We start from the raw sequence: 72,089 nt of genomic DNA, 5'->3' as shown, positions 1-72,089 counted from the left end.
AACTCCTGCTGTGCCGTACCTCAGTGTGTTTGCTCGCAAACAAAAATAAAACTGACTAAAATTAATTACATCGACAAGTAATACAACGTAAGTAGTCGAAAAAGGTAAATACGCATTGTCAAAGATTCATTAAAAGTTCATGATTTCGAAAAAAATCTTATTCATGTACTTATAACAAATGTAACAATATTTCTACCATTCTAGTCTAAATAGGAGTAAAACTGCCATTTATAACAAGAAATCAGTACTAAATACTTTTTTTTCATCCTAAGTGCGTAACTTTATCATTTCATAGTCAAAGGGATTTTCCATAAGACTCAACTGTTCTGCCATTCACCTCTCATTATCAGTATACTTCTCGGCATAGATATTGAGCGCTGACCTTCGACTTTACTTATATAACTTTATAGCATTTTGTACACATAGATCTAATGAGTAATAAATAATATGACATTTTATTTATTTTTATTTTTGTACTATTAAATAGTTATATAGTATATTCTTAGTATCGTTAGTCGTTAGCGACCCCTGCACCTTGCCTAAAGCGATCCACACATTAGAGATCTCTGTACCTTTGAATCTGTAATCAAAAGATCAGTGAAATTTTACTGGTAATTATTTCAATGACCTCTGAATATCTCTGAATTGTATTTATGTAAACAATAAAAATACGAATCATTCAAAGCTGTGCCTATAGATTCCTAACTTTTAAAAATATATTTATTAAAATAATTTACCATTGACGAGATCGACTAGCAGTTGACGTGTACTTGAAGCGTGTTAACTACTTCGTCAACTATTTTGTACCCTACAAAAATACAGTATATGCAATATCGCCTTGAAACCACATAGAACCCTACCAGGGAGGCTGAAGTGCCCCACGCGATTTAAATTTTTTATTTTTTATTTTATGTCTGTTTTACACGTACATATTTAATTGATCGGATAATTTACTTTACTGACACTCGCTGCTGATTGGACAGTCACGCCACGATCGTCATTTTATGTCGACGTGTTTATGACTGTCGTGGAGTGCTCCGACACCCCAAAATAGTGAAATAGCAAGTATTGCTATTTTTGTTCTTATTGTATCCTAAAATAGATTAAATTACTTTTTTATTTATAATAATATGCTATTTTTGCAGATGGCTACTCAAAGACCTCTAAAAGTATCAAGGAGGCGAAGATACAGAACGTTTACCAGATTATTCGCCTAACGTTGGCCACTATTCATGTTTTATGGATTCTTAAATGCAACAGAAGTCAACTTCTGGCTTTTGTACAAATTCTCAATGTCAAATAAGTTAAAAATAAAGTTTAGACGCATTTTTTAAGAAATTGGGTGTGAGCTTGTCACTAAGCATTTGTAATAAAGCTTACAAAAAAAGTTGGAAAGGGGATGTAAGGGAAGCTATTGCAGCTATCCTCGAAAAACCTTAGTGTGGTGATAGTGCGATATTTGATCATCACAAACAGTAGCGATCTTGCTTCAGTCTAAGACAGAAGGATCATAAGAGGTAGACAAGAATGCTTTAAGTACAAAATTCCAATATAAAATTTGTAATAAGTGCTCAAATTCGTTATTTGATTAAGTTTCCAACTGACTTGCAATTACCAGTTCTTATTTGATATAAATAAAAATATTTGGATAATTAGCTCTGTTTAAATAAAATTAAATAATTTTTTTTACACTAATTTTAGTTTTGAGGTATTCCAGTAGCCCATATAGTAAAATCGGCTATGCCAAACAGCTGTAGCGTTCTAGGATTAATCTATAATCTATAATATATATAAAAGCGAAAGGTCACTCACTCATCACGAAATCTCCGAAACTATAACACCTACAAACTTGAAATTTGGCAGGTAGGCTCCTTACAAGACGTAGGCATCTGCTAAGAACGGATTTCACGAAACTCGACCCCTAAGGGGGTAAAACGGGGGTTGGAAGTTTGTATGAAAGTCCTATGTTTTTGAAGTAAGAAACTTGAAATTTAAAATGTATGCTCTATAGATGATGAAAATGTGTCCAAATAATGAATCTTTAGAAATCAACTCCCTTTTGGGGTTAAAACGGGGGATGTTACGTTGACTCACTAATCACGAAATCTTCGAAACTATAATGCTTACAAACTTGAAATTTGGCAGGTAGGCTCCTTAAAGGGCGTTATCTATTGCTAAGAATGGATTTGACGAAACTCGACCCCTAAGGGGGTAAAACGGGGGTTGGAAGTTTGTATGAAAGTCCCATGTTTTTGAAGTGAGAGACTTGAAATTTAAAATGTATGCTCTATAGATGGTAACAAGGTGCCCAAATAATGTTTCTTAGAAATCAACTCCCTTTTGGGGTTAAAACGGGGGATGTTACGTTGACCCACTCACCACGAAATCTCCGAAACTATAACAGCTACAAATTTGACATTTGGCAGGTAGGTTCCATATAAAGCGTAGTCATATGCTAAGAACTGATTTAACGTAACTCGACCCTTAAAGGGGTAAAACGGGGGTTGGAAGTTTGTATGAAAGTCCTATATTTTTGAAGTAAGAGATTTGAAATTTAAAATGTATGTATAGATAGTAAAAAGGTATCCAAATAATGTATCTTTAGAAATCAACTCCTTTTTGGGGTTAAAACGGGGGATGGTAGGTTGACTCACTCATCACGAAATCTCCGAAACTATAACAGTTATAAACTTAAAATTTGTCAGGTAAGTTTCTTATAAGGCGTAGACATCTGTTAAGAACTAATTGACTAGCCCGTTGGCGCAGTTTGTAGTGACCCTGCTTTCTGCTCCGAGGGTTGTGGGTTCGATTCCCACCCCGAGTCTGGGTGTAATATAAATATGTATATATATATATATTATTTATAAGTATGTTTATCGAAAAAAAAAAATGTAGCTATATACCAGTCGGCTGTTACCTATAACACAAGCATTAAGTTGCTTACTTTAGGAACAGACGACCGTGTGTGTATTGTGTAGATTTTTATTTATTTATTTATTAATTTTACGAAACTCGACCCTTAAAAGGGTAAAACGGGGCTTGGAAGTTTATATAAAAGTCCTATGTTTTTGAAGTAAGAGACTTGAAATTTAAAATGTATGCTCTATACATGGTGAGAAGGTGTTCAAATAATGCATTGTTATCTATATATATAAAAGAGAAAGATTACTCATCACGAGAACTCAAAAACTGCTGGATGGTCCATTCATCCAGGATGGACAAAGATGAAATTTGGCAGGGAGGTAGATTATAATTAATAGACGTCCGCTAAGAACGGATTTTGCGATATTCCACCGCTAAGGGGGTTTAATTGGGGTTGATAGTTTGTATGAAACTTATACAGCAGGGTCGGTTTAAAGCAAAATAACCGCGTTGCAACCCTATGTGTTCAAGAAACATTTATATTGATCACTTATAAGTAGTACAAAAAAATATATTTTTTACAATATCCAACCTTTACGTTACTAGAATACTTTTTATTTACCCCTGTCTTCACGGAGTCACGGAGGAGCGTGCGTTACGCTATTCTGTGACATATAGTTACGTAGAACCATATTAAAAACTGAATTGCATGCAGTATACTTAAACATATTTACACTACAATACTACATTATTACGAAATTATTTCATACCACAATTCTGACGAATTCAACGAACCATTTTGTTAAACGCGACGCGCGCTTCACGCGCACGTAGTCGCGGGCAACAGTTAGTGTATTATAAAACAAAGTCCCCAAAAGTGTATGTGATCGATTCCCTCAAAATCTACGGAACGGATTTTCATGCGGTTTCATCAATGGAGAGAGGGCTTCAAGAGGAAGGCTTATGGAACGGCTAAGCCGATTATGATGAGAGTTTCACTGGAAGTTTGCCGGAAAAACTTTGTGTCACACTGATTTCAACGCGGGCGAAGCCGCGGGCACAGCTAGTTATTTATAAAGCTGAGTAAATTATAATTACCTCATATGGCATCGTCTCGGCACGTGAGCTTGCGTCACTTGACGTCAGCTAACGTCACAGACCCGCCTTCGTAGCGTTATGACATAAGACCCACGGTTAGCAACAATATAAAACTACTCGGGTGACAAAGCTTTTTGCTGTAAAACAAATACAATTTTTGTCCTGTATATAATGTAATATTTGAAGTTATATCAAGTATTGTGTTTATACTCATGTAAATCGAGAAACAAATAAAAGAATTTATTTCTGTGATAAAAATAAAATGGAGCGCTGGGAACTGCGTGATTTGAATCACGGTGCAATGTGTGACGAGTGCGTTACGAAAAGTATGATCGGGTAAGGCGATCGGGGCAAGAGAGAGAGGTGCGAACACACATTTTCTTTCTCTCTTTCTCTTATAGCCAGTTTCGTTTCGTATATCTAGGACACGGTGCAGGCCTTTGTGCAGAAGTTTTACTTCAGTCATGTGGTCTAAAGCACACTAATTTTTTTTTGCAAGTTTAAGGTTCTTAGCGAATACCCTTGTGCACAAAATTATACTTTTATATAAGCATTATTTGTTAGCGGTTGTTATCATGTACACCTGATAGCGATCATTACTCGTAGTAGGGAATATATCCGCCAACCCGCATTAGAGATGATCCTTCTCCTACATGGGGAAAGAGGCCTATGCCCAGTAGTGGGATATTACAGGCTGAAGCGTATATGAGCATTATTACAAGATAAGCAATATATGTATATTTTTTTACGTACATATTATATGCTTCCTAAATATATAATTTTCTTTATAAGTTTCTTTTATACAAACCTTGTGATGACAATAACGAACGAGAAAAAAAAATTCAATTGAATGCAACATTCGAAAGTTATGTATGTACATACATTTCAGCGGTTCCTTTTTACAATAAATAAAATTAGGAATGAAAGAAAAATTAGGGTCAAAGACGGGTGAAAATCAATTGCTAATGATTTGATAGGAGTGCTGCCTTGAGCTTATGCCAGATGCCTTAAAAACCTAATGTCTTGTACATTTAGTAATAATTTATATGACAGAATGTTTACATGTCTAGAACTTAAGAAGATCTGCAAATATATGTTACGGAATTTACGTCACATGCAACCACACATCTGGCAATTATAGCAGTAAATGAGGCCACAAACTAAGCAAATTTACTTCCATAAAAACTTAACGTTGCTGTTCTGGACATCAAGGGTTTTTTAGGACATTACTTATGCTATTTTATCAGAGGTACGATAAAGATTCATCAACATGGGTACCCTAGCTACTGAATCACAGTATTTAATCATGGCTTTCGTTTATTTTTGATGGTAGCTAGATGTTATTTGTTCTGGAATTTGTAACGGAGCAGTCAACGTGTTGTTTAGAGTATAATGAGTGACTCATGGATTTGTAATTATAGTATTCTATTTATGAAGGTCCGGTCATACGTTTCAGAGAAATGCTAATATTAGATTTGATAAATGCTATTAGAGCAAGGTGGACGTCGCTAGACCCCCCTGGCAGACACAAGACAAAATCATCCATCATCTAAATTATCTATCCAACTGAAACCTTTTTGCTTCGTCCAATGTAGGTAGTCAAAGCCCAGCAGTGTGAGCACGAGTCAGCTAGTGCATATATTAAAGATAAGTATTTATTACTACGGACAGATTTATTTATTTAACAGCAGTAATCATTAATTTCATAACAATAAAATTATCCATTATTTCCAGTTTGTACAGTAATTTTAAATGTCATCTTTCATCAACTACGATATCTTATATACCTAACTGTAGTATCATTATGACACTGCTAATTTAGTTTTATACCAAATTTGAAAAAAAAATATTTGTATGACTCACCTGGTGGTAAGCGATTACTGTAACTTATAGACGCCTGCAAAACCAGAAGCATCGTAAGCGCCTTGCCGACCCTACCACCAATCACCATGAGCTCTTGTTACCTTGCTCACACAAGAACACAACACTGCTTGAAAGCATTATTATTTAGCTGTGATCTTTTGTCAGATCAAGGTACTTCCCCAGTTGGGGAGCTACAGATTTTGAGTAGGATGTCTCCTCATGTGCCCGACCTAAGTTAAAAAAGTTTGATATCAACAAATCGTACCAAATCTACAGTAACATAGCGGAACCGCACAAACTTACTTCACTGCTTCACTGACGTAGGGCACAGCAGGAATTTCTTGCTCAAAATATGGAGCAGCCCGACTGGGGTAGTACCTCGACCTTACAGAAGATCACAGCAAAATAATACTGTTTTCAAGCAGTATTGTGTTCCTGTTGGTGAATAAGGTTACCACAGTTCCTGGGGGGGTTGGGGATTGGGTCGGCAACGCGCTTGCGATGCTTCTGGTGTTGCAGGCGTCTATAAGCTACGGTAATCGCTTACCATCGGGTGAGCCGTACGCTTGTTTGCCGACCTAGTGACATAAAAAAAAACTTAAGTGATCTAAATATACAAACCAAGACAAATTTCAATTAACTACGCAGCTCCCACGATAGGTTAGGACGTTTAGGTCGTATGTCACTTTTATCTCGTTAACCCCGTGCTAAGAATACAGTGATTCGATGACTGACTAGGAATTGTTCCATTATCATGTACATTTGACAAAACATTTTAAGCACAGACATTTAAATGAAAATTTATTATTGAACTAGATGTAACCTGCGCGAGTTGCTAAACTTTTTTTAATTTTAATTTTTTTTTTGGACCAACTCAGAAACCTTTGTGGGCTTGTGCACAATACTTTGCTGAAGATAATGACATGATCAAATGCATAGCTTACGATTCTATAAAGGACATACAGATAAACTTTTTTTCATATATAGACACAGCAGATATGTATGTCTTGATCAAAACTTCAGATCATCCCGACTGAGGAACTACCTCATAAAAGATTACAGTCAAATAATACCGCTCTTAAGTAGCGTTGTGATCCAGGTAAAGGTAGCCAGAGCTCCTGGAAAAAATTTGGGAGTGTATTCGGTCGTGCGCCTTTTATGCTCATGGTTTTGCAGGCGTCCAAAAGCTACGGTATAAGTTTATCACAAGGCACACCGTAAGCTTATTTGCTAGCTTATAGACAAAAAATACTCGCAACTTCTTACTGCACGCTTGAATTGGATAGTAAGCTGGTGAATGTGTCATGAGAGCATTACGAAAAGTGTGATCGGGTGAGGAGAACGGAGCAAGAGAGTAGGTGCGAGCATACTTTTATGCATCAGACACATATATTTTTTAAATATCGATCTATTTATATATAAAATATATATGGAAAACAATAGACTATGGACTGGATAACAAAAGACTATGGACTACAGTATATGTAGGGCTAGGAGATCGAAAATTCAAACTTACAAAATTTCAAAAAAAGAAATTGAATAATTTGTTGTCTATTATTTAGGAAAAATAAAATACAATAAAACACGCTTTAAAAATACTTGTATGCTATGTATAGCAAAATTGTATGTACATTACTTATACCCCGATACATTTTTCGACTCATTAATTTTGATATTGTAACAATACTTCCCTTATTATAATAAATAAATTCCTTTTTGCAGTAGCGTAGCGTAGGTGTAGGTAGGTGTAGTGGCAGGGGCGACACGCACCGGGCTACACTTTTTGGGACATCAAAATTTAACAACACTTAAATAATAAAAATATTTAAACCATATATTATTTTTATCGCAACTACAATTTCGAACCGATTGAAAGGAGCGCGGAATTTTTCATTGCTTATTTTGGGGCGAAGTCGGAGAATCCCTTTTCTTTTAATGATATTTTGTAGCGACGGGTAACGTCTATACTTGTGAAATCCCCCGTTTATGTCTAATAATCAGCGAGAATGGCTTTTATTACATACAGAGTGTAAGGGACAGCTTTATAAATTTTTTTATTTAAAATATAACCTGTACAATGTAAAATAATTATGACTGATCTTGCCCAACATATTTGCTTTATAATAATGTACGCAATGTTTAGTATACATTAAATTGAAATACGTAAATAAGAGGGCGGCAAAATTTTTTTCCGCCCCGGGCAGCCGACAACCACGCTACGCCACTGCCTTTTTGAATAACAATATAAATGACGTAGGTACAAATGATATTAAATATTCTGCTGACTTTCCAGATTACTTATAAATACAAATTGTTAATTTTATTTAATTTTTAAATCAATTCGATTTTAGTTTTTAATTTTTCTATACAAAGCCGTTTGTGATTTGAAGTCTAAGTAATATAAATTATTTCAATATAATTGTTTCCTAGCAATAAAAAAACCGACTTCAATTACATCGACAAGTAATACAACGTAAGTAGACAAACAGAATTAACAAACGCACTAGTCGTCACTACGATTTTCGAAGGTTAACCTCGATTTATCTGGGATGCCATCATTAGATCCTAGTCTGCTTCTCATGGTACCACCCTTGGAATATCTCCTTTCTAACAAAAAATAATCATCAAAATCAATTTACAAGCGACGCAGCTATCCGCAAACACACACACACACACACTAACATTGTGACACAAAATTTTTATTATATATATCTATAGAAATAAATAAAATTGAAGTGTCTGTTTGTAATATTAAAATAACTGCTTTTTAATAAATGCATATGCATGTATACACGGTACATATACCAAATTAACATTTTTTTTATTTTTGTCTGTCTGTCTGTATGTCTATCTGTTTGTTCCGGCTTATCTCTGAAGCGGCTGGAATGATTTTGGCGGGACTTTCACTGGCAGATAGCTGATGTAATAAGGAGTAACTTAGACTTATTTTATTTCTAAAATGTATTTATTTTATAACTCTGCGAACTGCTCAATAACTTTTTTGTTAAATTCCACGCGGACGAAGTCGCGTGCACAGCTAGTAAGATATATATAGGGTCGAATCGAAAAACCTCCTCCTATTATGAAGTCGTTTAAAAATGAAACATTATATTTTTATGACATGACAAAGCATTTTTCACTAGTAGACCAATATTATGACGTCACTTAGCACATAATTATGACGTCAAGTGCGAATAGTCAGAAAAGGATATCGTGTCCAAGGTAATAAAACTGTAAAAAAATGTTACAGATCGACCATATTTCTCATACTGTAAAGACCATTATCGTGTAGGTAACATCTAAGCAAATATTTCGACAGTATGTTTCATGGAAAATTGCAACCACGCAAGTAGCACGTTCATAAATCTTTGGATTTTTATAATCATGTGACCCGGTTCACACCTAGTCAGGGCATTATACTTTATAACATTCTTCATACCAGCTTTTGGGTTATGCTAACATCTGCCTTCTTCGACATTCTTATATTGTTACTCATTTGGCATAAATTAGAATACTGGTGTGTGTGCCTCGATGAAGGTTCGCTGTCCCATCTCCTAGTTGTCCTAAGCTTCTTTAATTTTTTCTAAGTGTTATTCCTTGCAAAATTATTTGTCTTTATAAAACGTAATCAAATCGAATCGTATCGAAAAATCTTAAAATTCATAAGCAAAGAAATGATCAAAATTCTTAGTACATCTCTTTTTTTATGCTATCCTATATGGAAAAGAGAAAGGCCATATCTCTTTTTAGCAGTGGGATATGAGGGCTAATTCAACTATTGACAAGAGACCACTAATTTAACTAGTTGTTATCGACACCTGATGTGAAGAACATTTTAAATAATGAAACAATGTTTTCTAACTATACCATCAAAATACTGGGGGAAAAAAGGTATCTTTCAATCTGGGAACCGTATTTATACGACCACTAGAACAATTTTGTATACAAGAGATGAGGGTGAGTCTAGAAGTATGATTGATTTTGTAATTGTGGATGAAAGACTGAGAAAGAAAGTGCTTGACACTCGGGCATACCGCGGTGTTGGTCTCGACACAGACCACTTCCTGGTCATGGCCCGAATACGTGGCCTCTTTAAACGATGGCGCCACCGAAGGGCCGAGCCTACGAGTGTTTTAGCCAGAATAAAAGTGGAAAATCTACAAGGAAAAGAAAAGAAAGATGAGTATGTAGAGAAACTGAAAGAAAGTTTTAAAGGCATAGAAGAGATAGGTGTGATTGAGAATTTGTGGGAGACTTTTAAGAAAGGGGTCGTGAATAGTGCTATTGAGGTGTGCGGGGTAGCTAAAAGAAGGAAAGGAAGAAAGAACTATAATGTGTGGATGGATAAAGATGTACAAAAGGCTGTGCAAGAAAAGAAGAAAGCGTGGTTGGATTGGTTAGCAACAAAAGCTAACCAAAAGGTTCAAAAGGCAACGGATGACGAGGTAAAGGAAGCAAGAACGAAGTATAAAAGATTGAAATCAGTAGCGAAAGAAGTTGTGTCTAGAAAGAAAGAAGAACGAAAGGATGATTTTGATAGGAGGCTCACTGAAGATTTCCAGTCAAACATTAAGTTTTTCTGGAAATCCATCAAAACAGCCAGAGGAAAAATTTCTCCCTCGGAGCTGAGCACAATCAGGAGTCAAGATGGGAGCGTTATAAATGGAGAAGAATGTGTGTTAAAGAGATGGAAAGAGTATTTTGAAAGTGTGTTTGAAAGAGAGGAAGTGCAGGTACAACATCCGGCACCTTCCATTGAGAGTAGTATAAATGTCGATGAAAGTGAGATAAGCATGGATGAAATAGTGAAAGCGCTGAAAAGTATGAGATTAGGTAAGGCTGCAGGGTATGACAGGATCACCGTCGAGATGCTGAGGGCTGGACAGGGTATAGTGGCTAGCCAGCTGTACTGCCTTTTCAATTTGTGCTGGCGAAATGGGCAAGTACCGGAAGACTGGTGCAAAGCCGTAATCGTGCCGTTGTATAAGGGAAAAGGGTCACGGCAGGACTGCATAAATTACCGCGGTATAAGCCTTCTCAGCGTCGTCGGTAAATTGTATGCGAAAGTGTTGATTGAAAGGGTTGTGAATGAAACAGATGAAAAAGTATGGGATGCACAAGCGGGATTTAGAAAGGGAATGGGATGTACGGATCAGGTCTTTTCCTTGCGGTGCATAGCCGAAAAGTTTTTAGCAAAAAACAAAAAGGTCTATTGCGCGTTCGTGGATCTGGAAAAGGCCTATGATAGAGTGGTGAGGAATGAATTGTGGTCAGCATTGTCCGTGTACGGTGTGAGCGGCGCACTCATGCGAGCACTACAATCTCTTTATAGGGATTCTAGTGCTTGTGTGAGGATAAACGGGGCATACACTGAATGGTTTAATATCGAAAAAGGTGTTAGACAGGGATGTGTAGCGTCACCGTGGCTGTTTAACGTGTTCATGGACAATTGCTTGACAGAGTTAAAAGAGAATGAAAGTGGGTTGAGAATGGGTGAGTTACTCGTCAAATGTCTTCTCTATGCTGATGACCAAGTATTACTTGCGTCCTCGGCCGAGGAGTTGCAGGAGATGGTAACTGCTATGAGTGGAGCTTTTGTTAGAAAGGGAATGAAGATGAATGTAAAGAAGACGAAAGTGATGGTGTTTGAAAGAGATGAGGTAGTGACAGACTGTAATATCGTGATTGGAGATGAACAAATTGAACAGGTGAATGAGTTTGTGTATCTGGGTTCGAAGTTTACAAGAGATGGAAAGTGTGAGAGTGATATTGAAAGAAGAGTGAATGCAGGAAACATGGTGAACGGAGCTTTGAACTCCTTTATGAGCAGTCGGAAGGTGTCTAAAAAGGCTCGTTTGGCTGTGCATGAGGGGGTGTTGCTTCCGACACTCATGTACGGAAGTGAAAGTTGGGTATGGCAGAAGAGACATGAAAGCAGAATAAATGCAGTTGAGATGAGAGCGTTAAGAAGCATGATAGGAGTTAAACTGAGTGACAGGATGAGAAATAGTGAGATAAAGAAACGGTGTGGTCTGAAAGAAGATGTAGTGACAAAAATTGAGAAAGGTATGCTGAGATGGTTTGGTCATGTCGAGAGAATGAATGAAGAACGACTGACGAAAAAAGTGTATAAGGCGAGTGTGAGTGGAAGTGTTGGAAGGGGTAGACCTAGGCGGACATTTCAAGACCAAATCGGGGACGTCTTGAAAAAAGGCCAGGTCAAAAGTACCCTAAACCGACGAGCATGTATGAAGGGAATAATGAAAGTGGATGAAGCGAAACAAGTATGTAAGGATCGTAGCAAGTGGAAAGAAGTGGTCTCTGCCTACCCCTACGGGAAAGAGGCGTGATTATATGTATGTATGTATGTACTAGAACAATTTTTATATAAAAATAAATTCATTGTAATTTAAAATAATCCAGATTTCTGCTAAAAAAAATATAGTAATTTCGGTTACAAAAATATTAATAGCAATAATATTGGTCTTCTTTGAACACAGTAACATTGTAAAAACAAATACCATTTTTTAACTCAAATTTCAACATCACATCAGCTTATAATATACATTAAGTTGATATACTACATTATTGGAACTGTTCATACAATGTTTTTAAACTAAAACAATCGTATTCATAATCATTGTAACTTGAACAAAAACAGCTTTCCGTTTGATGTATCACAACGCAGTTAAGTTTATACTACAGAACGCAAAAATTAAAAGTACCTACCTACGAACAATTTACTTCATTATGGATGCGGAATGTAACAAAATTGTAAAACGCCGCCCTGAAAGCTTAACAAAATCAAATACAATATTCTTCACATCAGGTGTTTTATGATTATATACTTTTAATAGAGATATCTACTACCGTGGGTAGGAAATAACATTTAAATCAAAGCGCAAATTGTTTATGATTTCACGTACTAAATATTTAAAAGAATTTATTGCATTCTTGTTGTTTCAGAAGGCGTTGTGTGGGCTTCCGTGACGCTAAGAGTTATTTCTTTCAGTCGTCACAACACGCGCTCGCCCAACATATCAAAACAAATTAATATCTTTTGCACATATATTTTTTTATCTAATAAAATTCTCGTGTCGCGGTGTTTGTAGTTAAACTCCTCCGAAACGGCTTGACCGATTCTCATGAAATTTTGTGTGCATATTAGGTAGGTCTGAGAATCGAACAACGTTTTTTTTTCATACCCTAAGTTGTAGGGGGGGGGGGGGATTAAGGAGGTTAATAGTTAGATATATGGCAAAACAAGGTTTGCGGGGTCAGTAGCCTATTGCAGTCCACTGCTAGACATAGACCTCCCCAAGATCATTACCTAATCATGATAAAATTCATAGACAGTAAATTTATGTAGGCGGTCGTGGGTTCGATCCCCGCATATGACAAATATTTGATTGGCCATACAGATGTTTGCCGTGGTCTGGGTGTTTGTGCAGTCGTTGTGGGTCTCTCCACCGTGCCTCGGAGAGCACGTTAAACCTGTTGTTGTTCCCGGTTGTTATAATGCGCACCTGATAGCGATCGTTACACATAGTAGGAAATATATCCGCCAACCTACAGTGGAGCAGCGTGGTGAATTAGGCTCCGATTCTTCTCCCAAATGGACACATAGGCCTATCCCCAGAAATGGGATGTTACAAGCTGAATCGTGATTAAGTTAAGGGTGCTGGACAACACAGGGTACATTACCTAATTTTGTAATGTACCTTATGTTTTAATGTGGAAATTTTTAATTGATTGTTGATTTTGTAACCATAGCTTTTTGTTATTTAAGGATTTCAGAAACCGATTTGAATTATTAAAAGTCACAGTAATCTATATATATGTATGTATCAATTGCTGTTCGTTTGTCTCGCCAAAACTCGAGAATGGCTGGACCGGTTTGGCTGATTTTGATCTTGAAATATTTGTGGATGTTCAGGGAAGGTTAGACGGTTAGAAACTTGAATAATAATAAGTAATGGAAAATACTAAAATCGACAATAAAATTATTTAATACAAAATGTTCCTGGCTGTGAAACATCTGATGTCTTTTGCCAAAAAATTGTGACTTGGTTGTATAATATTGAAAAGCGCGTTCAGAAAGTATTCTATCTCTTTTAGTCTTTTATTTTATTTTTTACAAATATAGGTATGTAAGTGATACGAAGTTCACTTAATTTATGACAATTTTTTCATTGACTTCATGACTTACCTACTTAATTATGTATCTTTCATTTATTTTTAATGTAAGTATATAAAAAACTGTATATCTTATTAATCTTCCATATAAATAAAAATGAATGTTGCTAAGCGCATAACTCGAAAATGGCTCGACTAATTTGGCTAATTTTTTTTTTTGGATGTTCCTTAAGGCCCACGGAATGTTTTGATATAAAAAAAATAGATTTATTTCATTTTTACTATTTACTATTGACAGAAGGAAGTCTGTCGGGGCAGCTACTTAACCAATAAAAATAAACATAAAACACTGCTTGGAGTTCGAAAAACATGTTTTTATGCGATTGATATAATACTGTTTATTCTCATGACGCGATTTCAGCGGCAATGCAGACCCATGTTTGTACTGATTAACGCCTTACCTGCATTGACTAGTACCATCTGAAATTTTGATATTTGTCACGTGTATTTACTTTGTGATTTCACTTTGTGACGCATTTGGAAAAAAAAATTTATATCTTAAGGTTAGTTCTCACGAATCTAGTAAATTTGTCGAGTGACGTCAAATTTTGTGCCTAAAATACTTAGGGTTACTCGTCCGAGACAATTTAATACGATTATTTTATTAGTATAGACACAGGTAGACACGACAGGTAATATTTTGCTCTAAACTACCTACGAAAAAAGGAGTTTTTTTTTTATGTTACCTCAACACTTTTTACTCCCCGATTTCGATTGTTCTTCTTTTAATCGAAGGGTGATACTTGTCATGTGATCCCACATTTAAATTTAATCGAGATATTAAAGGAACTTTTTAAGTTCCTAGTAAGTATATATAATATTGCGTTAAATTAAGTTATTGATATGTTATCTATAAACTTTGCTAACTGGACTTTGTACTTTTACTTGTACACTTATTTCTAAAATGAGCACAGTTGCGTAAGATTTAGACCTAAGTCACATTATACCTACTATTTTCTACACGCTACGAATTCTCTATTACATCATCATCATCATTACAGCCTATACAGTCCACTGCTGGACATAGGCCTCCACAAGTTTACGCCAAAAATAACGTGAACTCATGTGTGTTGCCCATAGTCACCACGCTGGGCAGGCGGGTTGGTGACCGCAGGGCTGGCTTTGTCGCACCGAAGACGCTGCTGCCCGTCTTCGACATGTGTATTTCAAAGCCAGCAGTTGGATGGTTATCCCGCCACCGGTCGGCTTTTTAAGTTCCAAGCTGGTAGTGGAACTGTGTTATACCTTATTCGCCTCTTACAACACCCACGGGAAGAGAGGGGGTGGCTATATTCTTTAGTACCGTAGCCACACAGTACCTCTATTACAGTGTCGAGGTAATTAGTTTGTTTGTCTATTCAAGATTATCATGCGGAATTACAATTTTTGTCATAATGTATACTAATAACATCTAGATTGTTCTAATATCTAAATATAAGAATTGAAGATCAATTAAACACGTTAATTGATATTTATGGCTTAATAAATAAATGATTTGGCAGGCTATCTAATGTTATTTCTTCTTTGCCATTCCCACACACGCTAAGCGTTTCAGAAGCCGCGGCAACGCTTCTGGCTTAAATTGAACGAGGGAGTAGGTGGGAAAAAGAAGGATTGTAGACAGGAAAATAAGCATCTAAAAACTTAATAAAGCGCGATAAAATCAGAAAAGCTTGTTTCATTATGAGTGAAATTCGCGTAATCATTAGAAAACAGTATACATTGTTATAATAAATTAATAATAGAATTATATCACCTTCTTTAACACAAATTTTAACTTATTCAAGATATACTATACCTACTATATTGCGTATATATGAAAACTTCACATTAAGTTTGTAAGGTTGGATTAATATTTATAAAGAAAATAGACTCTGGTGGGAAGAAGCGGCAAGAACTTCAATAGTAACATCAACAAGTATCCAATAACGAAAAAAAAAATTAATTTACAACTAAAATGTAATTCAAAAAAGCCAACGGTCACGCGGTGTTCCCAGGTCACCCATCCAAGTACTGACCGCGCCCGACGTTGCTTAACTTCGGTGATCGGACGAGAACCGGTGTATTCAACGTGGTATGGACGTTAGAAAATAACATTATAAAATTATTGTATTACTTTGACTAGTTCATTTAAATAAACATTTTTCATCGTTATATAATATTTTTATTTATAATGAAACCTGCTTAAATGGACCCTAAATATAGGGTTGCCAACCATACTTTATAATAAAGTATTTTACTTTATTTTTGGTAAATATACTTTATACTTTTGCATACAAATAAAGTATATGAAAATACTTTATTTTCAATCTTTACTGTGATGCGTGAAACAAGATACTCATTATGGGTACTTAACTATTTAACGGTACACATAAGGTAAAACGGATGATGGAAAGGATTTAAAATTACTGAACGAAATGTTAGATGACAGATGTGGTGTTTTGAATGTGACAGGACAGGTGACAATCTGACATTTGTCACAGATGTCACTACTCACTATCAACGATATTGTAGAAAAATTGACCGTTGGCTTTGTTTATATGCAGTTAAGGAATCAATGGTTGGAAAAATTGTTTGACCTTAGCGAAGATAACTGGCTTTCAATACTCCCTAACGTGTCCTTAAAAAATGCGGTTAAATTTGAAAATTTTGAAATGATAATTATAAAAACTAAATTACAAGACGGATTAAATGTTAAGATGCAGGATATATATTCCGAATGTATAAGACAAAAAAAAAATCACTAATGATGATAAAAAAATTTCAGTGAAAAGTACAGTTGAAAAATGGCAATATATACTTAAAAATGCACCTGATAGCTTACCAAATATAAAAAAAAATTCTTACTTACTTTCTGTTCCCACTACTTAAGCTTTTACTGAAAGGGTTTTTTTAGTAATGAATCTAAAGTAGCGAGAAGAGAGAAATATAGCGTCAATAAATTTAATTAGAAACGAATTTTTATTTATATAAATTTAAATAATGATTTTTAAACAAGTTTGAAACATTTAAATATAACAAAAAATTGTTAGCATGTGCTAAAGGCACACAAAAATACGTTTTTAAAGCAATAAAAACATAAAATTTGAAAAATACTTTTTTTTTCTTCCAAATACTTTATTTTTTCCTATCCAAACCATTTTATACGTTTTTTTTTTGTCAAAAAAAGTTGGCAACCCTACCTAAATATATTAAAAAAAATTCTGTATTTTATAAATACAATGAAATCCAAAACTTTTGCATTAAAATATAATATTTCTAGGATTTTTCAATTGTTCTTGTTTGCTTTATGTTAACTGAGATTAGATTTCTTGGATTTTTGTTGTTTACCTCGTAATTGGGACTTTATAGCTCCATAACCAATATAAGTGAGACAATTATTAGTCAGGTCTAAACGAGTTATGGTACCTATGTTGTTTTTTATTTTCTTAGTATAATTAATTAAAGCAAATTAAAATATTAAAGAGAAACAACTTAAACTAACTAACGATCTTACACAAAATCGTTATTTTATAAAATACAAACAAATATTTTAAGTTATAAGCTTAAAACACACATAGACACATTTTAAACAAAAATATATTAGCAACTATTCAATTTGAAGAAATATTGCTAATTTAATGTTACAGGAGTCTCAGAAAATGATTTACTAATACAACTGTATTAATGATATATAATAGTATTTTAGTATTCACTGACTTCAGCCTAATACAGTCCACTACTGAACACAGCACAGGTCTCCAAAATCTCGCGCCAAAACTAGCGTCAACTCATGTGTTTTGCCCATTGTCACCACGCTGGGCAGGCGGGTTGGTCGCAAGGCTAGATTGTCACACCAAAGATGCTATTTTAGTATTCAGGTCAAAGATATTAACAAATTATTATTCTAAGTATTGGCAATAAAATACTGTACATAATTTTGAAAATTCTCTATCATCTTGTTATACCTACACGAATAAAGCGTAGAGACGTAGCGTATTTTAAGATTGAATATTAAAAAAAAACATACGCTAACTAAGAATAATTATTTTATTGGTATTTTGTATTTTATAAAAATACTAAAATACGTTAAAATTTTTAAAGATAAAGTCATAAAGCAAATATATTGCTGTCGAGTAATTGAATTTTTAGTCTACAAAACATAGCAGGGCAACATTTTTGAGTGCTTGCTTACACGTCAAATGGTTAGTAACAATTTACGACTAATGTTGTTTAAAAAAGCCTTAAACGTGTGTAAATAACCTATTTAAGTGCTTAACAGGCAACTAACTTATTTTTAACATATTGGATGTGCCGGCGGAGACATATAAACATTCCTTAGTTATATAAACTAATGTTATTGTAGGCTAAACTTATCACAGTAAAATGGGTGAGTAAATTTTCTAATTGTAACAATATTTACCAAACAGAATGAAAAAAAATCTCAAGTAATGTAAACAATTATTTCAGGCGGTATATTTAGTTACTTTAGAGGCTTGTTGGGCGCTCGGGAAATGAGGATTTTGATCCTTGGTCTCGACGGTGCCGGAAAGACGACTATTTTGTACAAATTGCAAGTTGGTGAGGTCGTGACAACTATACCCACGATAGGTTTCAATGTAGAGCAAGTTACGTACAAAAATCTTAAATTTCAAGTATGGGATCTCGGTGGACAGACAAGTATTAGGTATGTATACAAACTTTAGTCTTGATAACACAAGAATATATTACCCATATGTGTAATATATTTTGATTCGGATTACGATTAGATTAGATTTTAACGATATTGTGTTGTTTCATAGAAATGACAACAAACATTCTTAGTTAAGGTTCTAAATAAATTTAACTTTTATTTATCAGCTTTGAAATACTTCTCTCATATATATAATAATTTAACCCAAATAAAATTATAAAATTCTAACTGAAGTAGAGCCAGCAGGAAATTCCCTGCTCAAAATATGGAGCAGTCTGACTAGGGCAGTACATCATGACCTTACAGAAGATCACAGCATAATAATACTGATTTAATAAAACACTTTTTTCGGATTTTATCGCGGTTTATTGTTAACTTTTGATTCCCGACGTTTCGGATACTTTACAGCAACCATGGTCACGGGAGGAGTCCTGTTTTATTAAATGAGTAAAATTCGCGTAAACATTAGAAAACAATATAATAATACTGTTTTCAAGCCGTGTTGTTTTCCTGTGGTAAGTAAAGTGACCAAAGATCCTAGGGAGAATTGGGGGTAGTGTCCACAACGCGCTTGCGATGCTTCTAGTGTTGCAAAAGTCTAAAAGGTTACCATCAGATGAGAAATTAAAAAAAAAATCTTATAAGATACACTGTATCATGATAATTCTACTGGATCCATACCTTTTTGTGCTAAAAATTCCTTAATTGAAGCTGATGAATCACATCATGCTGTAACTCAGAGGAAGTAATAATATTTATAAGGTCACCAAAATGAAGTTCATCTGCAGTTATGATAAAATTATTTTTTTTTTACAATTATTGTAAATAAAATTACAGTATTATAAACGTTTACAATATGAACATAATTATATTCTTATCAAAAATAAAAGACTTTAACATTACATTGTACTTTTACAATACAATTGTGTATGTAATAATTTTTTTTTTTCTTTTGTTAATATTTACTTAACATTACAAATGATGTTACAATAATTAAGAGTATGATTGTTTTAGTTCAAAAACATTGTATAAACAGTTCCAATAATGTAGTATATCAACTTGATGGTATAGTTAGAAAACATTGTTTCATTATTTACAATGTTCTTCATATCGGGTGTCGATATTTACTTCTATCATAAATGTTAAAATTTTCTCAATTAAGCTAGAAAGACTTTAATCTAGATTAACTTTTTTTTATACTACAAGTGTACGGCTCACTCACCAGATGTATCACACCAGAAGTGTATCAGCACATTGCCGACACAGCGACACAGTAGTGGTACTCTAGTCACCTTACCGTACTTCCCCAGTAAGGCTGCTCCAGATTTTAAGCAGGATATTTTCTGCTGTTCTGTACCTCAGATTAAAACACATCTAAATATAGAATGGTCTAGAATAGAACAAGAATATTTTATCTTTTAATATAATTCCCAGTAGATACATGCTATGTTTCATAAAGTCAGGAATCGACATTATTTTTGTTATAGTTGTAGTTAAGAGGTTAAAGAACATCATAGGCTACTTAATTATTTATTAAGATTAAGCCATTAGTTCTTTCCTATACAGATTAACATAGCTGAGGAAACAAAGTTGGTAACGTCAGCCATTCATATTATAATTAGTTGAACAACTGTTAAATTGTTTGCTTGTAATGAAATAGATGGCATTGAAGAGGAGTTGATTTGTTCATAATAGGCAATACACATTCACGGAGATCTTTCAACTAATCATAGATTGTTATTGAAGTACGTCACAGCAGGAAATACCAACCTCACAGAATATAACCGCTTAATAACACTGTCTAATAATAATAATTGACTTGTGCTGTGTTCGTGTAGTGAGTAACAAAGATCTCCTGGGTTGGGTTTGGGATAGATAGGGTTGGCAAGGTGCTTGCAAATGTTCATAAAGAACGGTATCCCCTTATCATACCATATGGACCATATTCTTCTTTTCCAACCTAGTAGAATAAAAAAAAATGACAAAGCTCCTGGTCAACTTAGGGTAGGGTCGACAAAACTACTGCATCCTCTTGTCATCAGGCTGTCCATATGCTTATCACCTACTCTTGAGGTATTAAAAATAATAATTTAATCATCAGCATCTGTTGTATGTTTTCAGACCATACTGGCGGTGTTACTACGGGAACACAGATGCAATAATATACGTCGTAGACTCGGCCGACAGAGATCGGATAGGAATATCTAAAGATGAATTAGTACATATGTTACGAGTAAGTATATTATACTTTTAACCAGACTTACAAAAAAGGTGGTTCTAAGGCTCTCATTCTATTGTACTTTTGTGTACCAATTTTAATGTTGTGTGTTATACAGAGAGATTAGATAGTAAGATATAAAGTCAATTAAATATGTATAATAAATTATTTATTTACACACACACACATACATCAGCCTATCGTAGTCCACTGCTGGACATAGGCCTCCACAAGTTCGCGCCAAAAATGACGTGAACTCGTGTGTGTTGCCCATAGACACTACGCTGGGCAGGCGGGTTGGCACCGAAAACGCTGCTGCCCGTCTTCGACCTGTGTATTTGAAAGCCTTATTTATTTAATTAAATTATTTATTTATTTACAAAAAAAAAAATTAAAATATACAATAACCAAATCAAAAAACTTTAATACTGAAAGTCGAAAAAGTATGCAAAATGAAATGTCGAAAAAACAAAAACCCAAATCAGTCAAGAACTCAGTCAAGAAGTCCGTCACAAAACAAAATGTATCACTTTATAATTTGTTTAAACAATTTAAATAGACTTCTATAATAATCTAGTCACTATGATATAATTAATTGTATCTACTAGGAATTATTTAGGAATACTTTCCTGTGTAAGAATGCTATATTGATAAGTTTAAAAAAGATATCTAATAAAACAAAGAAGAAAGAAAATAGTAAGTAAAATCTATACAAATAAATAAAATTGGAGTGTCTGTTTGTAATATTAAAATAACCGCTTTTTACTAAAGTGCATATGGATGTATACAAGGTACATGTCCGTCCATCCATCCATCCGTCCGTCCGTCCGTCCGTCCGTCCGTCCGTCCGTCTGTCTGTTCCGGCTAATCTCTGAAACAGTTGGACCGATTTTGAAGGGACTTTCACTGGCAGAAACTTATCCCGAATCTCTTTCTCTTTTCTTTCTTTTTCCTATAGAGTTAAGATTTTGATCAGTGACATTATATTATCAAATTGATATATCATATTATCAGTTACAAATTGATTTAGTTAACCTTTAATTTTGCATAATTTTCTTACCATATAAGAATTATTTCGGTGTTACTTTTGTCCAAACATTTTAATTAATATCAATATCAGTACTGATCAAATTAAAAGCTAGTAAGTAATATTAATTGAAACCCAATTTTGGTTTATTTCAGACATCATCCAAATAAAGTAAATCTTTTACGTTTTCATATAAATTTTGTATGATTTACCCATTACCAAAAATAAAGTTTGTGTAAAATTTATAAATTTGATAAACTTTTTAAAAAATATGCAATTATTAATGTTCATAATCAATAATAAACTTTTTTGTAATAAAAAAAGAATTATGTGGTTCTATGAAACCGCGATATCAGTGAAACTTTAGTGAACAAAACATTTACATTAATACACAGATCACAACACACAAATATCGCTGAACATTTGCGACATGCGATAGATGAACGAAAAGTTTTGGGGCGATAGAATAAAAGTTACTTTAAAAACTATATTATTTATATGTATTTTACGATTTTTCCAGGAAGAAGAGCTAGCTAATGCAATACTAGTGGTGTTAGCGAACAAACAGGATATGGCCGGTTGTTTAACAGTGGCTGAAGTACACCAGGCTTTGGGTCTGGATGCCCTCCGTGATCGAACTTTTCAAATATTCAAGACTTCTGCAGTAAGGGGCGAGGGATTGGACCAAGCGATGGATTGGCTCTCCAATGCGCTGCAGGCTAGGAAATAACAAATTTAGGTATTTTATCACTTATTTATTTATTTTTGTTATATGACTAATTTAGCAAACAAGCGTAAAGCCTACTAGATGGTAAACATTTACATGATGGTAGCCTATTGATGCCTACAACACCAGAAGCATCGCAAACACATTGTCGACCCTATATCTGATCGTCCCCATTAGCTCTGGCCACCGTACTCACCACGGGAACATAACACTGCTTGAGAGCACCGATATTTAGCTGTAATCTTCTGGAAGGTCGAGGCAATTCTCCAGACGGGATGCTCTAGATTTTGAGCAGGATATATCCTGTCATTCAGTCATTACAGCCTATACAGTCCACTGCTGGACATAGGCCTCCACAAGTTCACGCCAAAAACAACGTGACGCAGGGCTGGCTTTGTCGCACCGAAGACGCTGCTGCCCATCTTTGGCCTGTGTATTTCAAAGCCAGCAGTTGGATGGTTATCCCGCCACTGGTCGGCTTTTTAAGTTCCAAGGTGGTAGCGGAACTGTGTTATCCTTTAGTTGCCTCTTACGACACCCACGGGAAGAGAGGGGGTGGCTATATTCTTTAGTACCGTAGCCACAGAGTATAATATATCCTGTGTCCTGCCTCAATAAAAATAAATAAAATTATTTGTAGTAAATTTTAAACACACACTCAACAATATGCTATGCTATATTGTGGACCTGGAAACAACAAAAAGGCCAAAAGGGTCATTAATGCAATGCAGAACGTTCGTGCAATAGCTAGATGCTATCCACCATCAATTGTCTTGTTATACATTCATAAATGTGAGCGAATCAGCATTAATTAAAAAAAAAATTAAGCTACAAATGTTCAATGATAAAAAAATACCTACCTGAGAAAAAACCTAAGAAATTATATACCTACCTTAGAAAAAACCTTAGAAAAAGAAAAGTATGTGAAATTAAAAATTAAAAAACGTTTTTTTTCCAGAGTACTGAAGAAGATTTGATACACCAATTACGAGTCGGAGTCATAGTCGTCTTAAGCCAATAGAGTAGCTAGCGTCGCTGTCTGACTAACCAACTTTATTTTATGCATCAAAACTTCCAATTTTTTTTAAGGAATTGTTGCGATTTTTCTTTTAAAAACGTGTGATATCTAGTTTTGTCGCTAATTGTACATTGTAATAAAGTTATTTTAACGGATACACGAGTTTTATTTTATAATTTATTTATATTTTTTAGTAATATTATCCGTTAAAATTATTTTATTAATTTTTTTTTTGTGCTTTGTGTCATCGATTAACTAAACTTTGGACGTAAATTTTAAAAAAATATTGATAATATGATCAATTAGCGAAGTGTGTGCTCGCATAAGAATAAAACAGACTGCAATTACATCAAAAAGTAATACGACGAAGGTAGTCGATAAAACTGTCAATTAAATACGCTTTATGAGAGAGAATTCAAAAAGTACTCCTCAGATGTCGGTCAAATTTAAACGAGATCACACGACATACCCTACAACCTATGGTACACCTATTAAAAAGCTAAGGTAACAAAAAAAAACGGCTAAGTGCGAGTCGTACTCGCGCGCCGAGGGTTCCGTACAAACAAAATTATTAAAAATATTTTTATTATATGATGTAACTAAAAATTTATGCTATTCGCAAATTTTCCTTTATCTGTGAAGAAGTTATTTCATACCAAATTTCGAGATACTGAGTTCACGGGAGGTATCCTGTAGGTTTTGATTCCCTTGCGAGTGTCGAAAATTTGCAACATAAACGTTTGCACCTTTTTATTGCGTTGGTTTAAAAGTTTGACTTTTTCACAGCTTCAAGGGACAGTAGACCTGAGTATTTCATATGAATTTCAGCTTGATACCTCCACGGGTTGCTGAGAAAAAGGGTCTTGACAGACAGACGGACAACAGATGATCCTATAAGGGTTCCGTTCTTTCCTTTTTAGTGGAACATGTTTTATTCACATTAACATGTTCCACATACAAGTATTTTAAGCTTCTGCTTTCATACGCTATGTCTATATATGTATGACTTCGTAAATAATCTTTTAAACATTATGAAATTATGTTAAGTTAGTGCTCCAAATGTGATTTTTAAGCAATTAGCTCTTTTTAAAAACGTATGTTTAATCGTAATAATATTGAAGAAACACGTAAATAACGTATGTCTTAATGAAAAATGTTGTCTATCATACATTGTACTTATTAGCTATTTTGAAGTTTTAAAATATGATTTTATAACTATATGGCTTCTATAAGAGAATTAAAAAAATTCTAGAAATTTCGAGACTAATCCTCTTAAGGGGCTACCCGGCCGAATTTACTGTTTTTACATTCCTTATAGTATGCTTGAACGTTGAATAAACAATAAAGTTCTAAAGACAATATTTTAGCTTGATAATTGATCTGTAATTGTGTCTACTGATATATTGAAAAATTTACCTTATCACGAGAAAATGAATTTTTCGTGAACGCTTTTCTTGGTCTAAAATCCGTATAAACTCGCTAATTATGCAACGCATAGACATGAAACTTTAACCAGTAGTGAATAATGCATTACTCTTCAATACTGTCTGCCAATTTTTCAATTAAATAGATAATTTTTGAGAAATCTGTAATATTGAATTTCGTAAGTAAACCGGGCAAGCGGGTGTCTGCGCGGGCGACGAGGAGCATTCGCCTCTCGGCCGTTGTATGAGGAGCTTGTGTCGTTTGATGCGACGCGCGCGCATTTATTGTTTATTATTTTATTTTTATTGACCCCACAATTTTGACATTTGTGTGATAGGACACTGTAGACACTTTAGTTTTACAAGTGAACGAAAGGACGCATTTACTTATTTGCTTGTGCAAATACTGTTTATTTAGTTTTATAAGCGAGCGAAAGGACGAAATAACTACCTATTTGTTTACTTGTGTAAATTGAATATGCCGAAAGTATCAAAAGTGAAATGATATCAGCAACAAAGGCTCACGGAAATAAAAATCGCAGTGTAAGTACTTAATTACGTACTGATTTTTTATCGTAATTTTATATTGTATTGTAAGTTTATTACAATACAATAGAACGTATTAATAAAATTAATATAATATCAATTAAATTTACTAAAATTTACAATATAAATAATCATCTTATTATTTTATTTACAGAGCTCAAAGAAAAAGACAGGTACTACAACAACTCGATGGAAATATAGAAAACCAAGATTTAACTTCAGAAAATTGTCAACTTCGAACTTGCGATGTCACACAGTAAGTAAAATATGCTAAGAGTCACACCGCATTATTAGACACTTCCTGACTGGGCTTTGCGGACTTGGTGCGGTTATAAAAAAAGTAAATCGGTATGTGAACCCGACTGCTTAAATCGCTGTGAGTGATTTAAAATCAAGTCCAGTACTCAGTATAGGAATCTAGATTGAGTACTGGACTTGTTTATCTTTCTTTTCAGTTTTTATGCAGTCGGTTTTTATTTATTTTTTTTAATTTCCTTTTTTTACTTAGGATTAGTTTAAATGAAAAATGAGTACCTAGCCAGGAAGTGACATTTTAATCGTAGGCATCGATTACGTAATAGTATAAGTTTTGTGTGTTATATGTATGTGTGTATGTAATTAAGTATGTATGTTATATTGTGTATTCTTTTTGTCTTTATTCATACTATCTAATGAAATGACAGACCTACTTATAATCGACGAATAAAGTATTTGTATATGTATATTATTTATGAATGTATGTTTTAGTGTGTCAAACATACCTATATAGTACCAAAAAAAATGCAGCAATAAGTGTACTAGTATTTGTTTGCGTGGATGTGTGTGTAGATATGTGTCTTTGTGTTATCTTAATTCAATGTGTACAAAATGTAAAATATGTTATTATCTTAGTAAATGTATATTTTTTTCTAGGACTACCTTCAAAAAAGTGCCACAAGGTCTAGATTTAACTACGCCTATGGCACATAAGAATAAGTTTGCAGAGTCAACTAATGGGTTTAATTCAACCTATTGTCAGGGATTAGAAAGTGAAGAAAAAGAGGTATTTCCATTTTAGTTATCACTGTATTATTTTACCTTTCACATTTTCTTTCTGGTAAACAAATAAAATATGTGTTCAACTTTTTGTTCTCGATTCAGTTATTTTTTTTATTTCAGTTTACTATTACTACGAAACCGGAAGAAATTATATCCGATAAACACGTCGGAAGGAAGATTGTGGCCATATCTCAATTCAAAAATTACTCAACTTTTGTAAACATGGCCATCTAGCGTATTCATCGAATGATATAATACTAACAGGAGAAAATCAAAATAGTCTGATATCATTATTTACTTTTCAGTGTAAAATGTATAACGTAACTCTTACAATCGAAAATGATATCTGTGAAGACAATTATTTAAATTTGAATGCATGTGCAGTAGCTGGTACCATCGCAATAGGATGTGGCCGGTCACAACTTGAAGAAGTGTTGTCAGCTATAAATTTGCCTAGTTTCACTGAAAATACATACGACCACAATCACAAGGTTATTGGCAAACATCGTCATCTCATTGAGGTGAAATGTCCCATTACAGCGCATAGAATCGGCATAGACGAAGCTATTAGGAAGACAAAAATAACCGTCTGGAAAATAAATAAGAATGGTCAATACCACATTAACAAAAATTGGTATTACCAAATTCAAGGTCAATTACATGTAACACAAAGCAAAAAATGTATATATGCGGTATGGGGCAGTGAAAATGAATCGCTTAGAATCGAAATTATTAATAAAGACGATAATTTTTGGCAGAAGGAAATAAAACAAAAGTTGACAAAATTCTATATTGACTGCATACTTCAAAAACTGATTGATCCGAACACATTATTTAAGAAATATACTCAAATAAAAGCAAAAATGTAACCGATTCATATTTAAAAATAAAAATCACAATTTTAAATCAATGAGTGTATGTTTAATCATGTGTACTCAATATAATAATTGTGTTTGCAGGCAAACGAAAAAAAACCGACTTCAGTTATATCGACAAGTAATAAAACGCAGGTAGACAAAAAATTAGTCAAGTAAATACGCATTATCAAAGATTACTCCAAAAGTTGTAATCAGATCTCGATGAAATTTAAATGTGACCACATGATAAACATCGGCTTTCGACTAAATCAAAAATTGTCAAAATCGGTACATTAAAAAGTTATGCGGATTTTCGAGTTTTCCTCGATTTCTCTGGGATCCCATCATCAGATCCTAGTTTACTTATCATGGTACCACACCTAAGATATCTCCTTTCCAACAAAAAAAAAGAATTATCAAAATCGGTCGATAAACGACGAAGTTATCCCCGAACATACATAAAAAAATATATACGGTCCTCCTCCTTTTTTGAAGTCGGTTAAAAAGAGTAGGATTTTTTTTAATTTATTCGGCCCGCTGACTAGTGGTCTCTTTACAATCGACTATTTGGCTAGTCGGCCAAAGCTATAATCAGCACATCTATACTAATTAAATTACTTACCAACAAATAGATATCCAGGTATTTCTTTTTAGTCCATCCCTATTTGCAAATTAACTCTGTAGCGTATTTAAATAATTTGCAAAGTTAGTATTCACATATATTTAGAAGTGAATTATAAATAAAATATATTTAGGTATTTTAATCTGTTTGCGTTATCAACTCTCGGCCTATAAAATCGATTGATGATTGCGCGTTGTAATAATACGCAACAAATCCGCTAGATGTCTTATTTTACCTCACGCGCTTAAATACGTAAAAGTTGTCAGGTGAAGAGCGGGAAGAGGGCGGTCAAGCGAGTTGAAACGCGCGAGGTCATTCAGATAGGGTACGCCCTTAATAAACGGTTAGCTGTCGATGTTTAGTTGATTGATGACAAAATTTTTGTAAAACTATTTCAAAAGCATATCTTACGGCGACGCTTCTTGATAGGGAAATGATAAATACCTATAAAAAGCATTTGAGTGAGTGGGTATATACATAAGTTATTTCGATTATTAATATATATTTTGTATCTGTGACATTCGGATTATTAATAGTAATTTATAATCTGTCGGTAAGATATTTGTTCTAAATACATTATCCAGTAACACTTTGTTGTTTTATTTTAAGTTTATTAGTAAACGGTTCGTAAAGAAAACTAATCGTTTTTTGTATGTAGAAACCGAGCCTAAGTATGAAAGAAGTTTTTGGTACTATATTTTGTTTTTATTATTGACACTCAACGCTGTTAACCACAACAGTTAACAGCGAATTAAAAATTAGTAATTTGTGTTCACAACTACTTTGAGGTACTCTACAAAAATGTGTCCAAATAAAAATATGCAATATAAAAAAACGACCCTTAATTTAAATATTTATTACAGATAACAAATATACACGATAAAAGCGATCCGATTTTTCTTGATACTTAAAGAGAAGTCAGTAAGATATAAATTTGTAATAAATAGCGCCTAATCGAATCAAGTAAGTACAGCTCATAATATACTGAAGTTACTTTACAGCTAAAGTAAACACAATCAAAGTAATTAGCGAGGTTCAATTAAAATGTTAATGAACCTGCATCCTGCTCACGCAATTATGACAGGACATATTCAATATTCTATAGAATATATATCGTTTGTCTTGATGTTTAATGGGGAAATAACATCAACTTATAAATGCTTCTTCAACGAGACCGGTGGTATTTTTAAATCGACTACCCATTAGTAATGATTTTAAAGGTGTGTTTGTGTATGTGTGTGCGCGTGGTACGTGCTTGCGTGCGTGCGTGCGTGCGCGTGTGTGCGTGTGTATGTGTGTGACTTACGAGTTTCTATGTGTGTAAGTTTATTTTACGTACTCGGTATATTTAACGGTATAATTTGATTTTGTCGTAGTATGAAGAACATATCGCAAAAAGATCACAGTCTTCTTCAATCAATCTTATTATTATGACCACTACAACCTTTACTTGCAATTTTAAGTTATTTGGATAAAAATTGTGTGTCAGATCCGACGCACGACTGGAGTTTACTCCTTCAAATCGTCTAAGAAAAAGATTAATACCATATCAAATGGTATAAATTACTCAAAAACGCCATCTATCGAGATGAGATGGAGTTACGTCAAACGTAACGAGGTCATTCGTTCAGTATATTTTACTCCTTATATTTTTTTCATACCGGGGCCTTGTATGAAAATCGATTTTTAAGGAGTTATCTCCAAAAAACTTTTGGATGTCATTCTAAAATTGTTACTGAAGCCAAATCTATAATTAATGTATTCCATTATCTTTGAAAGATTCTTGGTATTGTGAGCGTTCATAAGAAGCTGCATACGTAGTTTATTTTAATTCAGTACCGTTCCCTCGGGAAGGGTCTTTTTATGTCTAATCGCGAATAATACAGAACAAATTAATAAAAAACGAGTGTGTTTGAAGACCACACGACTGAAAAAGCAGCGTCTTCGGTGCGACAAAGCCAGCCCTGCGGTCACCAACCCGCCTGCCCAGCGTGGTGACTATGGGCACAACACATGAGTTCGCGCCATTTTTGGCGTGAACTTGTGGAGGCCTATGTCCAGTAGTGGACTGCGAAAGGCTGCTGTGATGATGATGATGAACCTTTTTTTTTATAATAATTAAGTTTGTTCTAAAATAATGCATCATTTACGAAGGTGGTTCTAAAAACACTATTAATCCTTGTCCAAAAAATACGTTATTTATCACAATTAAGTTAATTTGTTTTTGAATAAAAATATCATCTAAGAAGATATCATAGTTTTAAAATAGCTTTGCAACGAATTAATAGTGATAGTATTTAAGTCAGCTACATAGTGAACAACCAACAACTAAAATGTATTTTATTTAATTATTTATTACTCTCTTACATAAATATAGTAAGACACTTTTACATAAAAAAAGAGAAACTGCAGCACAAAAATTAAATTTAACAAGAGGTAGTTACATTGACGTCATGCAAAGGCAGTCTTATTACTATAAGCAATCTCTTCCAGACAACCCCAGGTAAAAGGAGATTATTAAAAACAAAGTGAGGGATAGTGCAAAAGTAGATAGATACAAATACATAAAATCGCACATACACACACATACAGAAGATTAAGATGTATGTAGATGATGAAGAGTAGATGCATGTATAATGTACCACAAAGTAATAAAAAAACATATAGTTAAAAACACATTTACCAGTATAAAACAAATCATATTTACCCGTTCCATAGTCCTTAGCAATCAGTAGTAACAAGCCCGATGCCGATGGTGACAAGCGAATAATTTTTAAAGAACATGTTTACATTACTTTTATTAAACATTCACAGATAAAGATTACCGGTTGGGCGTCTGTTTTGATATAAATGGCTTCAAGTTAATTAATAATTCGTTAAGAGTGAGCGTTGAGAGCGTTGGTTGGGTTCCATGGTTTTATCAATTCCTAGTATTAGTTTTATAAGTGAAGATATTATGATTTATTGTGATGTAGTCGTACTGTTATAAGTTTTTCATAAAATTAATTGTAACGAAATTCGTGTCCCATATTTCTTTAAAGGTGTAGTGTGGTGTGTCTACTAATTATACCAACGACTATATAATACCTATATTTATTCCTTTCGTCTGTTCCTACGGTAGGCAACTTAATGCTTGTATTATAGGTAACAGCCGACTCGACTGCTATAGGTAATTTTTTTGATAATATACATAGAAATATAAATAAAATATTTATATAATTTATTTTCTAAGTTTAAGTTACCAAATTGGGGTACCTACATTTCTTTAGCCTTAGATTGGTATATTTAAAAAGATTTTGTTATCTCATGTTACTAAATGCTTCCATTTAAATAGCTTTAAACGATTTATAATAAGAACACAGCCGATGCATCAGTCTGTTAAACAGCAGAATATGAGATCAGATTCAAAAATACGACATGTTCGAGAGATTACGGCTTAAGGATCTCTAAACATAATGGTGAATTTTAAATTCTTATCGAATCTAATTAGCTTAAAATCTGCAGAAGAAATATTTTAATTAAATATAGTAATAATCTTGTTATAGTTAATTTCAACTTTTGTCTTTGGTACTTAGAAAATGGCGACAAAATGCGACGAAATATTGCTGTGTCGCCCACGTTTAATACCATTTTAATACAATAATATACCTACTTATTTATAGTCTGTGCTTTATATTTGACAGTCTAAGATATCTTATAGCAACTTAATAAAAATAAATGCAGGCTGTTAAATACTCATTTAATTACATGAGATTTTATCATTTTCAATCATTAAATGACTTCAGATTTTATCGATTACAGATGAACAAATCTTTACTTTTTATCGTGTTATAAAATGTATAGATTTTTCTAGATAATTCAAGTCAATTTATATTCACGGCGAAGAAATTATTCAAAAAGTTAACTATACCTGTTTCATAAATGTATTCAATTGTAAACGAGATGACTAGATTTATAGACGCCATTAGGTGGTAACAGATAGAAGCAAAAGCGAAATGCAAATGATAAAAGTTAATATAGTCTAAGGTTGATATTACATTAAATGTACAGAATATGAAATTCAATATAATATTCGTTTTGAGTAATCTCTGAGTTTTGTCGACGCTTTGTCTGACATCGCGCAAATGTAAAAAGACAACCAACTAATGACTAACGCAGATCAAAAGAACAATATTTGAAATCCATTAAAAATTCTGTAAAACCTCGGCAATTGGTAAGTAATGGATGTAATTAATAACAATCCATAAATCACCTCTTACCTTCAATTCCATGAATAAGATTATCGATATATCATTGAAACCATTTCCTCTTCCTGTCTGACGCTATGTCACGTCGCTTCAGTGGTGAACAGGCTAAAAATTCCACGTACAGTCGTAACTGGACTCGGTCCCTGAGCGCTGACAGCACCGTTCTATTCGCCACAAATGAACTCCATCGAGAGATCATACTTAATGAATGAATAAGACAGGAATATATTTTATGGATTATCTTAACAGAAATTTTAAACTTATTGTTTCGACCATTTCCTCTATGTGTATTGGTACGATTTAAAAAAATATTTGTGCGTTTTTAACTTCATAAATTGATAATGTACATAGGTAAATAAAAAAGTGTCTCATAATAATAACAACATACGCTTCAGCCTATAATATCCCACTACTGGGCATAGGCCTCTTTCCCCATGTAGGAGAAGGATCAGAGCTTAATCCACCACGCTGCTCCAATGCGGGTTGGCGGATATATTCCCTACTATGAGTAACGATCGCTATCAGGTGTACATGATAACAACCGGGACCGACGGCTTAACGTGCTCTCCGAAGCACGGTGGGGAGATCCACAAGGACTGCACAAACACCCAGACCACGGCAAATACCTGTATGGCCAATACAAATGTTTGTCATGTGCGGGGATATGTTTCGCCTATTACTTACCACTCATAACGACAGAAAATTCCTAAATTGTCTTTAACTGAAATACACGTACACTGTACAGGTGTAGCAGACAGAAATAAGTCGAAAGGAAAACTAATTAAATTCACTGTTATTGATAATTTCCCATTTCTTTATTTTTTCTACCAAATGACCAAATTTGGACGGTGTATTTTTTTAATTAGGCTTTTAGTTGCCCATTCCCTTTGTACTACATAAAATATTAGTTTATCGGCATCCATTTTTTTACAATAGTTTCTTTCATTCTCGTTCTTCAGACCAGCAGTTCTTCAAAACTGTCTCCGGTGTATTAATAGAATCTCAAGCTATACGAACTGGACATAACCGACGAAGTCTATAAATGTCAAACTGTTTGTAAAAGTCCTCCCGTGACCATGGTTGCTGTAAAGTATCCGAAACGTCGGGAATCAAAAGATAATAATAAACCGCGATAAAATCAGAAAAAAGTTGTTTCATTAAATGAGTAAAATTCGCGTAAACATTAGAAAACAATCTGTTTGTAAAACTAAAAAAAAGGTTGGATTTTAATCTGACATAATCCTCAACTACAGTTCGGTATTAATTTGCCGAATTTCCTTGTTTTCTCTACTATGTGTAATGGTCGTTTCCCGACATTTACGGCAATAGTAACAGCGACAGCTTTAAATGCTCTTCGAGGTACGATGTAACGTGTACTTCGCTATAAATGCCAAGACACGAAATAAGTATTTTTACAAATGCTAATATCCTCGTCGAGCGAGAATTAAACCAGCTGCGTATCAGGTTTCATCGCAATCGATTTTGTAGTTTTTGCGTGAAAGAGTATCAATCATATACGTATATCAATCTATACTTACAACCTTTTGAATTTATAGTGCTAAAAGCCACGATCGAAATTATACAAATCATTGAAAAGGAGAATATATTGTTATAATATTATGAACAGATAATTTAATAATGACCCGAAGGAGATCGTTACAAACGGAGCAGACGAGATTTGGTGTCCAAGTTAGGCCTGAATTTATTGGAAGTCGGCTTGTTCAATCAGATCTTCTCTGAACCAACATCCCAATGTGCCAAATATATACAAGAGTATTAGTAGTATTAAGTTAAGATCTAGTAATAATTTAGTATTATAATTTAGTTTATTTAAAAATGTTAAAATTGTTAGTTTTAGTATAGGATAAGTATACTGTCATGTACATATGTATAAAAGTCCCTAATAAAGATAGTCAAAAAGAAAAAAAACCCGAATTGAGGAAATTAGAAGTTATAAAACTAAAAATATTTTCACCTGTGTCAAAGATATATCGCGGTTCAGCCATGCCATTGCCGGGCATAGGCCCCATCCCCGTGTGGGATAAGGATCAGAGCTTAATCCACCACGTTGCTTCACTGCGCGTTGGCGGATATATTCCCTACTATGAGTAACGATCAATATCAGGTGTATATGATAACAACCGGGACCGACGACTTCACATTATTCCAGAAGGCCAGACACACAAACCGGAAAAAAGTATTTGTTCAAATATAAATATTCATCACGAGCGGGAATCGAACCCGCAAACCGCCGGTGTTTAGGCACCTACAAGGCAAACGCACCACTATGTAAGATATATTGTATAAACTTACAAAAAGTCTGTATAGGTGTACATACTCATTTTATAAACTGGCTAGTTAGTTGCCTGTCATTCACGTAAAAAAAAAATAGAATGGAATACTTTATTTAAAATTATGTCAGAGCAAAAAAGGATGTTCATTAAACTCTTAATTTGTTTTAGTTAAGTTTTTTAAAAGTGTTAGAAAATTGTGTTATTTTTTTAAACTTCCAGTTCGAACAGGTAAACAGAAAATAAAGATCAAAGCACCTTCAGATATCGACTTCAAAATAGTGAGTACACAAAAATATCATTATTAACTTTATTTATAAAGTTTTTTACTATTACGACTACGACTAGTATTCACCGGATTAATTTGGAAAATACAAAGAAATTATTTTTACTATATTAAAAAGCTAGAAGTATATAATACGTCTATTAAGTACCTTTATGTTCTCTATATTGCTTGACAAACTAAATTTTTTCCTGGGTTTAGTTTGGTCAGAATTTCCTTCGAAATAGCCCTCTATTTAGAACCTCTAAACATTAGAAAGAACAATGAGGAACAATGAATGAGAAAAGTCAGGCAAGAAATTGTCTTTCAAGAAATTTCTTATTTCTCACAGTATCAAATTTTACGCCGTCATTAAGACGCCATATGAGCGTAATAATTTAAATTCAAAAGAAAGTTGCCTACTAATTTTATTACCGAATCAATAAAATGCTTAAAACTAATCAAATTACTGTAACCCGATATATTTTTGTATCTGTCTAATTTCGACCGTTCGAGGAGCCACGTGTTCAAGTGCTTGCATTTAAAGAATTTCAGTAAATATTATTGTTGTAGTTCAACGATGATTGCGGGGCCCGGTAGCTCGGATGCATTCCTTTAATACACATCGCTAAAATAAACCTTAATTAACCTGAATAAGGTTGAGAATGTCAGTCGTTTGGGCAAATATGTAAAGAACCCTGCATGTCGCTGAAGGACCGTCATTTCGGAAATGTTTTAAAAGGTCTCGCTTGCCATTTGATTCTGAGCTGTAGGTTGGGGTATTTAGCAATTTTTTTCGGATGGACTGTGGTAAGTTTGGGCGCGGGCTGACAGTGGGGGGAGTGTATGCGGTCCGACTGGTTGCGAGCGACGACCGGAGGCTGCGCGCGCGCCGCCGTTCGTACATTCGCATGCTTAATTTTATAATCCCACGTGGCTAATGTTTTAGCTACCGATAGTCGTTGAGCCCGATTTGGAATTTTGTTACTTCTATTTCCTTACTGTATTAAGATATTAAGTATATAAGATATTTTATTATATTATATTTATTTTATTATATAGTTATATAACAGTTTTTGACCGTTGAAGAAAATATATGGCACCAATACAGGAGGATATTCTCCGCATCGAAGAAAATAGTACATGCTATATATTAATATATTAGTTTCAGTATTTATTTAATACAATATTCATTTTGAATATACGGACAATAATTTATTATACTTATTTCTTTTATTAAGAAAATACGATAGACGAATAGAAATACTGACCAGAGTATATCTTTCGTCAAGCTTTTAATTAAAGGTAAAATAAAATTTTCATCCACCAAATAATTAAAATACCGATCATAGCTTCAGCTCAATTAACGTCCCCGGACTAGCTAACATAGAGACGAGATCGTAAACAAGTTTGTAGTAATCAAATAAGGATAAAAAACCGAGCTAAAGATAGCGACAGTTTCACTCGAGAGTACCGTAAACTGATTTACGCCATACCAGTTCCAATCCGAGACCCAGTGTTCGACCGAACTCAAAGGGCCTCGTGCGCGACTGTACAGGGAACAATTCCTCTAAGGAATTTATTAGAGTTCGTAGTGAGCGCGGTAGTGCATCGGACGTTCTCTCCCGAAAATTATCGAGAGTAAGAGTACATTGAACAAGTGTTGAAACAGTGTTAGTCGCCAGTGTATTGTGCGTTCTGGAATGGATGGCTAGGTAACGTGACCTTTTACTTAGCTGTTTGTGTCGTAAGTTGGTTAGTTTGTAAGCTGTTTTTTGCGTTCTGCAATTCGTTTTGAAATTATTTTATTTTCATTTGTGATTTTTGCTTGATGACATGATTCAATTTTCGAATCAGTTTTCGCGGAGTTAAATATCTTCTTTTCCTGTCTGATATAACCAACGAATTATCGATTTATTAACGCGTTTTCGCTAATTCTATGATCAAAATATCTTTGAAAACATTTATTGTATTTTATAAAAACTAATAAGCCAGGAACATTCACCTTTTAACGCAATCTTCAATGCCATTTTAAGTTTAATCGAAATTCGTTGTAACTTTGAATCGTCCACCGCTTCTGTTTTTGTTTAATCAAACTCGTCTTTATAATTTATTATACAAAAACAGTTCCGTCATGTAATTATAAGAATTTTACAATATGTATGAGCTAAAACTTCATGTAGATATAAACTTTCAAATTGACTATTATATGATGTGTAACATTTGTAGTTTAAACGAGTTTTGGCGGTAAATTTATTTCCTATGTTTATGTAATTTTAACATCAAAATACTGTTTTCTTTATCGATACCGTGGTGAGTTTATACAGATAATTACTTTTAGGAATTTATCTGTATCTAAATAAACCACAACACTATGGAAATTTCTCAACAATTGGTTTAGTTAGACCATCGTTTTGTATCGATATTTGTCAACGAATTTCTCGATAGCATCACATTGTTTAGTGCGTTCATTGGCCATATTTGATAGTGATGAATATACTTGGAACAATCAAATTATACCACATCAGTTACTAGCGAAAAATCTTAGTTTTTTTACCACTCAGCAATTATTCAAATTAATTAATTAAATTACTTGGTTGGTATGCTTGGGTTTTAGAATTTTTTTCATGGTATCTACTCGTATCTAAGGAATTTCAAGCACTTGCGAGACACGTTTTACCGAGCATTAGATACAAATGAAGCTAGATTTATTTAAACTAAATAGCGCCTAGGAATGGTGTTCGTTTATACGGATTTATGACTGCTTTTTAATTAAATTCCATTTAACATGAACACAATTTAAGTATATTTACGAATTCCATGAATATTAGCGTTTAATGGCATTTTTTAATCGACATCAATATTATTAATCGGACAAATATTTCATTTTCTTTATTTATTGACACTTTATTGTTTACCAAAACTACACGGTACACATAGTTTTGTGCTATAGTTACAAATGTGCAGTAGGTACAATTGGCGGACTTACGGTTATTTAGGCATTTTTTTTTCTAAATACCGATTTTCTGTTTGAACGCGATATGCTTAAGAATATTTTATAAGAAGTCTATCGGCAATAGATACGGATCTTTTAACGTTTCTTACGAAATTATTTCTTATATGCTGCGACGATATTTGACACATTTTCTTAATTTTTATTTTGAAATATCGAGCCTTTGTTTGTTAATTGTTTTCAATCATCAATGTATTAATTGTATCCGGTTTTGAATACAAAGCATCTTAGCTTCTAATATAACCAGCCGTATTCTTTATGCTCCATTTATTTACTTTTAAACCTTAGCTTTTAATGTGGCTCTTATTGAGAGCTTTAAAGATATTAAAGCCACTTCTTGATACAGTGTATATATTTATAATAATTATAAAAAAATATCTTAGACGAGTGAATTAACGGTCAATGTGGTGGGTGGGTCAATATTTGTTTGTCTTTCACAAAAAATTATAAGGCCGACTAAAATGTGGGTGAAGATAATTGAACAACCTGAATAGCACATAGACTTTTTAAAATCGAAATTTTCTCAATATAGCGTTTATTCAACTCAGAAAACCAAAACTCTATCAATTACTATTAAAAGTCTTAGTACACTAAACACATAACGAACTTTCGAAATTCGAACTGCATAATCCTTTAATTTCAGTGCTACTCCAATGATTTGTTAGTGATCATTATTGTTTTAAACAGTACGTTATCGACAAATAAGCTTACAAAACTATATTAGTGCTGTGTGGCTACGGCACTAAAGAATTTAGCCACCCCTTCTCTTCCCGTGGGTGTCGTAAGAGGCGACTAAGGGATAACAAGGTTCCACAACCACCTTGGAACTTAAGAAGCCGACCGATGGCGGGATAACCATCCAACTGCTGGCTTTGAAATACACAGGCCGAAGACGGGCAGCAGCGTCTTCGGTGCGACAAAGCCAGTACTGCGGTCACCAACCCGCCTGCCCAGCATGGTGACTATGGGCAAAACACATGAGTTCACGTTATTTTTGGCGTAAACTTGTGGAGGCCTATGTCCAGCAGTGGACTGTATAGGCTGTAATGAAGATGAAGATGACTATTATTAGTACATAGCGATATAGTTTTACATTAATCCGGATATACCTAAGGTAAAAGTATAACTATATCAGATGTCTGTACTAATCATTAATAGTCGAAAGCTTCTATCACTGTTACCTTTGTAATAGCAAAATATTCTCGTTTACAGATATAATCATTGTTACAATTTTTGAACTAAGACTTCTTTACGTACGCTTGACTTGGGGAGTAAGCTGGTGAATGCGTGACGGGAACGTTAGAGTAGTAGTGAGTATAAGTTAGTAAAGATAGAAAGAGAGAGAGCTACGTTTCGTATATTACAGTACTAATGAAGGGAACCAAAGAAGTTTTACTTCAGTCGTGTGGTCAAAAGAACACTCGGTTTTATTTCTATATGGCTTTGTTAAGAGATATCTCTATGTGATGAAAATATAGTAGTAAAGTAGGAGTACATAAGAGTTGCAAATTTCGCAACAGCCATTCAACTAGATTTTAATTACGCAATAAATAGCAGGCGAGGTAATAAACAACTGTTTAGCTATTTCTGATATGTCTTTTATGGGCGTTTTATTAAACATTTAATGTTTTGTAATAGAAATGAGAATTAATCAAGTTTTAGGACTATTAAAATGATTTTAACAAGGACGTTCATCAAGTACATGAGCTCATATATAATATCTAACCTATTCTATTCTATTCTAAATATACGCTTCACACTTAACGGCCCCCATTAGGATTTACTCCCGTGTCGGGGGTCCGGAACACACACAATACACAAGCACAAACGCCCGGACCACGGCAAACATCTATATGGCCAATAGAAATGTCTGTCGTGAGCGAGGATCGAACCCGCGACCACCAGCGCAACAGCCTGTGCTGTGAATGCTGCGCCAACGCGTTGTATGTTTACGTGATTATAGGTACGTAGATCAATTGTCTGACTCAATGTCTTAGTATTGTCTTTGCAAATTCTATATGAACAAAAGGTTTAATGGAAATTAGCAATTAAAAAAATATACTTAATTGAAAATATTGAAGTGTAAATAATAAATAAATAATGTAAATATACTTAAAAGCCCCAAAAATTCAGCCTTCTCTTCACGAAATCGGATATAGGTACTTAGAGTTAAAAATTTAAACGCGTTATAACGACAAAAACTTATTAACTGTATTTTGTAAATCAAAGCATAGTCGTAAATCAGCTTATTTTTGTTTATATGTCAGGATAATTTTGTAACTGCATGATTAGGATAATTATAAAAATTTTAGGTTTCTATTAAGTACTGTGATAGTTTAAATTGAAAGGTCTTTTTCGTAAGAAGTTCTGTCTATTGAGAAATATTGTAGGCTATAAAATAAAACGATATGGCATCTTTATGGCATGAATGATGTTTATTATTATAACTCTGTACCTATCAGCGGACACCAAGAGTTTGGTACCTATCAATCATTTGTTTACGATGGAATGGGGTTCTCTTAGAAGCATAAATAAATTTGATAATTTACACGTAAAGCAAACATTGTAAATAATATTTATGTAACATAAATACATAATTAGGTTCCTAGTTAATCAATTCTTGGGTTAATTGGCTTTCAGTTGTGCCAGGGTAGCACTGTCAATTTCGCCAATGTCGCGTGGAATAGGAACGACACGGAGGAGAATGATCAGTGTGGTTGAGATTGTTAAGTTGAAGCTAAAATGATTATAACAGACAATATATATGTTTCTAACAGTTTTGATAAACATGCTTCGAGCCCGCCGTGATATACCTTATGTACCTGTCTTTTATCAGAAATAAAATTAAATGAAATGAAAATATTTATTTCGCTATAAGGTGACACACACTTAACGAAAGTCATAAATAATATCATTTACAAAAAAAAACGACAATTATAAAAGAAAGTTAAGGTAGCAAAATATCAAGCAACAAAAAAAAAATAACATGTTAACATTACGAATTTGTAATGTACCCAGTATAAGCAACCTTAACTTAATCAAAATAGTCAAAATTAAGTTACTCAAAATCTCTAATCGGTAAACATCCCTTCATATTATATCCTCGGATTTATTACATTTTACAATAAATAAGATAAAGAAATGTGTCTATGCTACCCTTTAAGTTTTTTCAAATAAGTGGATTTAGTAAACTTAGTATCGTAGGTTAGTACCTAACGATATAAATTAAGTAACGATATAAACTAGATGTGCCCCGCGGTTTCTCCCAGGGTGATTTAAGTAAAAAAAGGTATTAAAGTATTACATAGGCTATAGCTTTCCTCAATGAATGGGCTATCTAACACTGGAAGAATTTTTCAAATCGGATCAATAGTTCCTGAGATTAGCGCGTTCAAGTAAGCAAACAAACTGTTCAGCTTTATAGTGTCGTTCACAGCAACTGCTCTCCTACTAATTCCGTAACATGTAAAACAGATACACATTTTCTATTTATAATCATGAAGTTAAGTCCAGTAATTATCTTTCTTATAAGATTCTTCTCAGAACGAACAGCATTCCAAACCAGCGGTAGATTTATTTCAACTCAAACACGACTTGTATACGACAATTAAAAATTTAAATTTTACCATTAATTAATATCATGTATTTAAAGTAATTCTGTATTTGAATTGAATTTGGAAAAATCAACAAATACATTAATCTTTACTGATATTATAAAGCTGAAGAGTTTGTTTGTTTGTTTGCTTGAACGCGATAAACTCAGGAACTACTGGTACTTTCAGTGTATCATCACGCTAAAACTAATAAAAGCGGAGCAAGAATGTTTCAAAATTGTTTTTTTTTTTCCTTTTGAGAGTTTCCCCAGCTAGCCCAAAGTAACTTTTCCACGCGGACGAAGTAGCGGACATAAGCTAGTATAATATGAAGTTAATAACTCGTATATCATTATATCTAGAGATCGCTACTTAGTGATATGATCGCTCATTGCACTACATGTATCTAATATTAAGGTTTGCCATGTATAATATCTTTAGTTGGCATAAAATGGTTTATTATTATTATTATAAATATCTTCTAAATTAACTTGAGATTGTAATCTCAACCACATCTATAAATCTTCCCCGTGTCTTATTAGTTCTAAGTGACATTGGCGAAATCGTTTGCTGCTTTCATAGATTGGAAATCATTAATCCAAACGAATATAATTAAATAATTATATCTAACCTCAAAGATTAACTTCCTCACATGCATCGTTAGAATTATACTAACCAAATACTCCTACACTTAAAACTAGAACAACCCGTTATCATTAGCAAAACCTCTTTAAACAGGAAACGAATAAATTAAAAGTCAACAGAGAATTAACGCGAGTTAGATTTATTAAAATTGATCAAGCGTTATTTGATCTTGATTCCAGAAGATTTATACATGCGTTAATGGCTTTGCTAATTCTATTTAACGTTGAAGACCAAATTTGCATATTACAAAGAATCCCAAAGTAACTATTTTTCTTTCAGACGACTTAGAAACGGACCCATAACTTTGTTTTTGAACTAAACTAGTTCCTAATTCTAAGTTGCCACCGATTCTTATCAGTAGAATTAACATTCCAAATTGTAACTTCATATTAACTATTATCAAATAATACATACATTGTAAAAATATGAAACAGAAGTGCTTTCGAAGTCTGTATGATTCTTAAAAATCATTAAATAAGTTTTTCGTTTCATTTTGATTTATACTTCTTTTGTTCCATAATTTATTTATTTATTTTTGGATTTTTATTCGTCATTTTTACAATCGAATCTATTATTTTAATATATGACCGATTTTTTGTGCATATTGGGTAGGTCTGAGAATCGAACAACATCTATTTTTCATCTCCCTAAATGTTAAGGACTGGACTACCACCCCTAACACTGCTAAATATATATTTTTTAATTTTTTGATAAATTATTTATTTTTTATTTTATTATGATTTAGCGTTGAAAAATACACACAACCCTAAATTTTCACCCTTCTACCACCAACCTCAGTTTTTAAATAGCGTTTAGCGGCAAGACAACGTTTGACGAGTCAGCTAGTAGGTATATTATAAAACTTTAGCTTTAGATACCTTTATATCTCAGATAACCTATCAGCATCTTGCAATACAGGTCTATTATTATATATTCTTTCCACAATACGCTGACATTCTAACGTAAAAACAATTTTAATTTGAGTTGGTAGATCGTAATATTATCTATCAATAACTTGATTTATAAAGCCCTGTCAAAAGTGATGACTCATTGTGTCGTTTTTATAATACAGATATTACATCATCATAGTTATTCGCACATTCATAGACCAAATTAATAATGAATGTTTTTCATATATTTATATAATGCAGTCTTATTGTATTATTATTAACATTATGACTAAATCTAGACGTAGTCACCGTTGTGTGATTTCTATTAGTAATAAAATGTAAGTAAGGTTGTAAGTAAGGTAACAGCGGCTGGATTTTATCATCTACAGGACCAGACAATTGTGAAGACAAAATAAAATTTTCGTGACTAATAAACTGTATACATACATACCTACATAAAAACATAAATACAAACCAATAAAAAGTCCTAGATATAAATGGATCGACTTCTGTTATTCTCCTCAGAAACTATATTAACAGGTCTAAATATTTACCCTTAGTTGAATTAAATATAGTTTGTGATATAGGGCATTAAGGGACTGACATTTTCAGCGCAGCTGTAAAAAGTCCCAAAATCAAAATAGAAAAAATATCATATTTACTGTCACCTATCCTATAACACAGGCAAAATTTTTCTAACTTTGTAACGGAAGACTGGATGTAAATTCACAAAAACATACATATATTTATTTATTTATATGTACAAATAGGTCGGCACATTCATGACAAACAGGTGAGTTCAGTCCATTTTTGGCGCGAACTTGTGGAGGCCTATGTCCAGCAGTGGATTGTATTAGGCTGATGTGATGGTGATCATGAGATGAAATAGGTCGGCAAACAAGCGTACAACCTGCAGCACCAGAAGCATCGGAACGGTTTTGCCGATCATACCGCCGATCCCCCTAGGAGCTGTCATCACCTTACTCACCACAGGAACACAACACTGCATGAAAGTACTATTATTAAGCTGTGATTTTCTGTAAGATCGAGGGACTTCCCCAGTCGGTATATTAACAAAATTAGTTTTTCCCAAACATGTCATCGGTCAGACGGTCGGTTAAAATTTAATTATATGCACAGATCAAATACAAAAATGTTGGCAATGTAGGTTTATGTATCCGCATTCAAAGTAAATTCTTATTAAAGTTAAATTCATTCGCCGCTCGGTTCCTAGATAAGTTATGACTTTGTTTTGTAAGACCGCGTGCTACTGCCTAGCTAATGTTAGGTCAGCGTCGTAAATTATACAATACAAGCGAATTAGTCTTCCTAATAGCCAAGTCGTAGTCAACAGGTAATTACTGTTGCAGTTTATTATTACCCTGTGTATATCCGATGGAATTTTATTACCTCATGTAATTGAAGCTTATTTATTACGTAACAGGTAAATTAAAAGTTGAAAACGAAGGGCCCGTTTCACTGATTCACTGATCACTGATTCCACTGATTTCCATTAACGCTATTTGACAGACGACGGTAACCAACGGAAAAAATGTTTTTATGTATTATTCTTTTCCATCATCAAATTCTACTATGATTATGGCATATTACTATTTGTAATTGTGAATCTATTTAGTTATCAATGTAATTGAAGTAAAACTTGTTTACGCACGCTTGACTTGGGGAGTAAGCTGGTGAATGCGTGACGGGAGCGTTACGAAAAGTGTTAAGTTAGATGGAGCGAAGGAAGTTTTACTTCAGTCGTGTGGTTTAAAACGCACTCGTTTTTCTTAATTAAAGCGAACGAAACAGATCCTTATGGCCTATTCTACCTTCTGCTGTTTAAGTCTATTTGTAACTTATATGCTGGATAAATTTTATCCACAAGCGATGAAACAGGCCCTTAAAGCTCAGGTGGTATGGAGAGTTCATTGCTATTATTTATTTGTTTATTAATGCTTTATTGCACAATACGTTATAAAATTGTGTAAAACCCGGATTTAATACCAATAATTATTATCAATAAAATATTGGAAATATTATGTTTGTCGATTCTATCAAAATAGTTATTTTATTATGGTAATTCGAACGTAGTTCAACTAAAACGTAATTAAGTCTGTATACAGTTATAATGTTCGTAAAAAGCACTCATGTTCTTCCGGCATAAACACCGTATCAGCGTGGCTATAATTTTACCGAACTAACTAAACGTCATATCTGGTAAAATTGACGAAAAACAAATATACAAAAGTTCTCATCGTTATAAATTTTCTATCCTATACTTTCACCCTTAAGACTGTCAAATTTAATTGACCCCAAATACAAAGAGTTTACGCTTCCAAATTAAAACAACAACTTTTAGAACCTTCCCCATTTACTAGTCGGTTAATAATAATAAAAATAATTGTGTTTGCTCGCAAACGAAAAAAAACCGAAATCAATTACATCGACGAGTAATACAACGTAGATCGACGAAAAAATATTCAAGTAACTACGCGTTATCAAAGATTACTCAAAAAGTAGTTATCAGATCTCGATGAAATTTAAATGTGACTACATGATAATCATCGGCTTTCGATTAAATTAAAAATCATTAAAATCGGTACACCTAATAAAAATTTATTGCGGATTTTCAAGAGTTTCCCTCGAAAGTTATGCGGTATAATACAACGTAGGTCGACGAAAAAAGCGTCAAGTAAAAACGCATTATTAGATATAGCTCGAAAAGTAGTTGTTAGATCTCAAATAAATTTAAATGGGACCAATAGGCACACACCACCTTTCGATTGAAAGAAAATTTGTCGAAATCGGTCCACCCAGTCAAAAGCTCTGATGTAACATACATAAAAAAAAATACAGTCGAATTGAGAACCTCCTCCTTTTTTGGAAGTCGGCTAAAAAACAACAAAAAAGCGTCATACCATAAAACTACCAACTTATACAGACGAATACGTATAAAATATTTGGCTAAAGTTTTTAAGTATGTCATAACATTTGCTTATCTCCAATACTGATGGTAGGTAAACGAGATGAATGCACCGCCGGTGGCGGTCGTCACGACACACTCGCACGCGCCGCTGATGTATGCGTCTGTACAGTTAATATGCTTTTATTCTGATTTAAGATATGCCTAAAAGGTGAACATTGATATTTCAAATTAGTGCCTCGGGTTATGATACGGAATTTTATTGGTACTGATGCTTTTAACTGAATATATATTTTTTGCTTTTTTTTACTTTATTTTAAATACGACCTCAATTGAACTGACCACATGGGTGTGGCGACCGCGAACCCGCATGAGGGTACTTTTTGTACAGTAACAAATCAATAATTTCTTTATTCAAGTAGGATTTTGACACTTTTGATTTGTCTATTGATAAAGCATTTTATATTCTTTAGTATATCAAATTAGCTGCCTTGGTGAAATCCTTTTTTTTTTTTTTTTTTTTAATACTGTATTCTCATTCTAACGAAGCATTTATTTTGCAATTTGGTGCAGTATTAGAAAAATTATGGGCGTTCATACATTTCAGCGATTCCAAACTATTTATAGATGTAGATAATGTGAAGCTACAACCAATTTGGAAAGCAGATTCGCCTTACAAGAATCTGCATGAAACTCAAGTGTTACTCATACAAAACCGTTAATTATTATAGACTAGCTGAATTCAACAAAATAGTTATTGTTCAGTTATAAAAAAAAGTAGCCTAGTTACTCTTTATCACATCAAAAAAATTTGAATACGAATTCATAAACACATCTTTAATTTTTAACCGACTTCCAAAAAAGGAGGAGGTTCTCAATTCGACTGTATTTTTTTTTTTTTTTATGTATGTTACATCAGAACTTTTGACCGTGTGGACCGATTTCGACAATTTTTTTCTTAATCGAAAGGTGGTGTGTGCCAATTGGTCCCATTTAAATTTATTTGAGATCTAACAACTACTTTTCGAGTTATATCTAATAATGCGTTTTTAGTTGACGCTTTTTTCGTCGACCTGCGTTGTATTATACCGCATAACTTTCTACTGGATGTACCGATTTGAATAATTCTTTTTTTGTTAGAAAGGGGATATACATAGTTTAGTACCGTGATAAGGAAATCAGGATCTGATGATGGGATCCCAGAGAAATCGAGGTAAACTCTTGAAAATCCGCAATAACTTTTTACTGGGTGTACCGATTTTGATAATTCTTTTTTTTTTTTTGTTGGAAAGGGGATATCCCTAGTTTGGTACCATGATAAGGAAACCAGGATTTGATGATGGAATCTCAGAGAAATCGAGGGAAATTCTTGAAAATCCGCAATAACTTTTTACTGGGTGTACCGATTTTAATATGATGTTTGTCATGTGGTTACATATAAATTTTATTGAGATCTGATAACTACTTTTTGAGTAATCTTTGATAACGCGTAGTTACTTGACTATTTTGTCGTCGATCTACGTTGTATTACTCGTCGATGTAATTGAAGTCGGTTTTTTTTTTTCGTTTGCGAGCAAACACAATTATCATTTACTTGGAATACAAGTATTGCTTCAATACATTACCATTTACGGAATTCTACCTAATAGAAAAGAAATAATAGAAAGTAGCCTATTCACTCGAGACTTAAAGTTTCCCAGGTTGTAGTTATCAGGTAACACAGACGCAGGCAGAGAGTTCTATTCTTTCGTGCGTCGTACGCATTAAGAATGTACTGGCGAAATTATTTATAAATATTATGTGGGAAAAATCATTATTTGTCCGTGATAAATTTTTAGGTCACTTTACTTGACATAACCAATTTTAATGATTGTTTTGTTTTTAAAAAGCTTCATCGTCTAGAAATAGGAAAGCCATAACCAATTTAAATGATTGTTTTGTCTTTAAAAAGCTTCATCGTCTAGAAATAGGAAAGGCTATAAATCTATACCAAAATTATAAAGCTGAAGAGTTTATTTGTTTGCTTGAACGCGCTATTCTCAGGAACTACTGGTCCGATTTGAAAAATTCTTTCTGTGTTAGATAGCCCATTTATCGAGCAGGCTATTTTTTTAACTAACACGTGTGAAACCGCGGGATTAATATAAAAGACTAGCTAGTCTTTTTATATACATCATAAGTCTTATCCGTGTTGTTTAATTATCTGTTAGAGTTTTCATTTTTATAAATAAAGAATAATAAATATCAAATTCCGAAAGACTGTTACAAATCGGACAATACGTTTTCTTTGTATTCGTTATTATCAGGACAGAGTTTGTATAAAAGAAAATTAAAAAATATATATTTATCAACAAAAAAAAAATGGTGTTACGAAGTTCACTGAACTCTATATAATTTAAAAGGCTTTCAAAACCAATCTCAAACCCCACCCAAACCAGACTGTTCTGAAAGTATACAAAAACCTTCCAGTTTGATAGTAATTGTATGACGAAATCCACAACGAAAATATATTCTAAACAGAAATGGGAAGAAATATTGCAAATTGTTTTCTAATAACTAGTCATTACGTAATTAATCGCTTTAAGATATGTACGCTTAAATGAAGGTAGAACAAGGATTCTTGTACCCTACTCTGTGCTCTTGTAGGAAATATCTTGCTTTCCGTTACATTCTAGATAAATTTTGAAAAAAAAAATGAAAGGTGCGCCTGACCTGTTTTAAACAGTGCCGAATTATCGAGTGATCTCAATATTATTAAAACGTAAAGCCTTAAATATTATATAATCTTTAAGTTTGAAATGTTGTTTCTCAAGCAAAAGCTCTAAGTATGATATAAGTTTTGTAGTCAGTATTGAGAAATAATATGTATTTTGCGATTCAGTAAAAGAAAGAAATAGTCAAATTAGTTGAAGGCTAACCTATCTTATTACAATTCGTAATAACTTCTTTTAAATATATTCGCTTTATGGGATTTTGTTTTTTGACATATGTTTTACCTGTCGCTATCTGTCATTGAGTAGTTTTACGAATAAGTCTGCAAATATATATTGTGATGTTACTCTTCTTGTCAGAAGATAACCCAAAATCATCAGATGTATAGTTTTTTTTTAAATAAATCTATACTTATTTCTGTAACCAAAATGTCATAACCCGAGATTTTAGTATTCCAAAAAAAAACACAGCCTCTTTATACGATATTTTTTTGAACTCGTAACCCTTAATGCTAAGCAAAAAAAAATCAATCAACATTCTCGCAGCATAGTTGATGTTAATCCACATAAAATACGATTTTTGAAGATGTATCCATACGTTAATTAGGTAACAGAGCATCCAGTGAAATGTTCGGCACGCGTAAGAGGATGTACGTATCTGAGATCAGGGGTCTTGATTTTTTTCACTTTTTTGGATGCCATTGTGTCAGGTAGAGCGGGGTGGGCGGTGGTCGTTTTATTTTGCGAGAAACACCTGCTCAGTGACTTTCGTTTGACATTGCATTCGATTTAACGATGATGTCCGTAGGAAAAACTAGTAGCGCAGTGCTTGACGCTGGTCTGACAGCTTCGATCTGAGTTATATATAGGTAATAAATGTAATTCTAATTGAATTTATTATCATTTATAAATTTTTTGTAGAAGTAATTGTTGGTTTGTTTGGATGAAAAATACTGCAGTGAAATTCGTTTTTAACTTAGAAATTGACACATGATGTAAATATTTTTTTGTACATTTTTTACTGTAGTGATGAAAAAGTTTATTAATAATAATTAATAAACTTTTTCATCACGTCTTTGTCACTACCGGCTGCCGATGTTGTAGATGACGACTTTCCTGTCTCATTTATATATATATATTTTCTCTTTTTATTTTTATTTGTATTATATGTATATCAATTATTCTTCTTCTTTTTATTTTTTCTTTAATAGAACTATTGTATAACAGAAAAGTAATAAACAGTGAATAAATTTTTCACCTTACGCCCACGTGAAGGTAGCGAAACGGCCAAGCCACATATTTTGACTAAGGTGTAGAGTTTGTCAAGTTAGGGCTTGTAGAGTTAGGACGTGTAGAGTTAGAAGCTTAGCTCTACATGAGATCTGATAACTTTTTGACAGTGCGAGCCATATGATCTCGTCTTGGCAACATTTTACATGAAAATGTTTTTGGTGGGATTATAAATTTCTAAAGGCCTTCTCTAATGTTTGGAAATGTCCATGGGATATGGAAAATCATTTAACATCTGATGACTCCAAACGCTCGTTTGCTTTATTATAAAATAAAATATTGTGAACAAACTTAGTACAATACTTTTCTTTAACAAACCAAATATTAAAGGCACAAAATTAGTTCATCGACCTCCCCGCTACAGTAGGATAAGTTATTACATAATAACCTGTTCACAATGTTCTACGAAGTGTTGGCGCACTGTGACCCCTCGACAGGTGCATTGACACAGGGTTGACGTGCGAGGATCAAATAACAGAGGTTCGAATACACGTCGCATATTATACACATGGTTTTGTACATCGAGAAACGTATCAAAAAAATAAATAAAAAACTAGTGTGCTTTAGACCACACGACTGAAGTAAAACTAACGAAACGTAACTCTAGCTCTCAACTTCCGTTCGCCTAGCTCGATCACACTTTTCGTAACGCATTCACCAGCTTACTCCCCAAGTCAAGTGTGCGTACAGAAGTCTTACTTCAAAAGGTGTACGTATCAGATCCGATTGCAACCTGAGTTTACCTCGCAAGAACGAAGGTACCGAACGAATTATATCAAAGACTATAAATTATCATTAATAGCACACACTACACATATGATATAAATCTTGAAATGGATAACCAGACAACGAGCAGCTTTATATGTATGTAGTTCTCGATCTTAGCGCATCCGGAGCAGAGGTTGAGAGTAATTTAATATGTTGGATATAGCTTTATATTTAAAACGGTAATGATAAGATTTGATGGCTTTTAAATATTAATTCATAGCAGAAAACTTGTAATAAGAGAGTGATGAAGGTTCCTTTTGCGTGTTTATTATTTTGTGATATCGAAATTCAAAATAATAATTATATTGCCAGAGTTTGTATTTAAATTTGTGCCTTTCTTTAAACGTAATCATTTTTTTTTCATATACTACTAGGTCAATAAACAAGCGTACGGCTCACCTGATGGTAAGCGATTATCGGAGCCTATAGACGCCTGCAATACTGCAAGCATCACAAGTGCGTTGCCGACCCTACCCCAATTCCCCCAAGAGCTCAAGGTGACCTTACTCACCACGAGAACACGACACTGCTTGAAAGCAGTATTATTTAGCTGTGATCCTCTATAAGGTCGAGGCACTCCCCAGTCTGGTTACTCCAGATTTTGAGCAGGATACATCCTGTTGTATCCTACCTCAGTTAAAATTATTAGACTAGTCGACCCTAGAACGTTTGTACCATAAATTTTATCGTATGTTCGTACCATAATATATTGTTATTATATTTGTTTTCTTCTGTTTGTTGTATTATAGTTGTTATAATATTTGGTTTCGACAATAACGAACGTAACAAAAAAAAAATTAAACAATTTGATGCAGCAGTGGCAGTTTTGCGTGAACATACATTCTGCGATACATTTTTATGTATAGATAATAAGTACACTAAGAAAACATAAAAAATATATATTACATAAGCTTATCTTATTCTCCTTATTATTATAATATATTAAAAACATATTAAAAAAAACTATAATTACTCTAAAACACGAAAGCTACAGTCCAAATGATTCCATAATAATAAAATAATATATAAAAATTCCATGGATTTCGAAATTAAATGCACGTCGAGCGTACAAGCAAAAAAAGGCTTAAGTGCTAGTCGTATTCTTAAGCGATGGGTTCCCTTACTTTAGAAAGCTTAACAATAAATAATACGTATATATATATATTTATTCATTAGACACCAAAATAGTACACATAAATATTATAATGGTACAGAAATTATGGTAACTTAAATGCTTGATGATAGTTGATAAGGAAATTTGTAAGTTATATGGTACGGAAAAACAATTAAGCTTTGCTTTAATTGTTTGTTGATCAAATAAAAAAATATATATTTATAGTATTTATTAACTGCTTTATATTTCAGTAATTTACTGATAAAATTGTCAGGTTTTAGTACTTCATAATAGTAAAAAGATAATATTAAGACATTTAAGAGTGGCTTCATTAGGCGTGTTCTTTGGGGGTGTTGATAGGAAATTTTATGTTTCTGTAAAAGTTTTAAATATGTACTAATTACGATTACAAAAATATAGTGCCTTGTGAAATGGTACTAAATTATGGTTAGAGGGTTGAGTCACAGTAAAAAGGTTTTATTGTCACTTATGTACCATACGGAACCCTAAAATTTATATGACCCTCGGGACAAAATACCGACGTAATAGCCGGGTGCGCGGACGCACGTTGTTTTGTTGCTTTGATTAATGATCGCGCTACTGGCTCAAAGGCAAGATTGTCCAGTGGCAAGAATACCAGGATGTAACTCGACGAATCATTGCCACGCACTAAGGCCCCTTGGGTACTCTAGGATTATTTATTTGTGCTTGACAACTATAGTTAGAATATAGTGTCCCACACTTAATTAAATAGACATATTTGCAATTTCGATTGATTAATGTCGGTGAAGATTAATCGGTGCCTAATCTGGGAGAATATTTGGGCCGCATTCAGCGTGGGCCACGTACAAAGCAAACTTTGAAGAAAAACGTATAACTTACTATCTACAAGAATCAGTATAGTGGGTAAAGTGGAGGGGTGATAGTCAAAACGTGTGTTTAGTTGTAAGTGATCAACGCAAAGTCTAAGTTCATTAGGTTTTTATTGTCATAAAAAGATATTAGGAGATATTCAATAAATCTCTGGTGAACATTTTAATTTAACTTAATTCAAAATTTTATCAAGTGACTTGCAACCAGGAATGTACAAAACCTTCGACCGCAGGGGATAAGCTGGCGTTTATACTTTAGCTTTTAGGCTTAGTTAAGGGAAGGCAACTACGACCGAGGACGCAAGCTAACATTCACTTTACCACACTTAAAACATTACCGAAAAAACTACATTAGAATTTATTTAGTAGGTATATTTTCTTTACAATGATGTTAAGATGTAAACATTTCATTTCCTTATGAGGTTAGGTTAGAAATAGGTTATTCATTAACATCAACAGCATTTCACAAACACGATTATCTTCTCCCTATATGGAATTATTGAATGTTGAAAGCAAGAGTGGTTTTTTGTCTACTCGTACGCAAAGCCTTGAATGGATTAGGTATAGTGTACATATGTATACTTCGCAATGAAAAAGTATTTGCTGTGAATACTTCGGATGTTTTTGAGTTTTATTTGTGCTGACACTCGATGGTTGTACTACTTTTCTTTGCTTGTATTATTTTATTGTATTCACTATGTTGCTGCTGCTTCCCAGTACAAAATCAAAATTAAAAATAACTTTATATAAAGTATCGTCACTATCTGAATTCAAATTATATATGTTTTTACTGAATTATTTTTTATTCATTTGAATTATTCAACTAATATCTCAATGATAACGTGGCTGTTAATTTCGTTCAGTTTATAGATTATAAACGTTGTTTTGTAGAAGTCTTACCAGATTTGACAGCCAGTGCCCAGTGTTACTACGAGTAAAATCACTAATGGTGCAGGAACCAAGAAAGTCAACTGAGGCTACGGGCTGACCATGACAGTAACCAACAAATAAAGTTTACGATGTATAATCCTTTTTGGAACGAAGTTTACGGCAGGCTTGACATTTGGCTGGGCGACCGAACTGAAAAAAATGTGATACTAAAACCGTAAGAAAAATATGTAACGGAAGTGACGTAATATCAGTCACACGACTGTATAATATTACGTTTGTAAAACTAAAATATTACTTGTAAACTTATTTAAATTATTTATGTAATTTTATACTGTCGACAAAAATAAATAAAGCTATATGTTTTTTTTTTATTTCACTTAATAGTTTGAACTATTATTATTATTTTCTTTGATTTATTTTATTTTACGGTATTTGTTATTTTCTAAAATACTAAATTTCCTAAATACTTTTATGTACTTAATTAAATACCAATCGACAAAATAAAATAAAAAAATCAAGAACTAGAAGATATATATAAAATTCAACACTTTTTTTTCAAATTGTGTTGCTTCTATACTATCCGAAGGGACGTCGTTCCTACCTGGTGTCCCATGACACCACATAATTTTTATTATAGAAATCCACTACATGTATGAGATATTTCTATTCACAATAGTGAATTTAAAAGTTGTAGTTTATAATTGAGGTAAAACAAAATTAATTACCTATTTTACTGTCTGTCTATTCGTAACTTATCTGTAGGATAAACTTTAACCACAAACAGTAGAACAGACCCTTAGGACTTAAACAGTGAGTAACGTCTACGACGAGTCATTCATTTTTGTTCGCCGTGGAGGGATGTCATAGCAATGTCGAGTTCTCCGCGAATTGCTATTAATTTTCAAGCTTAAGTTATTAAAGAACAATCTTCTTGTCAACGAGCATGAGATTACAATTTTTGACGAGTTTGACACATTGAAATTATATTTGTGTGATTATTTGTAATTTTGTTAATATTCAAATAAGTTTAACTCGAAATTAATTATATTTAAGTCTTTTTGAAGAAAATATTGAAAAAAAATTTTAGTCGATTCAGCGGAGCGTTTTTATTCAATTAACATTTTTTAACTTAAATTATTTATGCGTAAGAGTATAAAGTAATGCTAACGCAGATTATAATATTTAATAAATCTACAAAAGATAAGTTACGGTTACAATTCAAAATTACTTACGCATTTCAACTAGTAGCTACCAACTAATTTATGAAAATTTACTTATTTATACTTTTCTAATGCGTGCACGGTCACCTCTTGTGGCACAATACTATACCGATTTGGATTAAGTTGTATGTTTTTTTTTTCTACAAGTCCTTATCATTCTTAATAATAAATAAATAAACGGTTACACTCAATGGCTCCTAGTAGGATTTTCTCCTGCGGCGGAAACACACAACTCACAAGCACAAACACACCAACTACGACAATTATTTATTTATCCAATACAAACATACAAACATTTGTATTGCGAATAGACATGAGCGGGCATCGAACCCGCCGACTACAAACGCAACACGCAGTACTGTGAGCGCTGCGCGAACGAGTCTTTGAAAATCAAACTAAGGCATTCAAAAATCAATTTATATCACATACCTACTGTTACAGTAGCATTAACCTTTATCGCCTTGCTAGTCCTTTGTAGGAAAAATCATAATATAAATGAATATTTATGAAATTCAGTGTATTGTATTTAAATTACTCGATGGATAATACAATTCATAAAATCTCGTGACTTCCCTGTCTTGTACGTGTGTCACCTTATAACATTTTAATGGGTTTTAATTATTCATTTTCTAACCGAAAGCTTAATTGTTCCTATCATGTAATCTATATATTAATTCGTGAGGAAAAAACTTTGTACCCCTTTTTAGGAAAATTGCGCGAACGGAGGAGTATAAAATTTCGCACACTTATAGTTTATATAGAGATGGAGTGCAGAATACTAATATTTTTTAAAAATTATCCATAAAAAAAACCATCAAATCAATAAATAAAACATTACACACACTACCATGTATTGGCACACTAACGCATACATACTCTTTTGTTTCTTATTATAGAAGTATAGTGTCTTTGACAACAGAACTTTGGTGATGTTCAATCTTTTAATTATGGTCGATTTTCGACCACTGGGCAACCACTAGTTCCATTTATTTGATCGATATCTGACAACTGACTGCGGTGAGTTAGCTCAAATAATAATGCTTATTTAATTGATTATGTTTTCGACTACGTCCGTTGTATTGCTTGTCGATGTAAATTGACGTCGGTTTTTTTTTTTTTTTTGATTGTGAGCAAACACATTTATACCCCTAGGTAATAATGGTGTCAGCAGAACACCGTTTGCCGGGTCATCTAGTAATTTATAATGATCCATGCACCTACTTATTGTAAAAAAGTTAAAATGGGAGTGTAAGGAAACCAAGCCCAGATTTGCTCCATTAAACAATACAGAGAATCGTCCCCCCCACTTTACGATACGCGTCAGTGATGATTGTTTTAATACTAGAGGCCGACGCGATTTCACATGCCTAGTAGTTTTTTTTTTTGTGTGTTAGTGACGTCCTTGGTAAAAAAAATTTATGCATGAAAAATAAATTAATTATTTTAATTTACGTCGACTATTTTATATGTATACAAACTATAATTCTAAGGCTTAAATCCATTCATACACTGCTGGACGTAGGCCTCCCCTAATGTTCGCCACTTCGTCCAGTCCTGTGCCCTCTAATTCCGCCAGCTTCACGCTGTCTTCTTTAGGTCGTCATTCCACCTGGTTGGAGGGCGGGTTTAAATAGATCCTTAATAACGTAACGTAACATGTTGAAAATTTGAATATTACACATATTTATAAACATTTATTGTTACATAGTGTTAACATATTAATAAAATATAATAACATACACATAATAATATTGTGTGTTCATTTTACCTATTATTTGGGAGCATTATAATTGTATATGGTTTTCAGTGTAAAGGAATATACTCCTCAATCGGTTAATGTTATATAAACTTATTATTATTTTTTTAAATTTAAATGTGTCTATCACATATGTACCCAACTGACGAAATAGTTTTAATTTACTTATCGTATGTCAACTTTATCTTAAATAAATGAAGGGTTTGCGAATTTTCTTTGTCTCAAAACAACACTTTTAAGCTAAACTTTAAAATAGCTACTAAATCGCACTTCCGTTACGGCACTTTTACGTATCAAATGTATGTACCTAACACATAAATAAAACAAAAAACATAGTAAGTTAGAACCGCTTAATAAGCATCCCATTGTCTATCACGTAATTAGCTCCTGTGACCCCCTTTGCCTTGCTACTCGTGAGGAACATTATCAAGTCAACTATTTCTTCCGGTTCCGACACACGATTGAGGAGCGTTTTTGGCCGAAAATCGTCCCAAGAGGAATCCATTTTGGAGTTTTCAATAAAATCAGTCTTAACCGGTCCAGGACTTATCGCGTTCACTCTTACACCATATTGACCCAACTCCGTTGCAGCGCAAGTAGTAAAGTGATTCAAGCTTGCTTTTGACACATAGTAACTTGTCAGACCTAAACCAATGGGTGGCATCGTAGCACCTATACTTGATATGTTCACAATATTTCCTTTATTCTTAACTAGATATGGGGCGGCTAAGTGTGTTAAGTGAACTACAGCACGAATGTTAGTGCTCATCATGGTATCATAAGCAGTCATCATATTTTTGCCAAGTATACCATCATTTTTCATAAACATGGCTGCGTTGTTGATCAAGACGTCGATTTGTCCAAACTTCTTGACGGTTTCGTTAATGATTCGTCTCGCATCATCGTCGTTAGAGACGTCCGCGCGGATCACGAGCGGCGAGGCGCAGCGCGCGGCCACGGAGGACAGCTTCTTCTCGTTGCGTCCGACCATCACGACGCGAGCTCCCTCGTCGCTGAACATCTTCGCCGCAACGGCTCCGATGCCGGAGCTTGCTCCGGTTATTATAACAACTTTGTTCTTGAAGCCCATTGTAATCGTTTTCTTGGTAGTTGTCTTAAGTTGCTGTCTTTTTACATTTAACTATATGTGTTAACAACAGAAGGAATCTGGTTGAGCATATATTTTTTAACTCGTTCTCGTTCCTACTCTTTCTCTATTTATTGTTTTAATATTTCTGAATTCAAAATTCAAGTTTTATTTTATTGACCTCTCTTACACTACATTGCGTAAAGAATTTTAACAAGAACACATGGTACTTAGCCGGCGACGGCTGATTCACTAACCCGTAAACTAAAGTTATTTATATTTACGTATGTACGTTTGTAACCTTTGATGTAACCTTATTTGCTAATCATGGTATAATTAACATTGCATTAGACTCTTAGAGTTCCAGTTGAAATCTGATTTTTAAATAACAGCTACGAGTGAAGAAATAGCTTGAAATATCTTTCGTTTATGTCTCTTTGGGTACCTATTTACTGAAATTATGTATAAAATACTATAATACTCGATTCAACCTGTGACATCACACTGCTGGGCAATAGGCCTCTTTCTCCATGGAGGAGAAGGATTGGAGCTTAATCTACCACGCTGCTCCACTGCGAGTTGGCGGATATAATAGGTACTTACATTTCTGCAATGCTCAATGCATATTAATAAAATAAGATAAATATAAAATAAATACACTTACTGTCAGAGCATTTTAGATAACTAAATAAAGGTACCAAAACGTCGCAAACGTTGTAAAGAAAAGATGTTAACCTTGAAAGATTCTTAAAAAATTATAAAATCAAATGATTAACATAACATTACGCTGAATTGACGTCAAATGTATATAATATATTACATCTATTACTTGAATTAAAACTCCAGTGTGTAATAATATTTATATTTTAGTTTGCTTATATTGTCAGATAATATTCGTATACAATCGAAGAATCAAGTAAAAAAATATCCTCAGGAGCTAATCTTGATAAATATTGATTGATGATATTGTTTAAAACTATTCTTGCAGAATGTACGCTACTTCAGTAGTCTTGAGTTTTCTGGATCTGCTTCTAAAGATGAGTATTGCATAGGGAACTATCTTTGGTCCTTTTTTATTTAAAAGGAAGTCACTCCGTACTTTTTTAAATACTTATAATTTGTGCTATAGTATTTTGTTCTCAGCAACTCAGTGAGTTGTCTCTGTTGAGTTGTTGTGACAACTCACCTGATGGTAAGCAGTTATCGTAACCTATTGACACCTGCAACACCTGGAGTATCGCAAGCGCTTTGCCGACCCTGGTCCTGACCACCTCTTACGATACCCACGAAAAGAGAGGGGGTGGCTATATTCTTTAATGCCGTAGCCACACAGTAGATTTTAAAGTACATATGTTGCTAATAAATTGGTATTAAATAAAAGAAAAATTAAAAATAACAAAAGTGGTTACTGGCGGTCAAAAACAAGGTCATTAAACCGCGTTCACAGGCGATAAGATAACAATATAATAATAAAGTTGTCATGGGTGTCTGGAAGAATGGCTAATTAGCCATAAGGCCACCCATTGTACTTGACTGTCTGTAACTATCTTTATGCTTTGTTTGTAATATATTTGTGATGTACAATAAAGTATAAATAATAATAAAGTTATATGAGCATACGTCAAAATTATAATTTTAGTATTTATATTAGTATTTATATGGTCGATGATTTTATGCATAATTTTGTGTTCTTTGAATTAGCGGGTCACCTTTAAAAATGTTGAGAGAATTTAAAACTTTCTTATAATGAGTACAATACCAATCTTAACCATTGAATTATCTATACGTAATCATTTAAGAGAAACATTTCTTTTTCTTTTGTTTTGTTTATTTAAACAATATAATACCTTTTCTATAGACCTAATTGCATGCGTTTATTTTCTATTATATTATATCTATGATTTAGTTGTAAACCAATAAATGATAGTATTTACTTAAAAAGTATAATGTATCAGAATTTTTCTGTCAATAACGAAACCTGTTAAAATTATTTTGCCTACAGTGTTATCTTAATATGCAAATGCTTTATTAAAACGAACAATATTTTACGCTTTATCAAATTGACTTCAAATCAGGTAACCAATTACTTCATGTTAAAATACTATGTCATAATAATTTTATATTTATTTTATTAAAATATTTATGTCTTGGCGAATTACCTTACAAAAAGTTTAAGGAAACACTTGAAATACGGACTTTGTGTTAACAATTTTAGTTTGAATAGTTATTGTCCAGTAATATTCATAACGATATTCTGTAACAGACTGTAAACTTTTAGTGTTTAAACTTTTAGGTTTTTTCTTTTTTGCTTCAATTTTTAATCTACAGTGACGGAAGGGTGAATTGTCCAAAAAAAATTGATAAAAAAAATCATTTTATTAAATCAAAACAAAATAATCTTATTAAAACCGTTTGACGAGCATACCGTTGTCGGTCACATAATGAGCTCCGGTGATACCCTTCGCCCTGTCGCTCGCGAGGAACATAATGAGGTCTGCTATTTCTTCAGCTTCCGACACTCTGTTGAGGAGAGTCTTCGGAAGTACGTCGTCCCAAGTGATAGACATTTTAGCATTGTCGAGGAAATCGGTCCTAACCGGCCCAGGGTTCACTCCGTTCACTCTTACACCGTGCGGACCCAGTTCCGCAGCGGAACAAACAGTGAAATGATCCAACGCTGCCTTTGATACATAGTAATTAATCATATCTGGCGAGCTTATTGCCATCTTTCCGGCAATACTTGATATGTTTACAATGTTACCCTTAGTCATAATTAGGTGTGGTGCAGCTAAGGTCGTTAAAAAAACGACAGCACGGAGGTTGACTCTCATGACTGCGTCATAAGCTTGCATCATGTCATTGCCAAGTAGTCCACCGTTGTCTACCGATAGCCCAGCGTTATTAACCAAGACGTCGATTTGTCCAAACTTCTTGACGGTTTCGCTAATAATTCGTCTCGCATCATCGTCCTTAGAGACGTCCGCGAGGATCACGAGCGGCGAGGCGCAGCGCGCGGCCACGGCAGAGAGCTTCTTCTCGTTGCGTCCGACCATCACGACGCGAGCTCCCTCGCCGCTGAACAACTTCGCCGCGGCGGCCCCGATGCCGGAGCTCGCTCCGGTTATTATAACAACTTTGTTCTTCAAATCCAACAACATCTTGTATCTGCACTAGGGTAAACAAGACTATTGTCTGCTAATCCAATGCAGCCTGTTTTATTTTCTGATGTTGTTGTTTTCTGTTAAAGGAAACTGAACTCTTTCAATGAGTATTTTAATGCGATGATAAACTATGATTTGAAGTGAAAATTGCAAATGTCATGCATTGTAAGCACTCGTTAAATTAAGTGGCACTGTAGATACTGGTGATGAGGAAGTTTGTAATTATTAAACTGTATTTAAGTGTTTTATAAACAACTCAATGATTATGCTTATTATTTTAAAGCACCGTGTTTGCATCAACTTACAAAACGTCAAAGTATCCTAGAAGTTTTTCAAGGTTTTGCCACTGAAGAAGAGGAAATGAGAACATGTCTATCAAGACGTATGTATAAGTTTTTTCAAGTAATTTTTGTTAAACAGTAAAGTCAAATTTTTCCTGTGCTATTTACAAACGCTAAAATAATAAAAACAATTTTAAAAATCAATTTTCACTCTTTGATCATGAATCTCAAAAACAAATATTTCATAGAAAACATAAGAAATGAAAATAATTTTTCATTGTTATTATAAAATATAATATGAAAAATTTTCTTCGTATTTTATTATAAGATTCGAGGTAATATTTTGCTAAATTTATTTACATCAACAACAATATATATGTACCATTTCGTTCGACAACTTACCGCCATCTCGTATATAGTGACAGAATTTGACTACTGTAGAAATATTGGGACTGCTCATTAAAAAACCGCGACAAGTGGTTTTAACAGCTCTTTCTTGATGTTAACTTTACAGTAATAGAAAGAGAATTCCTAAAGAATTCTGAAGAGACCGAAACAGATGAGAAGCGCGCGCATCGCGCATCTTTTCTGTTGATCAATTCTGGCTGCTTATTCTCGATTTCTTGCTTAATCCTCTAATAAATCAATGGTTTTGCACAGCGGTAAATAGGTAGCTCATAATGAATGAAGTGACCTTATCGCGTGTCAACCTGGGTTTTGCGATACACAGCTTGACCGACCTTTGACTACGATATCTTTCGTACATTCTTATCGAAGGTGATTCACCTTTCGTCACCAGTGATAAATCTCTTCAAAAACGTTTCGATATCATTACGTCTTAAGAGAGAATCGCAAATGAGTAGGTACACGGTCCATTAGGTTTCTCGATAGGTTCATCGATCTTTTTGTTCTGTGTATCAAAACCAGCCAGTTACAAACAATATAACCAAAAAGGTTTTATTGTAAATTTTTACTAGAAAACACGAAAAAACTTTATTCCAAACCTTATTATAAATCGTAATTTGATACAGTATCGTGTGTGTGTGTGTGTGTGTGTGTGAAGAAAAATAAACTTTTTACGGTTTTATTATTCTGTAACTCTTGCACCATTGTGTACCACTACTAACAGAGGTCTCTTTTAGAGACAAGTTCACCCTCGCCTACTCCCCTAATAAATATGATATACATATATACTTATGTTTCAAAGTGAAATAAATAAAGTATTTAGTATATATTTTGCATACATTAGACTAGCTGTTGCCCGCTATTTAATCCGCTAGATATTGATAATATGTATAAAGAAGAAGGAGTAGCTCATTTAAAGTATTACAATGACTAAATATCTCATTGTATAACATATTTATCGTTCTATTTTCGTGCGCTAGAACTACCAGACTGTTCGCAAAGCCACTCGAATAGACTACATAAAAGAGGCTTACGAAAAACAGTCTTTACTTACTTTTTTTATGTTACTTTTATGTAAGTTTAGGCTAGAATTAGCTCCATATTTAACCATTCGGAATATTATTTATTTGACATGCCATCATAAAACCAATGATTGTGTTTGCTTGCGAACACAATCCAAACTCAGATTACAAATCCGACTTCAGATTACATCGACAAGTAATACAATGTAGGCAGTCTAAAGTCAAGTCATAAAATCGTTTTAAAAATCATTATATCAAAGCTTTATTCTTATTATTATTATTTTTTTTTTTTTGGTTTTATTATTCTATAACTCTTGAACCATTGTGTACCACTAATAGAGATTTCTTATAGAGATAAGTTCGCCCTAGCCAATCTCTTCTTGTGGTATTATGTTATTTTTTCCGAAACCCGTTTGCTCTTTCTAGACTCACGTGATTAATTAATTTCAGCCTATCGCATTCCACTGCTGGACCATCTCCAGACCTCCGCTGCTCTAATACAAGAGATATAAGAACTCTTATAGCAAAATAGGGTGTCCAAAGTTTTTCAAAGGCCACTGGGGAGAAGACTTCTTGTGAAAATCAAAACAGCGGATGGCAGAACCTTTTTCTCTCGCCCTCAGATCCTAGAAGAGGTCAATAATTTTTATGATCAGCTGTACTCGTCGAGCGGCACACAAGCCATTTTTCAGAAGACGCCCTGAATATCGAAGTTGACGAGATTAGTGCGGCGCTTGAGAAGTTTAAAACGGTAGGGGGATAACAGAGTGACGATTGAACTCCTTAAGGCCGCAGGGTAACCTGTCCGGCGTCCGACGATAAGTCTCTATTAAAGAATTACAGACCGATCTCTCTTCTGAACCACGTCTATAAGCTTATCGAGAGTCGTTACGAATCCTCTCACCACAAGACTCGACGAACGCACCGGAGCAGGCTGGGTTTCGACATGGCTACAGCACCGTAGACCACATCCATACTGTTCGGCAGATTTTACAAAAGGCTGAAGAATATAATCAGCCTCTGTGTATGGCTTTTGTGAACTACGAAAACGCCTTCAACTCGACACACACTGCCTTCCGATTAAAAAAGTCATCGAATATGGGTCCACCCAGTCAAAAGCTTTACGCTACCACACACAAAAAAAAAAAAAAACGAATCGAGGACCTCCTCCTTTTTTGAAATTCGGTTGAAAGTTAAGCAACAAATCAAATAAATAATGTTATGAATTATAAGTGCTTATCACTTATAATAATAAGTGTTTATTATACTCATTTGATATCACGGTACAGTTATTTACAATTTCTATCAAAAGACTGGGTCAAAGACTTTTTTTGCTTTCAGGTTAACTGCGCTATGGTTGATTATAAAAGACTCTGCTCAATATTACAATCGTTAGTTTATTTGAGGAATTGCAGAGACAACATCACGATGAGTTTCATGAACAAGGTCGTCATTGTAACAGGAGCGAGCTCCGGCATCGGAGCCGCCGCGGCGAAGATGTTCAGCGACGAGGGAGCTCGCGTCGTGATGGTCGGACGCAACGAGAAGAAGATCTCCGCCGTGGCCGCGCGCTGCGCCTCGCCGCTCGTGATCCTCGCGGATCTCTCTAATGACGACGATGCGAGACGAATCATTGACGAAACCATCAAGAAGTTTGGACAAATTGATGTCTTGGTTAACAACGCTGGGCTCACGGTAGACAACGGTGGACTACTTGGCAATGACATGATGCAAGCTTATGACACAGTCATGAGAGTCAACGTGCGTGCTGTCGTTCTTTTAACAACCTTAGCTGCACCACATTTAATCAAAACTAAGGGTAACATTGTGAACATATCGGGTATTGGCGGAAAGATGCCAATAAGCGCACCAGATATGATTAATCACCAATTGTCAAAGGCAGCATTGGATCATTACACTGTTTGTTCCGCTGCGGAGCTGGGTCCGCACGGTGTAAGGGTGAACGGAGTGAACCCTGGACCGGTTAGGACCGATTATCTGGAAAATGCCAAAAAGGCTATCACTTGGGATTATGTTCTTCCGATGACTCTCCTCAAGAGAGTGTCGGAACCTGAAGAAATAGCAGACCTCATTATGTTTCTCGCGAGCGACAGGGCGAAGGGTATCACCGGAGCTGATTATATAATCGACAACGGTATGCTCATCAAACGGTCTTAATAAGATTACCTGTTTTCGATTCAAAAAATGTTTTTGTTTTAAAATCAATTTATTTTTATACGATTCACCCTTAAATAGTTGCTGTAGATTATTTTGAAACTCCCGGTATTTCGGCGTCGTTTTCAGCCGCGACCGTGACTGCCGCAATGTCGCCGAAATATCGTAAGATACAAAATAACAATCGCGATAAGTTCCACAAAAGTGTCCATAGTGACCATGGAAGCTTACGAACTAATAATTAAATACTACTGAATTAATGATATTTTTAGTAGAAATGTTTGTTATCGAAAATAAGCACCTAACATGTATGTTGAGTGTGAGGCATTTATTTTTATCTTATTACAACAAATTTATTACGCCACATACAATAACATATCTGAATTGAGAAACTCCTCCTTTTTTTGATGTCAGTTAAACGTTTCAATTTATCACTTGGTCCAAAACATACATTCGTATATCATATCATAGTGTTGTAACTGTATTTAACTTTTTTAATATGTGTAAAGATTTCCTCCTATATATTGACTCTTCGCTAACCCGCATTGGAGCAGCGTGGTAGATTAAGATCTGATCCTTCTCCTACATGGGAAAAGAGGCCTATGCCCAGTAGTGGGATATTACAGGCTGAAACGAATTGACTCTTCACGATATTTCTGGAACCATAAGGTGTAGAGACTTAAAATTTTGTAGGAATATTTCTTTTGCTGAGTAGAGGTCAGCTAAGAACGTATTTTAAAAAATTCCACCCACAAGAGGGGGTTGCGGGGACGTTAACAATGGAAATTTCCACTTTTAAACTATATCTCCTGTCGACTCTGAATTTGGTAGGAATCTCTTATATGTGACATAGAAATGATCAATGAGCGGATTTTGTGATAACTCATCCTCAATAAGGATTTCGGGGGTGGGCGTTAAAAATGAAAATTTTAAATGTATGTAACTCCGAAACCAATGAACCAATTTTTATCAAGTTTTGTAGGCATCTGTAATTTGGTCCGACTTGGAAGATAAGGTAATTTTTATCTCGATTGGACCTGATAGGTGGCGCTTCTACCGGTATGTAAGCTATCAAATTTGATAGCTGTTTTCCGGGCAGGACAACGTCTGCCGGGCTGCCGTCAGTTGTAAATATATTTTAAGTACATTCAATTCACAACCAAATAAAAAAGGCGTAGAATAGTAGTTAAAAAAATCATTACATTAACGCTTTATTGTTTTTATTAAACTTTCTTTGGTTTTATTATTCTGTAACTCTTGCACTACTGTGTACTACTACTATGTACTACTAGTAATGGAGATATCTTTTAAAGATAAGTTCACCCTCACCTACTTCCTTAATAAATATGATACATATACATCACTTAACTTCACTCACAACTTTTTCTCCGACCGATTAGATAACTTTGATTTAGATGATAGTGAATCAGCTTTCGCCAACTTAGTACCATGAGTTCTTACTTAAATTCTTTACAATATGTAGTGCAAGTGAAGACAGTAAAAATAAACTTAAAGTTTGTATTAAAACAATTAAGAAGAGAAAAAGTAGGAACGAGAACAAGTTCAATCAGATTCCTTCTAGGTATCGTTAACTACATGTAGGTAAATGAAAAAAGACAGCAACTTAATTTAAGACAACTACCAAGAAAACGATTACAATTCTAAATAAGATTATACGTCGGCTGGCTGCTTGAACATGAAAAAATATATTTTCAATGATTTCCTCAACGAGATACAGGTCCTCTGGCAATTAGTTGTTTACGATTAGATATTTGTTGCCAGCGGTTTATAATCACCCAATACTCGATCATTTCCTTCCTAACCGCTACAGCATACAAGTATGCCATTAGATACAGTTACGTCTTCAATAAAATAAGCAAATACTCGTATAATAAGGTTGTCTGGAAGAGATCGCTACTAAGCGATAAGCCCGCCTTTATACATTACTATCTCTATGTGTAAATAAGTGTTTTATGTAAATCTTTTCTGATTGGTGTGCAAAAAAATATATTCTACCTATCTATCTAAGGTAAAGTCTGCAAGAGTGTGTGTAGGTTTGTGGACGCTAAAATGTGGAACTTTGGAACAGATTTTAAAAGAAACTAGTAGTAAGTAGAAAACTAAGCTATTTCTGATTATCATAGTTACTCAGTTCAGCCTATTGCAGTCCACTGCTGGACATAGGCTCCCCTAAGTTCGCGCCAGACATCCAGGTTTTCCGCAATCCTCATCCAGCCTACACCGGAAATCTTACGTAGATCGTCGGTCCGACGGGCCGGAGGACGTCCACACTGCATTTGCCAAGGCTATCATAGACTATATTTGTTTCCGAAATAATACCTTATCAATCCGAAAAAATTATGTATTATGAATTACTCACACACCACAATTAAGAAAAATCACTCTCGTACTCCTTTTATCACAAGGCGTCTTACTTATTTATCTTATCTCCTTACCCATATGTAAAGTGACGAAACATTTTTGCTACAACAACGATCGATGGCTATAAGAGACACTAGGTTGAGTTTACAATTTATAAATGAAAGTAGCTGACCCGGCAAACGTTGTCTTGCCACTAAACGCTATTTTAAAATAGGGGTTGGTGGTAGAAGGGTGAAAATTTAGGGTTGTATGTATTTTTTAATGTTGTATCATAAAAAAATAGAAATTAAAAATTTTGTCCAAAAAATAAAAAAAAAATTTAGGGGTGGACTACCCCTAACATTTAGGGGGATGAAAAATAGATGTTGGCCGATTCTCATAGATACCGGATAAGCACAAAAAATTTCATCAAAATCGGTCCAGTCGTTTCGGAGGAGTATGGCAACGAAAACTGTGACACGAGAATTTTATATATTAGATTTTCTTTAGTAATTAAAATAAAATTTAACTGTTAATATTTATTACATAATAAACAGACTACTTACAAAGTTTTAGTACGTTTATCGTATTTTAACTTACCTAAGGTAATGTAAGCCTTATGAGCTAGGGCAGAGTAGAAAATTTCTTGCTTAAAATCTGGAGCAACCCGTCAAATACCTCAACCTAGCAGAAGATCACAGCAAAATGATACTGCTCTCAAGTATTGTTGTGTTTCTGTGGTGAGTAAGGTGGCCAGAGCTCCAAGGGAGAGTCAGGAGTAGGGTGAGAAACGCGCTTGCGATACATATGGTATTTCAGGCGTTTATAAGCTACGTTAACCGCTTACTACGTTTGTTTGTACTTCACTCCGGATTAGGTTTTATATTTATATCAAGTGCAAGTTCGCTCATGCGTGGAGTACTGCTCTCATCTTTGAGATGGCTCAGCCAAGCTTCTGGTGCTACTAGCTGGTGCTTCTTGGTCGCTGCAATGCTGCAAAGCTTGGAACATTGGCGTAGGGTGTCCAGCCTGTCGATTTTTTATCGAATCGAAAATCGAAACTCCACAGCCTCATTTCCCCGTGCCTCTTCCATCTTCGTACAACCAGATGCACTGCGTTACGCCACCCTTATATATGTAGTTGACATTCCCACTATACGTACTAAGCGATTCGCTAGTACATTCTTAATGCGTACGGCCAACTACAACTACAACTGTTTCAGGATAACTACAACCTGGGGAGTCCCGAGTGAGTAGGTTACATCTAGGTAAGCGTGCTCCGGCCTAGACCGCATTTTCATTGAAGATCAGGTGAAATAGTGGTCAAACACAAGCTTATCTTAATATAAAAAATAAAAATAAATCCTGATTAATATTGCATTATATTTCTAGGAATTACTTTTCAAAAAAACATTACATTAAAGTTTTATTCTTATATTAAATTTTTTAATGGTTTTATTATACTGTTTAATAAATTACTAATGGAGATTTCTTTTAAAGATAAATTCGCCCTAGCCAATATCGCCTTGTGTGCTATGCAAATTTTTCCGAATCCTGTTTTTTCTATTTAGACTCACGTGATAAGTTCATGTCAGCCTATCGCAGTCAACTGCGACCACCTGCAGATATTAGAACTCTTATAGCGGAATAGTGGTTCTAAAGTTTTCTAAAGACCACTGAGGAGAAGACCTCCTGCGAAGCATAAAACAGGGGGTGGCAGAACCGTTTTCTCTCGCCCTCAGATTCTAGAAGAGGTCGAGAATTTTTATGGTCAACTGTACTCCCGAATGTCTAAGTTGACGAGATTAGTACGGCGCTTGAATAGGTTAAAAATGGGAGGGCTTCAGGGGATGACGGAGCTTCGACAGAGTTCCTTAAGGCGGATACATCTCTTACTATCGTTTTTCCAATGATATCGTCATCTTTGCAGAGACGTTGAAGAAGCTGAGTCAAATTCTGGGCGGCCTAAATGAGTCCACCCGCTTAGTCGGTTAAGTTATGTTTAAGTAGTGATAGTCATACCAAGACTGATATCGGTCGATAGCATCCTTATAGAAGTTGTTCAGGATTATTTCAACCTAGGCCATATTATTCAACTTGGGCGAAACAACTTCGAGAAGGAAGCCGATAGGAGAATTTAGTTGGGCTAGGCGGCATTTGACAGGCTTCGTCGAGGCTTCACTTTGTTTTTACATACTTGCCGAGACGTGGCGTAAGCGAGACACTGACAAAGAGATTAGTCCAAAAGCTTCAAGTTGCTCAACGCGAAATGGAACGGGCTATGCTTGACGTCTCAATCCGTAAACTGAACTAAAGTAACGATAGTAACCAACATAGCCCACAGAATCAGCAAGTTGAAGTGGCTCTGGGCTAGTTATCATATAGTATTGCATTAAAAAGGCCGCTGGAGCAGACGTGTCCTGAAGTGGAGACCGCATATTAGCAAAAGCAGTGTGGGAAGTCCTTCGGCCCGATGAACCGACAATCTGTTCAATCAACTGGTATGTTTTGCGCGAAGTTGGGGAGATCTTTGTACATCAGTGAGTGCGATAAACTGAATTAGGTAACCAGCTACCAGAAAAATTACATCGTACCCGTGATAAGCTGATAACATGTCGAATACTTTACTGTTACTAGGACAATGATAAGTTTACACGTTACCTTTTAATGATTTTCAAGAATTCTGTAATAACCTCTAAAAAAATGATCGAACTAAAAACATGTTCCACTGGCAACTGTTTATTTTATTCTCAAAGGAAAACAAACTCTTAGATTAAGTATTTTGATATACAATATATTGCAAAAAAAATAAGCACTCAGCCGGCCTAGCATGCGTACAACGAGATATCTCTTGACGAGAGAGAGAGATAATGTCTACATCGAGTATTTTCTCGATTACCCTAACATGCGCACTACGAGAGACAAAATTCTCTTCCGAAGACTTCGCCTTGTCGAGTAGAGAAACATTATCAACCATAATCACAACTGAATATCATTCTTATTTCTTATGTCGTAAAGTTGAATTTACAAGGTTATTGACCAATCGTGCCAAACCGGGATGAGCCAACGTTTGTATAATTTCAAACGAGTGACACATGTTTTATTTAACAATGTTCTCGGCCTTTTGGCTAAGATAAAAAGTGTATATCTAATTTAAAAAATCTAATATGGAAAATAAAACGGCGTAAGTAAATGAATTTAATTATATATGTAAAACAATATGCTCGTGTTGTGCTTTATATCTTGTCGCACATTAGATAATTGTAATTCTATCACGCATTGTTTTATTTATTTATTTATTTTTAATTTTTAAAATTTTTTGAATTTTTTTTTTTGATTATTGATTTTACTTTTATTCTATTTAATTTTATTTTTACTTATTGATTTTTTTAATATAATTTTGTTTTGTTTTTTATTCTGAATGTTGTCTTGTCTTGTTGTACTAACCCAATATGGACTTATACTTTGGTCTGAAATAAAGTATTATTATTATTATTTAGAATAAGAAGCAACAGGGCGCAAATACGTTTTTTGTGTCATTATATGGCACACTTCATTCGACTTTTCGCATTTCCCGCTCTTCGTATACCGAAATTATATAATTATAATAAGGAACCGCCATGGTATACAAAAAATAGGCACCCGGTTTTATTTATTTTTTATTTATCGTCTTTCTCGTCGATAATATTGAAAACGAGAAGTTTCTCTTCCTAAAACGACAAAATTCGACAAAATTACGATGTCATGTTAGCTTCCGTAGAGATAAATATCACAGATCACTAAAATTTAATGATTATCTCTTCTATTGACGTAACGAGAAGAGTATCGCGTGCACGCATGTTAGCTACTGTAGACATAGAGAGATAATACGAGAAAAGGGGTAGACAAAATTTTGTCGTGGCGCGCATGCTAGGCCTGCAGGTATTGTGAATTATTATTAATAAATACCAATTTATAAAAAAAAAAACATATATCACATGTCACAATAGCGCCTAAAAATGTTTTAAAATATATTTGTTTTATTAATTTATGTCTTCATTAATAAAAATTTGCAAGCCATTCTACTTTTTTTTAATTTAAAATATATCCACGGACTTATAATGCCTGTGCTTTTGTTATTACATTTGATAGTAATCGATACAATGGTACTTAAAAAAAGTTGCAAATTTACATAGAGAATACTAATTAATTAACATAACTATACTTAGTGTCCCTAATGTAGACGTGAGTCCACCGACCAGAAATTATGCTGACTTAATCTAATACTTGACATGCATACATATATATATATATATATATATATATATATATATATATATATATATATATATATATATATATATATATATATATATATATATTTGTTTCGGTATATACGTGCACAACAGATACACATATTTATTATATCCACTTACAATAATATTTCATTTATAGAAGATGGGTTTACATAATTTGGTTTTATTATATTTATTATTTTTGTCTATATTTACGCTTACTTGCTAGCTACAATATATATATACTCGTATACTTATTTGCTACTTACAATGTACACTTAACCTATGTTATTGCAAATATGCAAGCCATTCTATTATTATTTATAACTTCTACCGTACATATTCTTAACACTATTAATAGCTAACAAGCATACGTCCCAGCTGATTATAAGCAGTTACTGTAGCTTATGCACGTCTGCAATGCCAGAAACATTACAAGTTCGTTGACAACCCAGTCAGCTTCGACCCGTCACAGGAGTTCTGGCTTACCTACTCACAGCAGGAACACACTTTGCTTGAGGTCAATATTATTTACACAGGTAAATGTTACTAAAGGATCTTCTGTAAGGTTTTCCCAGTCGAACTGCGCAAAACGATTTTATAATAGCCACAAATAAATTTAATGTTTATATTAAAAATAATTGTGTTTGCTCGCAAACGAAAAAA

General features: G+C 34.0%; 4 protein-coding genes, 1 long non-coding RNA gene and 1 pseudogene across 6 annotated transcripts; 3 read left to right on the top strand and 3 right to left on the bottom strand.

The window, feature by feature from the left end:
* Window positions 1-15,990: 15,990 nt before the first annotated feature.
* LOC123653353 lies at window positions 15,991-16,107 on the bottom strand (annotated as a pseudogene).
* A 2,059-nt stretch (window positions 16,108-18,166) lies between these two features.
* On the top strand, window positions 18,167-23,836 carry LOC123670488 (ADP-ribosylation factor-like protein 1). 2 transcript variants are annotated; one of them, XM_045603981.1, is made up of 5 exons: window positions 18,167-18,388; window positions 18,469-18,685; window positions 20,813-20,924; window positions 22,457-22,675; window positions 23,622-23,836. In XM_045603981.1, the coding sequence occupies exons 1-4, from the start codon at window positions 18,385-18,387 to the stop codon at window positions 22,664-22,666; spliced, it is 543 nt and encodes a 180-aa protein (XP_045459937.1). In that variant the 5' UTR covers window positions 18,167-18,384; the 3' UTR covers window positions 22,667-22,675; window positions 23,622-23,836. The 2 variants fall into 2 exon arrangements, with proteins under 2 accessions (XP_045459937.1, XP_045459938.1); XM_045603982.1 differs by having other exon boundaries at window positions 18,169-18,203.
* A 1,349-nt stretch (window positions 23,837-25,185) lies between these two features.
* LOC123670002 lies at window positions 25,186-26,627 on the top strand. The gene is made up of 3 exons (XR_006745849.1): window positions 25,186-25,648; window positions 25,806-25,907; window positions 26,564-26,627. It is a non-coding gene; the product is annotated as an uncharacterized LOC123670002 (long non-coding RNA).
* Window positions 26,628-56,997: 30,370 nt separating this feature from the next.
* LOC123669864 (3-oxoacyl-[acyl-carrier-protein] reductase FabG-like) lies at window positions 56,998-57,747 on the bottom strand. Its single transcript, XM_045603390.1, has one exon. The coding sequence runs from the start codon at window positions 57,745-57,747 to the stop codon at window positions 56,998-57,000; it is 750 nt and encodes a 249-aa protein (XP_045459346.1).
* A 2,354-nt stretch (window positions 57,748-60,101) lies between these two features.
* LOC123670486 (3-oxoacyl-[acyl-carrier-protein] reductase FabG-like) lies at window positions 60,102-60,969 on the bottom strand. Its single transcript, XM_045603979.1, has one exon. The coding sequence runs from the start codon at window positions 60,900-60,902 to the stop codon at window positions 60,147-60,149; it is 756 nt and encodes a 251-aa protein (XP_045459935.1). The 5' UTR covers window positions 60,903-60,969; the 3' UTR covers window positions 60,102-60,146.
* A 3,044-nt stretch (window positions 60,970-64,013) lies between these two features.
* LOC123670487 (3-oxoacyl-[acyl-carrier-protein] reductase FabG-like) lies at window positions 64,014-64,808 on the top strand. The gene has a single exon (XM_045603980.1). The coding sequence runs from the start codon at window positions 64,042-64,044 to the stop codon at window positions 64,789-64,791; it is 750 nt and encodes a 249-aa protein (XP_045459936.1). The 5' UTR covers window positions 64,014-64,041; the 3' UTR covers window positions 64,792-64,808.
* The last annotated feature ends 7,281 nt before the right edge of the window (window positions 64,809-72,089 follow it).

This window comes from Melitaea cinxia, chromosome 4 (genome assembly GCF_905220565.1).
Source record: "Melitaea cinxia chromosome 4, ilMelCinx1.1, whole genome shotgun sequence".
NCBI classification, from domain to species: Eukaryota; Metazoa; Arthropoda; class Insecta; order Lepidoptera; family Nymphalidae; genus Melitaea; species Melitaea cinxia.
This window is presented reverse-complemented; position numbering and strand designations above follow the sequence as displayed.

What these genes read in the sequence shown, in the direction of transcription:
- LOC123670486 (XM_045603979.1), bottom strand. Translation starts at nt 60,902, where the DNA reads ATGTTGTTGGATTTGAAGAACAAAGTTGTTATAATAACCGGAGCGAGC.
- LOC123670487 (XM_045603980.1), top strand. Translation starts at nt 64,042, where the DNA reads ATGAGTTTCATGAACAAGGTCGTCATTGTAACAGGAGCGAGCTCCGGC.
- LOC123669864 (XM_045603390.1), bottom strand. Translation starts at nt 57,747, where the DNA reads ATGGGCTTCAAGAACAAAGTTGTTATAATAACCGGAGCAAGCTCCGGC.
- LOC123670488 (XM_045603981.1), top strand. An exon ending in GGTGGACAGACAAGTATTAG is followed by an intron (nt 18,686 to 20,812) that starts GTATGTATACAA and finishes GTATGTTTTCAG; the next exon opens with ACCATACTGGCGGTGTTACT. An exon ending in AATTAGTACATATGTTACGA is followed by an intron (nt 20,925 to 22,456) that starts GTAAGTATATTA and finishes CGATTTTTCCAG; the next exon opens with GAAGAAGAGCTAGCTAATGC.